The 65,855-nt window shown below is 65.1% G+C and overlaps 4 long non-coding RNA genes across 4 annotated transcripts; all 4 read left to right on the top strand.

The window, feature by feature from the left end:
* The first annotated feature begins 9,316 nt into the window (after nt 1–9,316).
* LOC136304540 (uncharacterized) lies at nt 9,317–10,942 on the top strand. The gene is made up of 3 exons (XR_010724644.1): nt 9,317–9,541; nt 9,754–9,929; nt 10,767–10,942. It is a non-coding gene; the product is annotated as an uncharacterized lncRNA (long non-coding RNA).
* Nucleotides 10,943–13,531: 2,589 nt separating this feature from the next.
* Nucleotides 13,532–14,387, top strand: LOC136304542 (uncharacterized). The gene is made up of 3 exons (XR_010724646.1): nt 13,532–13,696; nt 13,775–13,853; nt 13,931–14,387. It is a non-coding gene; the product is annotated as an uncharacterized lncRNA (long non-coding RNA).
* Nucleotides 14,388–14,639: 252 nt separating this feature from the next.
* On the top strand, nt 14,640–17,017 carry LOC136304541 (uncharacterized). Its single transcript, XR_010724645.1, has 3 exons — nt 14,640–15,014; nt 16,178–16,400; nt 16,562–17,017. It is a non-coding gene; the product is annotated as an uncharacterized lncRNA (long non-coding RNA).
* A 3,595-nt stretch (nt 17,018–20,612) lies between these two features.
* On the top strand, nt 20,613–23,072 carry LOC136304538 (uncharacterized). Its single transcript, XR_010724642.1, has 5 exons — nt 20,613–20,734; nt 20,869–21,020; nt 21,135–21,727; nt 22,542–22,609; nt 22,886–23,072. It is a non-coding gene; the product is annotated as an uncharacterized lncRNA (long non-coding RNA).
* Nucleotides 23,073–65,855: the final 42,783 nt, after the last annotated feature.

The raw sequence follows: 65,855 nt of genomic DNA, 5'->3' as shown, positions 1-65,855 counted from the left end.
GTTCCCTGGCTATCTGTGGGGTGCCGTGGCTGCCTCTGGGGTGCCCTTGATGTCCCCTAGGTGTCCCTGGGGTGCCCTGAGTGTCCCTGTGGGTGCCCTGGCTGTCCCCTAGGTGTCCCTGGGGTGCCCTGGCTGTCCTTTAGGTGTCCCTGGGGGTGCCCTGGCTGTCCCCTAGGTGTCCCTGCCTCGCTCGTATCCTCGACTCCGCCTCCGGCGTCATGGTGACACCCCTCCCAGTCTGGACCGGTGTGGCCACACCCCCTCCCCTGGGGCCATTAGACCCATCCCAGTACAGACCAGTAAGGCACCGTGTGCCCACCATCCACCCCCACACGCCTGCCAGTTCGTCCCAGTCCACTCCCCGTCCATCCCAGTTCTCTCTGATCACCCTCCCAGTGCTCCCAGTCCATCCCAGTCCCGCAGGTGCTGGTGCTTGTGGCTTGATCAGCTGGTGCCTGTCCGCAACGTGGAGCGGGTCAAATGAGGCCTCAGGGGGAGGGGGGCGCGGATTTTGGGGGGTCCTGGGGGTCCCGAGTTGTCCTGGAGGGGTTTGGGGGGTCTGCGGGGAGTCTCAAGGGGCTGCTGTGGGTGTTTTTCGGGGATCTTCGGGAGGTTTGGGCGGCCCATTTGAGGCATCAAAGGAACCTGAGGAGGGTTTTGCGGGCTCCTGGAGGTCGGGGGGGCCCTGGGGGTGGTTTGGGGGGCACTGGGGGGTTTCAGCCCGTGACCCCCCCCCGTTTTTGACCCCCCCCCCCCCCCCCGAGCTGTTTCGGTCTCATCGACGCCCTCCTGAAGCCCAAGGGGGGGTGGGCGCTGGGCCCCCCCCGCTGCCCCCCTCCCCCTGCCACCCCCGCGACGCCCTGCAGGTGAGGGACCCCCAAAAACCCCTCCCCAGACCCCAAATTCAGCCCTGGGACCCCAAAAAACCCCCAAAACCTCTCCCCGGACCCCAAATTCACCCCTGAGGCCCCAAAAAACCCCCAAACCCCTCCCCATGAACCCCAAATCCACCCCTGGGACCCCCCAAAACCTCCCCAGGACCCCAGATCCACCCCGGGACCCCCAAATCCATCCCTTGGACCCCCAAAAACCCCCAAATCCATCCCTGGGACCCCCCAAAACCTCCCTTCAAACCCCAAATTCACCCCTCGGACCTCCAGAATCCTTCCACAGGACCCCTCAGGGGTCGTTCCCCACGAAAAAGTGCGGGAAACGTGAGGGGAGAAAAAGGGCGGGAAACGTGAGGGGAGAAAAAGGGCGGGATCAAGTGGAGGGGATCAATGGAATTTTGGGGGGGGGTCAGCGACGCTGAGGAAGGATCAATGGAATATTGGGGGGGCATCAATGACATTGGGGGGGTCAGTGACACTCGGGTGGGGATCAATGATGCTGTGGGGGGGTCGATATCAGCTCGAGGGGCGGCCATGGGTTTTTGGGGGGCCGCAACGCAGGCATCCGTGCTGGGTTTGGAGCGGGGGGGCCCCTTCAACCTCTGGGGGGGCCCTGGCTGTCCCCTGGCTGTACCTGGGGGTGCCCTGGCTGTCCCCTAGGTGTCCCTGGGGATGCCCTGGAGTCCCTGGGGGTGCCCTGGCTGTCCCTGGGGGTCCCTGGCTGTCCCCTAGGTGTCCCTGGGGTGCCCTGGCTTTCCCTGGGGTGCCCTGGCTGTCCCCTAGGTGTCCCTGGGGGTGCCCTGGCTGTCCCTGGGGGTCCCTGGCTGTCCCATAGGTGTCCCTAGGGGTGCCTTGTCTGTCCCTGGGGGGGCCCTGGGTGTACCCTGGTGTCCCTGGGAGGGCCCTGGCTGTCCCCTAAGTGTCCCTGGGGGTGCTCTGGTGTCCCTGGGGATGCCCTGGCTGTCCCCTAGCTGTCCCTGGGGGTGCCCTGGGTGTCCCTGGGGTGCCCTGGCTGTTCCCTAGGTGTCCCTGGGGGTGCCCTGGCTGTCCCTGGTGTGCCCTAGCTGTCCCCTACGTGTCACTGGGGGTGCCCTGGGTGTCCCTGAGGTGCTCTAGGGGTGCCCCGGCTGTCCCTGGGGTGCCCTGCCTGTCCCCTAGGGGTCCCTGGGGTGCCGTGGCTGTCCCCTTGGTGTCCCTGGGGGTGACCTGCCTGTCCCCTAGGTGTCCCTGGAGGTGCCCTGGCTTTCCCCTAGGTGTCCCTAGGGTGCCCAGGCTGTCCCCTAGCTGTCCCTGGGGGTTCCCTGGGTGTCCCTTGGGTGCCCTGGCCGTTCCCTAGGTGTCCCTGGGGGTGCCCTGGCTGTCCCTGGTGTGCCCTGGCTGTCCCCTACGTGTCCCTGGGGGTGCCCTGGGTTTCCCGGGGTGCCCTGGCTGTCCCCTAGGTGTCCCTGGGGTGCCCTGGCTGTCCCCTATGTGTCCCTGGATGTGCCCTAGCTATCCGCTTGGTGTCCCTGGGGGTGCCCTGGCTTTCCCCTAGGTGTCTCTAGGGTGCCCAGGCTGTCCCCTAGCTGTCCCTGGGGGTGCCCTGGGTGTCCCTGGGGTGCCCTGGCTGTCCCCTAGGTGTCCCTGGGGGTGCCCTGGCTGTCCCTGGTGTGCCCTGGCTGTCCCCTAGGTGTCCCTGGGGGTGCCCTGGGTGTCCCTGGGGTGCCCTAGGGGTGCCCCGGCTGTCCCTGGGGGTGCCCAGGCTGTCCCCTAGGTGCCCCTGGGGGTACCCTGGCTGTCCCCTATGTGTCCCTGGGGTGCACTGGCTGTCCCTGGGGTGCCCTGGCTGTCCCCTAGGTGTCCCTGGGGTGCCGTGGCTGTCCCCTAGGTGTCCCTGGGGGTACCCTGGCTGTCCCCTATGTGTTCCTGGGGTGCCCTGGCTGTCCCCTATGTGTCCCTGGTGGTGCCCTGGCTGTCCCCTAGGTGTCCCTGGAGGTGCCCTGGGTGTCCCCTTGGTGTCCCTGGGGGTGCCCTGGCATTCCCTGGGGTGCCCTGGCTGTCCTTGGGGTGCTCTGGCTGTCCCCTAGGTGTCCCTGGAGTGCCCTGACTGTCCCCTAGGTGTCCCTGGGGGTTCCCTGGCTGTCCACTAGTTGTCCCTGGGGGAGCCCTGGCTGACCCTAGGGTGCCCTGCCTGTCCCCTAGGTGTCCCTGGTAGTGCCCTGGCTGTCCCCTAGGTGTCCCTGGGGGTGCCCTGGGTGTCCCTCTGGGTGCCCTGGCTGTCCCCTAAGTGTCCCTGGGGGTGCTCTGGTGTCCCTGGGGATGCCCTGGCTGTCCCCTAGCTGTCCCTGGGGGTGCCCTGGGTGTCCCTGGGGTGCCCTGGCTGTTCCCTAGGTGTCCCTGGGGGTGCCCTGGCTGTCCCTGGTGTGCCCTAGCTGTCCCCTACGTGTCACTGGGGGTGCCCTGGGTGTCCCTGAGGTGCTCTAGGGGTGCCCCGGCTGTCCCTGGGGTGCCCTGCCTGTCCCCTAGGGGTCCCTGGGGGTACCCTGGCTGTCCCTGGGGTGCCCTGGCTGTCCCCTAGGTGTCCCTGGGGTGCCGTGGCTGTCCCCTTGGTGTCCCTGGGGGTGACCTGCCTGTCCCCTAGGTGTCCCTGGAGGTGCCCTGGCTGTCCCCTTGGTGTCCCTGGGGGTGCCCTGGCTGTCCCATAGGTGTCCCTGGATGTCCCCTGGCTATCCCCTTGGTGTCCCTGGGGGTGCCCTGGCTTTCCCCTAGGTGTCCCTAGGGTGCCCAGGCTGTCCCCTAGCTGTCCCTGGGGGTGCCCTGGGTGTCCCTTGGGTGCCCTGGCCGTTCCCTAGGTGTCCCTGGGGGTGCCCTGGCTGTCCCCTACGTGTCCCTGGGGGTGCCCTGGGTTTCCCAGGGTGCCCTGGCTGTCCCCTAGGTGTCCCTGGGGTGCCCTGGCTGTCCCCTATGTGTCCCTGGATGTGCCCTAGCTATCCGCTTGGTGTCCCTGGGGGTGCCCTGGCTTTCCCCTAGGTGTCTCTAGGGTGCCCAGGCTGTCCCCTAGCTGTCCCTGGGGGTGCCCTGGGTGTCCCTGGGGTGCCCTGGCTGTCCCCTAGGTGTCCCTGGGGGTGCCCTGGCTGTCCCTGGTGTGCCCTGGCTGTCCCCTACGTGTCCCTGGGGGTGCCCTGGGTGTCCCTGGGGTGCCCTAGGGGTGCCCCGGCTGTCCCTTGGAGGGCCCTGGCTGTCCCCTAAGTGTCCCTGGGGGTGCCCTGGCTGTCCCTGGTGTGCCCTAGCTGTCCCCTACGTGTCCCTGGGGGTGCCCTGGGTGTCCCTGAGGTGCTCTAGGGGTGCCCCGGCTGTCCCTGGGGGGTACCCTGGCTGTCCCCTAGGGGTCCCTGGGGGTACCCTGGCTGTCCCTGGGGTGCCCTGGCTGTCCCCTAGGTGTCCCTGGGGGTGACCTGCCTGTCCCCTAGGTGTCCCTGGAGGTGCCCTGGCTGTCCCCTTGGTGTCCCTGGGGGTGCCCTGGCTGTCCCATAGGTGTCCCTGGAGGTGCCCTGGCTGTCCCCTTGGTGTCCCTGGGGGTGCCCTGGGTGTCCCTGGGGTGCCCTAGGTGTCCCCGGGGATGCCCTATCTGTCCCTGGGGGGGCCCTGGCTGTCCCTGGGGTGCCCTGCCTGTCCCCTAGGTGTCCCTGGGGGTGCCCTGGCTGTCCCCTTGGTGTCCCTGGGGTACCCTGGCTGTCCCTTATGTGTCCCTGGGGGTGCCCAGGGTGTCCCTGGGGTGCCTTGCTGTCCCCTAGGTGTCCCTGGGGGTGCCCTGCCTTTCCCCGAGGTGTCCCTGGGGGTGCCCTGGCTGTCCTTGGGGTGCTCTGGCTGTCTTCTAGGTGTCCCTGGAGTGCCCTGCCTGTCCCCTAGGTGTCCCTGGGAGTGCCCTGGCTGTCACCTAGGTGACCCTGGCTGTCCCCTAGTTGTCCCTGGGGGAGCCCTGGCTGTCCCAAGGGCGCCCTGCCTGTCCCCTAGGTGTCCCTGGGAGTGGCCTGGCTGTCCCCTAGGTGTCCCTGGGGGTGCCCTGGGTGTCCCTCTGGGTGCCCTGGCTGTCCCCTAGGTGTCCCTGGAGTCCCCTGGGTGTCCCCGGGGGTGCCCTGGCTCTTCCTGTGGTGCCCTGGCTATCTTCTAGGTGTCCCTGGGGGGCCCTGGCTGTCCCCTAGGTGTCCCTGGGGTGCCCTGGCTGTCCCTGGGGTGCCCAGGCTTTCCTATAGGTGTCCCTGGGTTGTGCCCTGGCTGTCCCATAGGTGTCCCTGGGGGTGCCCTGGCTGTTCCTTAGGTGTCCCTGGGGGTGCCCTGGCTGTTCCTTAGGTGTCCCTGGGGGTGCCCTGGCTGGCCCTTAGGTGTCCTTGGGGGTTCCCTGGCTATCTGTGGGGTGCCGTGGCTGCCTCTGGGGTGCCCTTGATGTCCCCTAGGTGTCCCTGGGGTGCCCTGAGTGTCCCTGGGGTGCCCTGGCTGTCCCCTAGGTGTCCTTGGGGTGCCTTGCTGTCCCCAAGGCGTCCCTGGGGTGCCCTGGCTGTCCCCTAGGTGTCCCTGGGGGTGCCCTGGCTGTCCCTGGGGGTCCCTGGCTGTCCCATAGGTGTCCCTAGGGGTGCCTTGTCTGTCCCTGGGGGGGCCCTGGGTGTACCCTGGTGTCCCTGGGAGGGCCCTGGCTGTCCCCTAAGTGTCCCTGGGGGTGCTCTGGTGTCCCTGGGGATGCCCTGGCTGTCCCCTAGCTGTCCCTGGGGGTGCCCTGGGTGTCCCTGGGGTGCCCTGGCTGTTCCCTAGGTGTCCCTGGGGGTGCCCTGGCTGTCCCTGGTGTGCCCTAGCTGTCCCCTACGTGTCACTGGGGGTGCCCTGGGTGTCCCTGAGGTGCTCTAGGGGTGCCCCGGCTGTCCCTGGGGTGCCCTGGCTGTCCCCTAGGTGTCCCTGGGGTGCCGTGGCTGTCCCCTTGGTGTCCCTGGGGGTGACCTGCCTGTCCCCTAGGTGTCCCTGGAGGTGCCCTGGCTGTCCCCTTGGTGTCCCTGGGGGTGCCCTGGCTGTCCCATAGGTGTCCCTGGATATCCCCTGGCTATCCCCTTGGTGTCCCTGGGGGTGCCCTGGCTTTCCCCTAGGTGTCCCCAGGGTGCCCAGGCTGTCCCCTAGCTGTCCCTGGGGGTGCCCTGGGTGTCCCTTGGGTGCCCTGGCCGTTCCCTAGGTGTCCCTGGGGGTGCCCTGGCTGTCCCTGGTGTGCCCTGGCTGTCCCCTACGTGTCCCTGGGGGTGCCCTGGGTTTCCCGGGGTGCCCTGGCTGTCCCCTAGGTGTCCCTGGGGTGCCCAGGCTGTCCCCTATGTGTCCCTGGATGTGCCCTAGCTATCCGCTTGGTGTCCCTGGGGGTGCCCTGGCTTTCCCCTAGGTGTCTCTAGGGTGCCCAGGCTGTCCCCTAGCTGTCCCTGGGGGTGCCCTGGGTGTCCCTGGGGTGCCCTGGCTGTCCCCTAGGTGTCCCTGGGGGTGCCCTGGCTGTCCCTGGTGTGCCCTGGCTGTCCCCTACGTGTCCCTGGGGGTGCCCTGGGTGTCCCTGGGGTGCCCTAGGGGTGCCCCGGCTGTCCCTGGGGGTGCCCAGGCTGTCCCCTAGGTGCCCCTGGGGGTACCCTGGCTGTCCCCTATGTGTCCCTGGGGTGCACTGGCTGTGCCTGGGGTGCCCTGGCTGTCCCCTAGGTGTCCCTGGGGTGCCGTGGCTGTCCCCTAGGTGTCCCTGGGGGTACCCTGGCTGTCCCCTAGGTGTCCCTGGAGGTGCCCTGGGTGTCCCCTTGGTGTCCCTGGGGGTGCCCTGGCATTCCCTGGGGTGCCCTGGCTGTCCCCTAGGTGTCCCTGGGGGTGCCCTGGCTGTCCCTGGGGTGCCCTGGCTGTCCCCTAGGTGTCCCTGGGGGTGCCCTGGCTGTGCCCTAGGTGTCCCTGGATGTGCCCTGGCTATCCCCTTGGTGTCCCTGGGGGTGCCCTGGCTTTCCCCTAGGTGTCCCTAGGGTGCCCAGGCTGTCCCCTAGCTGTCCCTGGGGGTGCCCTGGGTGTCCCTGGGGTGCCCTGGCTGTCCCCTAGGTGTCCCTGGGGGTGCCCTGGCTGTCCTTGGGGTGCTCTGGCTGTCCCCTTGGTGTTTCTGGGGGGTGCCATGGCTGTCCCCTAGGTGTCCCTGGGGGTGCCCTGGAGGTCCCCTAGGTGTCCCTGGGGGTGCCCTGGCTGTCTCTGGGGGTGCCCTGGCTGTCCCCTAGGTGTCCCTGTCTCGCTCGTATCCTCGACTCCGCGTCCGTCGCCATGGTGACACCCCTCCCAGTCTGGACCAGTGTGGCCACACCCCCTCCCCTGGGGCCATTGGACCCATCCCAGTATAGACCAGTAAGGCACCGTGTGCCCACCATCGACCCCCACACGCCTGCCAGTTCATCCCAGTCCACTCCCCGTCCATCCCAGTTCTCTCTGATCACCCTCCCAGTGCTCCCAGTCCATCCCAGTCCCGCAGGTGCTGGTGCTTGTGGCTTGATCAGCTGGTGCCTGTCCGCAACGTGGAGCGGGTCAAACGAGGCCTCAGGGGGAGGGGGGGCGCGGATTTTGGGGGGTCCTGGGGGTCCCGAGTTGTCCTGGAGGGGTTTGGGGGGTTTTGGGGGGTCTGGGGGGAGTCCTGGGGGCTGCTTTGGGTGTTTTTGGGGGATCTTCGGGAGGTTTGGGCAGCCCAATTTAGGCATCAAAGGAACCTGAGGAGGGTTTTGCGGGCTCCTGGAGGTCGGGGGGGCCCTGGGGGTGGTTTGGGGGGCACTGGGGGGTTCCAGCCCGTGACCCCCCCCCGTTTTTGACCACCCCCCCCCCCGAGCTGTTTCGGTCTCATCGACGCCCTCCTGAAGCCCAAGGGGGGGTGGGCGCTGGGCCCCCCCTGCTGCCCCCTCCCCTGCCACCCCCGCGACGCCCTGCAGGTGAGGGACCCCCAAAAACCCCTCCCCAGACCCCAAATTCACCCCTGGGACCCCGAAAAACCCCCCAAACCTCTCCCCGGACCCCAAATTCACCCCTGAGGCCCCAAAAAACCCCCGAACCCCTCCCCATGAACCCCAAATCCACCCCTGGGACCCCCCAAAACCTCCCCAGGACCCCAGATCCACACCGGGACCCCCAAATCCATCCCTTGGACCCCCAAAAACCCCCAAATCCATCCCTGGGACCCCCCAAAACCTCCCTCCAAACCCCAAATTCACCCCTCGGACCTCCAGAATCCTTCCACAGGACCCCTCAGGGGTCGTTCCCCACGAAAAAGTGCGGCAAACGTGAGGGGAGAAAAAGGGCGGGAAACGTGAGGGGAGAAAAAGGGCGGGAAACGTGAGGGGAGAAAAAGGGCGGGATCAAGTGGGGAGATCAGTGGAATATTGGGGGGGGTCAGTGACGGTGAGGGAAGATCAATGGAATATTGGGGGGGCATCAATGACATTGGGGGGGTCAGTGACACTCGGGTGGGGATCAATGATGCTGTGGGGGGGTCGATATCAGAGGTTATCAGAGGAAATCGCCGCCGCCGTCCTCCCGTGCCCAGAGCCCCGGCAGGACCCCAGCGCAGCTCCGGCTGCAGGCGGAGCAGGAGCGGCTCCTGCCGCCCGCAGCGATCCCGGTCCCGATCCCGACCGCAACGCCAGCTTGGGCCTCAGGCCCCGAGACCCACAACCCGCCCGCCGGGGGGGGCCGCACCTCTCGGGAGCCGCAGCCGACACTGACAGGACCCGAACCAGAACGCCCGCTCCCATTCCCGGCCCCGCCTGGCTCCGCGCAGGGCCGCGAGCAACCTCGGCTCGGCTCGGCTCGGCTCAGCTGCGAGGGGCGGGGCGGGGTCGCGGGCGATGGTCCCGCCCCCAAGCCGGGGCGTGCTCGGGGCGGAGCCGGGGCGGGCTCGGAGCGGAGCCGGGGCGGGCTCGGGGCGGATCCGGGGCGGGCTCGGGGCGGATCCGGGGCGGATCCGGGGCGGGCTCGAGGCGGAGCCGAGGCGGGCTCGGGGCGGAGCCGGGGCGGGCTCTGGGCGGAGCCGGGGCGGGCTCGGGGCGGAGCCGGGGCGGGCTCGGGGTGGGCTCGGGGCGGAGCAGGGGCAGAGCCGGGGCGGGCTCGGGGCGGGGCCGGGGCGGAGCCGGGGCTCTGTGAGGCGGGGCCGGAGGCAGCCGGGGCCGGGCAGTACCGGGGGCGGGGCTTCAGGGGCGCGGGGCGGGTCCCAAGTGCACGGCGCCGGGACCCCACCGGGGCGTTCCTCACCGAGCCCATAGAGCAGCAGCTACTTCCGCCACCCTTTTGAATCCCCGCGATTGGCGGGCTCGCTGAGGCATCGGCAGTGCTGATTGGACAGCGGGCCCCGGGAACCGCCCCCGCCCCCCGGCCCGCGCTGAGGGCCCGGGGCCTCCGCCCTCAGACCGGCTCCGGCTCCAACCCGGCCCGGGCTCTGCTCCGATCCCCCCGGCCCGCCCTGAGGGCCCGGGGGCTCTGCCCCGAGACCGGCCTTGCCCCTCCCCGCCTCGCCCTGTAGTAGATTTCTGTTTGGTTTGTGGGAAGAAACAGGTGTGAGAAGTGAGATTTGTGCTGGAGAGGTGCTGCTGGGAAGAAAGGATGGAGTAAATCTGCTCCGAGGATGTGCGATGAAGAATTCAGGGTCAGAGGTGGGCAGTATTTATAAACTGTCTCCATATTTCCCTGTATCTCTGGGTGTTTGGATTGAGCCTGGGATTGTCAGCTATGTTATAAACAAGCCAACCCGGCTACTGAACTCTCAATGAACGTTTGGAAACCCTTGCACAGAAAGACAAGGTAGTAATGATTCCAAAGGAGAAAATGTAAATGAAGGCTAACGATTGCTGGGAAATTTCCTTAGGAATTGTGAACCTCACACAAACGGAATTTAGGAGGTGGAATCCCAGTTTCAGCCTTGGGCACGTGCAGGAGAAGAGGGATCCTTATTCACAGCGAGGAAAGCCCGGTGCCCCAGCGTGTCAGTGCACACAGTGCAATGTCCAGGAAATGAGCGGCAGGGACTGGCAGCAGCTGCAGGTGAGAGCTGTCACAGGCTGATTGAGGGGACAGAGCAGCCCCAGGTGAGAGCTGTCACACTGATGAGGGGACAGAGCAGCCCCAGGTGAGAGCTGTCACACTGATGAGGGGACAGGTGGAAGCTGTAAAGGATAACGAGGGGGCGGGTCCTGCCAGCACTGCTTTAAGAGGGGAGCCCGAGCTCAGTTTGGCACGGAGCTGCGGGAGGAGAGGGGTTTATGCTGGGCTCCCAGGTGAGGCTCATGGAAGGATGGTGAGTTCATCTCACAGGGGCTGGGGGAGGCCTTGGGCGTGGAACATTACTTCAGGAGGTGCTGAGGGACAAACCTTTGTGCCGAGCAGCAGCAGCACAAAAGGTTGAAATAAGTTTTGGTTTGGCATGTAGTGATGGGATTGGCGTCTATGGTGTGCTAGTGTTATCTAAAGGTTTAAACTTTAATGTTTATTTTTAAAGCTTTAAGTTAATGAATTAATATAGGTTGCAAGACATGGGCTTTTTCCTTTTTATTTGGCTAGCGGGAGGTCTTTAACTTTGGGGGCGCTCTGGGTATATGTTCTGGAGTATTATTGAGGGGATTGGACGTGGGGTTGTTTTTATTATATTCAGTAGTTTGACTGGGGGTGATAAGAGTTGGCTTTTTTTGCTGGAATTTTTTTGGGGTTGTCTGTTTGAAAATTTATGTATTTATGCAGTTAAGTGTAGTGGTGTTTCCGGTGTAACTCTTCAGCTTATGTTATTGTTTGTGTGTTTGAGGTGGTCCACTTGTCTTACGCCCTGACCGATTGGCCAACAGATCTGCTGAGATCATACATCGATGTTTGTTTTATTTCTTGTAGCCGAATAAGAGACAGCAGCCCGGTGACAGCAGGAAATTCCCAGAGGGCGAGGCGGCCTTCTGTGGCACCCGACATGGATTCTCATCCCCAGACGTCCAAGAGATAAGTGGAGGGTTCAGAGCCACAGAGGGGATGAAAGTGGAGTGCTGGGTCAGGACTTGTCAGGAGGGGTTTTTGAGTCAGGTTTGGAGATAGGGATGTCCAAGATGTGCCAATTGAGAGTACAGGTGTACCAGCCCGACCCAAACCCGAAGGAGTAGCCCTAAAGACATGCCCGTTTCCCTGAGTGCGGGTACAGGCAGGAGCCCTTATGCAGGACAATGCCAGAAGGCCTGGCTGCGAGGTGTAGGGCTCTAAAGAAGTTGGGTTTAGAAGGGGGGAGGTGTAGCCACACACACAGAGGCTGAGGTAAAGGACTCAAGGACTAGAGGACACACGGTGAAAACCAGGGGAACAGGCTAGGATACAAGTCAGAGTACAGGTGTAGCGGCCCTCACAGCACTGCTACCAGCACACTTCCCCTGAGAGCAGGTGCAGGCAGCAGCCCTAGTGCAGGAACACACCAGAAGCTCTGACCTGTGCAGACACTGTCAGGCTAGGGCCAGGCAGGAAGCGATAGTGGGGAGCAGGATCCAGCAGGGCTGGGGATAACGGGGGTTTCCCGCCCCACCCACCCTGGGATTCCCTGTCTCTCCGCAGCCGGTGGAAGTGCTCCTGATTCCCTCTCGAGGCGGCGGTTGGTAAGGCTTCGTGCCTTTTGCCACCGCAAAGAGTTCGGCTCTGTCAGCCTCTGCCCTGTCTCAGGGCCACGTTTCTTAGGGTAGGCAGGGAACAACTGTGGATGTACCTGTCCTGCGTGCGGGACAGCTCTTGGGACCCTAACGGTGCAGAGCGTCCCCGGCTGCAAGGTCTAGGGCTCTGAAGAAGCAGGGTTCAGAAGGGGGGAGGTTACAGTGATGCACACAGAGGCTGAGGTAAAGGACTGAAGGACTAGAGAACACACAGTGAAAATCAGGGGTACAGGCTAGGATACAAGTCAGAGTACAGGTATCCTGGTCCTCACAGTGCTGCTTCCAACACTGTTTCCCTGAGAGCAGGTGCAGGCAGCAATCCTAATGGCAAGGCAATGCCAGAAGTCCTGAGAGGTGCAGGCAGTAACCCTAAGCTAGGGCCAGGCAGGAAGTGACAGTGGTGGGGCCGAGTCCACAGGGTTGAGGTTCACCGGGGATGTCCACCCTGCGTTCCTGTCCTGCTCTGACCGGGGATGCTCACAGCCCTAATGGAGGCCACGGTGGGTGGGCTCAGTGCCAGTAATGCCTCTAAGGCTTTGGCGCTGCGAGCGTCAGCCTCCGAGCTCAGCTGAAGCACACACGGGGCCCGAGGACCCGGTCCTGCTTAAGAGACGGTGAGTAGCAGAGCTGCTGGTTTTTGGCTGATGTGCAGCTAAGATTATGCTTTGATGTTTGGTTTTCTTTATTGTAGCTGACTAGGAGACAGCAGGCAAGTGACAGGAGGAATTTCCCAGAGGCATAGGCGGCCTTCTTTGGGACCCAGCGTGGATTCACCTCCCCAGACATCTGAGAGATAAGTGGAGGGCTCGGAACTAGGGAGAGGATGAAAGCGGGGTGCCAGGGCAGGGGTCAGCGGGAGGGATTTTTTGAGTCGGGTTTGGAGATGGGGATGTCCCAGATGTGACCCCTTAGGCTACAATAAGGGAAAGTCTCATTCTGGATCACAGTGCTGAGGTGTGCAGGGCAGAGCAGTCCCAGGGTGTGTTGTGTCTGTTGTGCACTTTGTGTCTTTTGGGTGTCTTGTCTTTTCCTTTAGTCTTTTCAGGCGCCTGTCAAAACCTCTGGCATCAGTCTTAGCATTTCTGATCTCTGTGCTCCTCAGCCAGGTGCCTTTGTCTCAGCTGCTCGGACACTCATCAGAATCCATCTCTCTTCACAAGCATCCAGTCCGATGCCTTTTCAGGTCTTGTTCTGAGCTGTACTGACAGCCGTGCACCGCCCTGATCCATTCCGGCGGGTTAGGTCTTGTGAGAATGCAAAGACAGGTCGAGGATTCTGACCGTAGGGTTCTCGGGCATCCATCTCTGCATTTCTTGGGATAAGTCATCCCGATGGCATCTTGTTCCTGCAGGGTTCTCTGAGCCTGGCCAGCTCACCTTCCTTCTCACCTCGGTCATCTCATTCCGAGTTCTCTGGACCCTCAGGGTCATTCTTCTTGCCCAGAGTTTTCTGTCCCTGTTGCGTCCCCTCGTTTGTCCTGTGCTGTGTCACGGGTGTTGGTGTGTGTTTGGCCGGGAGCTGCTCTGCCTTGCTGCTCAGTCTGGGTGTAGGGGTACGAGGGTAATAGTGCCGGGGGCTTGAAATTTGTGATGTGGGGTGTAGTTAGACTGTAGAGGGTATTCCTAGATTGCCACAAGATGTGTGGAGCTGTCAAGGTATCCTGCCGCACTCTGACTTTTGTCCGAACTTTCTTTCAGATGCAGAGGGATGAAATCTGTGGCAGAGCCCCCCAGTCTGGGTGAGGGGCTCCCCTGAGAAGGTCAGTCACTGTTTTGATTTGCAGGGGAGGTGTAAATGATGGCTGTGTTACATCTCTGTTCTTTGTCTTTATTTTTAGGTGGTAAAGCCGGATCTCAGCAGTCAAGCTGACGTGGGCGAGGTGAGCAGCGATGGGTGGACAGAAGCAGTTGCTATTGTTCAAGCCTCACTCGCTGGTGCAACTCTAAGCCTCCGTTATCGTGTGTTTTAGGGAGTCCACTCGCAGGAGGCCGAGCTCCCCTCTCACCAACCGGACGACAGACCCGGGTCACCTCACCCGTGAGCCCTCCGGGAGCATTCCAGGAGTCTGTGATGGAGCCTTGATCTTCTCCTTGTGAAGGCCCCATCCAGGTAGTCTTGGATAACGGCCGAGGAGTTGAGGTGAGTCAGGGAGGAGAAGGAGGGATGGTCCCCTCAAGTTCCAGCGCTGCCACGTCACCTTGTCTGCTCTTTACCCAGGCAGACCCTGCGACGCCGGCGTTGGCCTCTGAGCGCAGCTGAAGCACGGGGCCGAGGACACGGGCAAGCTTAGGAGACAGTGAGTAGCAGAATTGTCGGGTTTTGGGTGATGGGCTGCCAAGATTATGCTTTGATGTTTGGTTTTCTTTATTGTAGCTGTGTAGGAGACAACAGCCCAGCAACAGCAGGAATTTCCCTGAGGGAGAGGCGGCCTTCTTTGCCACCCAGCGTGGATTCACCTCCCTAGACGTCCAAGAGATAAGTGGAGTTCTCGGAGCCAGGGAGGGCTTGAAAGCGGGGTGTGGGATCAGGGGCCACCGGGAGGGATTTTTTGAGTCATTTTTGGTGACAGGGATGTCCAAGAAGTGACCGCTTAGGCTACAGAAAGTCTCATTCTGGATCAGAGTTTCGAGGTGTGCCGGGCAGAGCAGTCCTGGTGTGTGTTGTGTCTGTTGTGCACTCTGTGTCTTGGGTGTCTTGTGTGTGCTGTCTTTTCCCTTAGCCCTTCAGGGGCCTGTCAAAACCTCTGGCATCAGTCTTAGCATTTCTGATCTCTGTGCTCCTCAGCCAGGTGCCTTTGTCTCAGCTGCTCGGACACTCATCAGAATCCATCTCTCTTCACAAGCATCCGGTCCGATGCCTTTTCAGGTCTTGTTCTGAGCTGTATTGACAGCCGTGCACCGCCCTGATCCATTCTGGCGGGTTAGGTCTTGTGAGAATGCAAAGACAGGTCGAGGATTCTGACCGTAGGGTTCTCGGGCATCCATCTCTGCATTTCTTGGGATAAGTCATCCCGATGGCATCTTGTTCCTGCAGGGTTCTCTGAGCCTGGCCAGCTCACCTTCCTTCTCACCTCGGTCATCTCATTCCGAGTTCTCTGGACCCTCAGGGTCATTCTTCTTGCCAGAGTTTTCTATCCCTGTTGTGTCCCCTCGTTTGTCCTGTGCTGTGTCACGGGTGTTGGTGTGTGTTTGGCCTGGAGCTGCTCTGCCTTGATGCTCAGTCTGGGTGTGGGGGTAATAGGATAATAGTGCTGGGGGCTTGAAATTTGTGATGTGGGGTGTAGTTAGACTGTAGAGGGTATTCCTAGATTGCCACAAGATGTGTGGAGCTGTCAAGGTATCCTGCCGCACTCTGACTTTTGTCCCAACTTTCTTTCAGATGCAGAGGGATGAAATCCGTGGCAGAGCCCCCCATCCTGGGTGAGGGGCTCCCCTGAGAAGATCGATTGCTATTCAAGGTGAGAGTCACATATTTCACATTTTTTGGCACTCCAGTGCAGGCCACCTGCATTTACAGCTTGAAACAGGTGAGTCCCTTGGTAACCCCTGGGCAGCAGCTGGAGCCTGCTCCGGGCTGGGCTGAGGGAGCAAACACTTGTGGCTGACACAGCTCCACACTGGGGGTACTTGGGAAAACACCTGCCTTGTCCTGGATTGTTTTTTTTTTTGAGCTTTTGACAAGGTTTTAGTCATCACCTTGGTAAAAATAAATGGTAAGGACTGAAAACATGAGAGGCTGGCAGGTTATATGCACGAAAGACAACTTTTTTTTTCTTAAATATTTGTGCAACCTATATCTTAATTTTGAGACTCTTTTTTGGTCAACTTTATTGTAAAACCCCCTTATTTTCAAGTTAGCTGCTTCAATAATGAATTTGTTTTACAAATACCCGCTAATGTCCGAAGGTTAAAGCACTAACACCAACATCCCACCTCTTTTATTTTTGCAGCAAAATTTTATCTTTACTAAACTTGAAACTTGATGTTTTTGCAGGTAGTAAGTTAAAGAAGGTGTTTATCTGCCCATCACTGATAGTCAGGGTCATGAAGAAATTGCTCTAGTGTTCTAAAATAAATGCAGATTTTTAGGCCTCTCCCATTCTCTCTGACTAGCAGCATGTGAATTGATTTTTGATCTCCTTTCTGTTGGTGTCTGTGGGTTTTAAGCGGCATGGAGAAGGTGTCTGTGGACATGGCACCCAGGGAATGGTGCTGGGAAGGGCAGGATGGAAAGGAGCTGCTCAGGAATCCAGAGCAGCAGTGGAGTGGGAGCTGGTGCTGCTGCCTCAGTCACACCCTCCTGGACAGTCTGTGCAGTGATAATATTCCTACTTTCCTTCCTGAACCTGGGGTTGGAGGAGAACATGAGTCTTGGCATTGTTGGAAAGGGGAACTCCAGGGAAAAACTGCTGTTTGTGTCCTCAGAGAGCAGTGGGAAGAGCCTGGGAGAAATCCTGGCTGGCTGAGGGATCCTTGTGTCCCCTCAGGAATAAATCCCTGCGTCTCCTCAGACCTGCTGGTTTGCAGTAGAGTTTGGGCACCTTTCGCTGCAGCTGTGGTTCTTAATAACTGGAAGTCCATGGATTGCTGGGCGATTCCCATAAGTTCTCCTATTTTGTAGGAGCTGCACGGTGAGGTCAGCATTCTGATGGAGGCCCTGGCACAGCTGCCAAGGGCAAGGAACGTGGAGCATCCCGGGGCTTCTCCCACCCGAGTTTCTCCCGGAGCGTGCTGCGTGTCGTGCCGGATGTTTAACCCGGGTTTGGGGTGTTCTCCTGCAGTCCCAGCTCTGACTGCTGCCCCCGAGCCCCGGCCTTGCTCTGTCCCAGCACTGAACCTGGCAGGTGGGTGTGCTTTTCCAGCCCTTTAATCCCACGGGCAATCCCAGATTCCCGGAGCTCCCCGAGGCACAGCCTGGCCTCCCTCCCTGGGAGCTGCATTTCAGTCTGCCTGGACCAAGGCCATCCTGTTTGAGACTTTATTCCTGTTGCTTTTCCTCTTCCAGGTTGTGGGCAAAAAGGAGAGAGCCAGTAGGAAGTGAAGCCACTGGAAGGCCTTATCCCAGTCCAAGGTTGGATAGGAGTAACTGGACCTGTTGAATTCCCACTTCCCTTTAAATTAGAGCAGAGGAAGCAGATTTTAAATCATCATTCCATGAACTTTCACCAACTTCATGACTCTTGCAAAAGTTTTCAATGTTAGAAATTCCTGAGCTTGTTTTCCAGGCAAGCTTGGATTTAGATGTTATTCCTTCCTTTTATTTGAAGGAATAACTCTGATTTCCTCTCTGATTTTAGTAAGGGAATATTTATTTATTCCAATTTTCCATCCTAATTGGAATTTTTGCACCTTGTAGAGCACATTTCCAAGGAAATTTACCCAATTAATGTTGGTAAATCAGGAATTGTCCAGCACCATCTCCACAAAATTCTGTGAATTCCCAAGAAAACGTTGAAGTATTTATTTGCCATGATTCATCTCTTTGTAAAGTTCAATTTACTGCATTTTTAATTACATAAATGCCATTAAAACCTGAATCCAGGCCTAGCTGCTGTTCCTTGGACACAGGGGGCTGGTTCTTTCCTACCTTGGCACATTTGGGTGTTTGTCCAAAATGAGCTTCCCACTAAAATAGAATTTGTTTCCAAGCAAAAGTGGGAATTGTCTAGAAAACCTTCTGTTCTGGGGGGCACTGGGTTTGTTTCCCTTATTGCTGCATAATTGAGGAAAGCCATGGTGCTTTTTTAGGCAGTGGCAGGAGGTGAAAGCTGCATTTATTTAATTTTGTATTTTATTTCTTGTTATTTTTGTATTTTTATGCTCTTTTGTTGTGGTTTCTCATGTTGCGTTTTGTGGTTTTTCAAAGACTTTTTCTTCCGTTTTTTAATTTTTATATTTTTTTCTTTAGCTATTTATTTACTTGTTAAAACTACTTTTAGTTTTTTATTTTAATTTTTTGTTTAAATTTTTTTTCCACTTTTTTGTTACTTTGAAATTTTTTTCTTTTGGTATTTTAATTTTATTTATTATTTTCTATAGTTTTGGTTTATTTTTTCATGTTTTCTTTGTTCCTTTTTTTTTTTCCCCATACTCTTTCTTCCCCCGGGCGCCTGGGGGTTTGGCTGTTGGCAAGAAAGATGAGAAATGACCTCGGTGCCCGCTGGACGTCCGGATGTCATAGAGAGCGCAGTTGGCAAAAGCTCTGTATTTTCTGCTCCATAAAACTCCTGAAGGGAGAAAGCTGTGACCACCGTGGTGCCGTTTTTTCCTTCCCAGCCCCGACCAGGTCTCCTCCTACCCGTGCACAGTGTTACCAGCAGCAGCCTGCTGTCCAGGCTGTCGAGGCGTATTTCAGAGGGGGCAATAAAAACAAAGTAGACGTTTTATTTTGAACTCTCCGACCCTGCTTGTTTATTAGCAAAGAACTCCAAAACAAAGCGAACAAAAAAAGAAAACCCACAAACTAAACTCCCCCGCAACCCACCAAAAAAAAACCATAGAGAAAGAGAAAACATGCCCATATTATTTGAATAAAGATTAAAACTTTACCCCTTAGAAAACCAGGCTCATTTAATTCAAATTAATTGTGTTTCTGATGTGTTAGGTTAATGAATTCATCTAGTGTAAAATATCGTTTAAAATATAAACAAACGAATTAAAAAATAATGAAAAAGAAAAATAACAAAAAGTATAGGATATGAAAAATAATATAAATAATAAATACACAATATATTATTACATACTACACGTTTTATAAATATATATAATATACATAATATAAACATCTATAATGTACATAATCATGATATTTCAATGAAATGTATTATTATTTATAACATTACATAATAAATAATAAATTATTTTATATATAACTTTCTATACTTAATATATATAATAAATATAATAGTATAATAAACATAATACATGATGTATAATGTACATAATATAAAAGCTGAATTGTAATGATTAATGTAAATATCAGAATCACAAAGATAAAAAATATTGAAATAGAGCCTGAACGAAAGGCTTTTTTGGTTCGGTCTGGTTGCTGGCAGGGCTCTCGCAGGTGTGCTCGGGGGTCTTTTGGGCCATTTATTCCGGAGGCTGTTCGGAAGGGCATTTCTGGGCACGTTCGTTTATGGCTCCGCTCCGCGCCGCCGCGCGGCAGTGCTGCCACCCTGTGGGCAGAGAGCGGTAGTGCAGCTTCCCCCCCGCCCGGCCCGCCCGATCTGTGCGGCAATGCTGCCACCGTGTGGGCAAACAGCGGTAGTGCAGCTGTCCCTCCCGCCCGGCCCGCCCGATCTGTGCGGCAATGCTGCCATCGTGTGGGCAAAGAGCGGTAGTGCAGCTGTCCCTCCCGCCCGTCCCGCCTGATCTGTGCGGCAATGCTGCCACCCTGTGGGCAAAGAGCGGTAGTGCAGCTGTCCCCCATGACCGTCCCGCCTGATCTGTGCGGCAATGCTGCCACCCTGTGGGCAAAGAGCGGTAGTGCAGCTGTCCCCCATGACCGTCCCGCCGGAGCCGTGCGGCAGTGCTGCCACCCTGTGGGCAAAGAGCGGTAGTGCAGCTGTCCCCCCCCGCCCGTCCCCGACGCGCGTGGCAGCCCCGCATTGTGAGCTCGGGGGCGGCGCTGCCGCCCGCCCGCCCGCAGCTCGGGGCCGAAAGGGAGGGAAAAAGGCAAGGAGCCCGGGCGCGTGGCAGCCGGCTGCCTGCGCGCGCCACCCGGACCCCGGAGCCGTCCGGGCGCGCTTTTCCGCGGCGTCTGCGGGTGTGCGGACACGGGATGGGGGCGCAGCGGCGCCGCGGGCGGCAGTCCATTGAGTCAGGCGCTTGTGTGAGCGGCCGAGGGGGCATTTTAGTGGGTTCCACTACCAAGATGGCGGCGAGACGCGAGGCGCCTGACCTTCTAAAAAGGGCGGCCAAAAGGGCGGGAAAAATAAGGACCCTATAGGTGTTTATGCAGCTGCCTGCACAAAACCCCGACTACGGCGCTGCCCGGGCGCAATTTTCCGCGGCGTTTCCAGGTGTGGGGACACGGGCCGTGTGCTCAGTCGCGCCGCGTCCGCGTTCAGATTCGTTGATTTAGTCAGGCGTCTGCGTAAACACCTGGCGGAGGCCTATGCCGAGCCGCAAAGAACATGGCGGCCGGGACGGAAGTGGCCTCAGGAGCAACCAAGATGGCGGCAAGGGAAAGCGGAAGTCACACGTCGCCCCTCACAAAATGGCGCCGAGGCGCGAGGCGCCCGACCTTCCAAAAAGGGCGGCCAAAAGGGCGGGAAAAAATAAGGACCCTGTAGGCGTTTACGCAGATGCCTGCACAAAAACCCCGACTACAGCGCCGCCCGGGCGCAATTTTCCGCGGCGTTTCCAGGTGTGCCGACACGGGCCGTGTGCTCAGTCGCGACGCGCTTGCGTTCGGATTCGTGGATTTAGTCAGGCGTCTGTGTAAACACCTGGCGGAGGCCTATGCCGAGCCACAAAGAACATGGCGGCCGGGACGGAAGTGGCCTCAGCCGCAACCAAGATGGCGGCAAGGAAAAGCGGAAGTCACGCGTCGCCCCTCACAAAATGGCGCCGAGGCGCGAGGCGCCCGACCTTCCAAAAAGGGCGGCCAAAAGGGCGGGAAAAAATAAGGACCCTGTAGGCGTTTACGCAGATGCCTGCACAAAAACCCCGACTACAGCGCCGCCCGGGCGCAATTTTCCGCGGCGTTTCCAGGTGTGCAGACACCGGCCATGTGCTCATCCGCGCCGCCTCCGGGTTCGGATTCGTGGATTTAGTCAGGCGTCTGTGTAAACACCTGCCGGGGGCCTTAGCGGTGCCGCAAAAAAGATGCCGGCGGGACCGGAAGTGGCCTCAGACGCAACCAAGATGGCGGCAAGGAAGGGCGGAATGCTCGTGGGGCTCATCGCGGCCGAAAATCACCGAGTGCAGCTCACACCCTGCAATGGCAAAAGCTGTTTTATTAAAACTCAGCCGAGAATTTTCCTCTTATTTCCAGGTCACAGGATATACTGAGCCTGAGAGGGATCCTAAAATCTGGCTCTCAAGCAGACGGACCGTTTGAGAATCGAACTCAGCACCTTGGCATTACCCGGACTCTGCTCCAAGCAGCTGAACCAATCTCTGCATTATGGGGATGGACCTCCATAGGATGGCAACGCTTGGCCCCACTAAGGTAAGTGCAGTGCCGCCTTCTCTGCCAAAGCTGCTTCACACAGCAGCCCCTGGAATGGCTCGAGGGCAGAACTGGCTGGCAGCTCACGACAGCACAAAGCTCTTCCAGTGACGCTGATTTCCTGTCCTTTCCAGGATTTACTCAACAGCTGCCGTAAAAGTACTTACACAAAGTCTCTTTCTGGGCGGAAAGGAGCAGGACAAGTCCTGAGGCTTCCCTTCTTCCACGGCCAAAGTTCTGGAGAGAGGCAGGGCCGGTCCCACCCGCACAGGGGCGTTTCCTGCAGGTGAGTGTTGCCGGGCCAAACTGATGGCAGCTGCTGAGGCCGGGGCTGCTTTTCTGGCCGGAGGCCTCGGTGGCCCCCCGTGCCGCCTGCAGTGTCCCTCGGTGTTTCCTGCAGGTGTCCCGGGTGCCCGGAGGCGCAGGGAGGAAGGAGGCCGGCAGCCCCAGCGGGGCCAGCAGCCCTGGGATGATGTGCAGGGGAGGAGCTGTGCCTGCGGGGCCCCGCCCGTGGCAGCGGCGGCCAAACGCAGGGCCCGGGGCCGGGCTCGGGGCTGGCACGGACACGGCCCCGGGGCTGCCGCGGCTCCTCGGCCAGGGGCTGCTCCCGCCGGGCACGGGGAGATGCTGCAGCCCGGACAGAGGCACCCACAGCCCAAGAGCTCCCCAGGGAACAGCTGGCATTGCCCGGGAACGGCGGCTCGGGCTGTCTGCAGAGGGGCTCAGACAGCAATTCCCACCTCCCGGAGCTCCCACACAGTTGCCAGGGATGTCCTGGCCACCCCAAATCCCCTCCCTTTCAGCCTGAGGACATCACCCATCGGCAGCATTAAAGCCAAGGTGCTCCTCCCTCACAGAAATTAAATCCGGAGCAACGGCCCTCGGAGATGCCTCAAAATCAAAGGTTTGAGTGGGATGGAGTTTCGTTTGGATGAAGTCTGGACTTTTCCAGGGAGCCAGCCGGAGTGCAGAAGTGATGGAAAGCTTTTGCAGGTGGGTCCCACTGGAGGTGTGCTGAAGGCAGGGATGGGCATCCCTTGCCTGAGGGAAAGGCACTTGCAGAGGCCACTGCTGGGGCTCGGAAAGGAGCTGAGCTCCTGCAGGGAGCTGTGTCCTCCCGAGGGCACAGGGGCTGCCTCAGCACAGGCCGGCCAGTGCCTTCTCCTGCTCTGAAACATCACCTGGAGCCCGAGCTCAGGGGGTGGCTGAATTCCAGGGAAATCTGACAGGTGACCCCCAGGGGATGAGGGTTAGAATTAACCAAATCTATGGAATAGAAACCTATCCTGTCCCCATCCTGCTGAGCTTCCTTGGAAGCTCTGCTAGTTCCTGACACATCTGGCATTCAAGCAGCAGCTCTGCGTGGGAATATCCATGCTCTGTGAGGCACTGTGAGGTTATTGCAGCAGGAACTGAGCAGGGAATTCGGGGCCGTGGGTATAATTCATCTAAACTAGCAAAGGTGACAGTGAACCCCAAATCTGGGCACCACACAGAGAACAATCTTTGTGCTGCCCTGTCAGCTCAAGCCCCTGGGCTGGGAAGTTTTGGGAGTCAAACATATGGAATGATAAAAGTCACAGCAACTGGTGTCACCCCGAGGGACAGTCCAAGTCCCAGACAATTCCTCTGCAGTCCCCTGGGGGGGAAAACACCGTCTGTCTGCCAGGAGCCCTGACTCTGTTTCTCCTATCAGCTGTGTTGGGCTTTAAGAACTTGAAATAACTTTGAAGCCAAAGAAATCACCTTTTCCTTCTGGTTTGATTGTGTTTTTTTGTTGTTTTTTTTTTTTTTTTTTTTCTTTCAGGTGCTGGACTTGCTTCTGTGGATGTGTGCTGAGCTCTGGCTGCAGGGGACTGTCAGGCCTGAATGGCTGTGAGTTTGTGTTCTTCTCGCTGGGGAAGCAGAAATAATTATTAATTAGACTGCAGAAATGTTTTCAGAAACCTTTCCCCTTTCCTGCCCTTTGCTGGTGGATCTTCTCTTTCTGCCTTTGACTTTACAAAGCTGTTCCCTGATGTCAATTCCCCTGCCTGAATTCCTTGCAGCTCCTAGCTGGGAAAAACTGGGATGATGTCCTAGGGATGTTCTTAGGGGAGGACAGAGGTGAGATTTTTGCCTGTATTTTTCTAATATTTTCTAAAATTTCAGGGAGCTGCTCCTGCTCCTGCCCCTAATCCTGCTGCTGCTGCACAAGTGGAGCCTTGTCAGCGAAGACCTGCATCTGCAGGAGGCCCCGCAGGCCCTGGCTGGGAAGTGCCAAAACAAAGAAGTGATCAGTAAGTGCTGAACTGCTTCCAGGAGGGCATATTTTGTTGCAGCCGTTACAGACCAACCGTGTGGTGCTGGTGACTTTGTGTGAGTTGCTTTATTAAAGCCAATCGTTGGTAAGGGTTTTGAGCCTGCCTTGGAGAGCACTTGGAGCTCTGGGTGCCCTGGCTTTCCCCTAGGTGGCCCTGGGGGCGCCCTGGCTGTCCCCTAGGTGTCCCTGGGGTGCTCTGGCTGTCCCTGGGGTTGCCCTGGCTGTCCCCTAGGTGTCCCTGGGGGTGCCCTGGCTGTCCCCTAGGTGCCCCAGGGCTGCCCTGGCTGTAGTTTAGGTGTCCCTGGGGGTGCCCTGACTGTCCCCTAGGGGTACCTTGTCTGTCCCTGGGGGGGCCCTGGCTGTCCCCTAGGTGTCCCTGGGGGTGCCCTGGCTGTCCCTGGGGGTCCCTGGCTGTCCCATAGGTGTCCCTGGGGATGCCCTGGCTGTCCCCTAGCTGTCCCTGGGGGTGCCCTGGGTATCCCTGGGGTGCCCTGGCTGTCCCCTAGGTGTCCCTGGGGGTGCCCTGGCTGTCCCTGGTGTGCCCTAGCTGTCCCCTACGTGTCCCTGGGGGTGCCCTGGGGTGCTCTAGGGGTGCCCCGGCTGTCCCTGGGGGTGCCCTGGGTGTCCCTGGGGTGCCCTGGCTGTCCCCTATGTGTCCCTGGGGGTGCCCTTGCTTTCCCTGGGGTGCCCTGGCTGTCCCCTAGGTGTCCTTGGGGTGCCTTGCTGTCCCCAAGGCGTCCCTGGGGTGCCCTGGCTGTCCCCTAGGTGTCCCTGGGGGTGCCCTGGCTGTCCCTGGGGGTCCCTGGCTGTCCCATAGGTGTCCCTAGGGGTGCCTTGTCTGTCCCTGGGGGGGCCCTGGGTGTACCCTGGTGTCCCTGGGAGGGCCCTGGCTGTCCCCTACGTGTCCCTGGGGGTGCCCTGGGTGTCCCTGGGGTGCCCTGGCTGTCCCCTAGGTGTCCCTGGGGGTGCCCTGGCTGTCCCTGGTGTGCCCTAGCTGTCCCCTACGTGTCCCTGGAGGTGCCCTGGGTGTCCCTGGGGTGCCCTGGCTGTCCCCTAGGTGTCCCTGGGGGTGCCCTGGCTGTCCCTGGTGTGCCCTAGCTGTCCCCTACGTGTCCCTGGGGGTACCCTGGCTGTCCCGTACGTGTCCCTGGGGGTGCCCTGGCTGTCCCTGGGGTGCCCTGGCTGTCCCCTAGGTGTCCCTGGGGGTGACCTGCCTGTCCCCTAGGTGTCCCTGGGGGTGCCCTGGCTGTCCCTGGTGTGCTCTAGCTGTCCCCTACGTGTCCCTGGGGGTACCCTGGCTGTCCCCTAGTTGTCCCTGGGGGAGCCCTGGCTGTCCCAAGGGTGCCCTGCCTGTCCCCTAGGTGTCCCTGGGAGTGCCCTGGCTGTCCCCTAGGTGTCCCTGGGGGTGCCCTGGGTGTCCCTCTGGGTGCCCTGCCTGTCCCCTAGGTGTCCCTGGGAGTGCCCTGGCTGTCCCCTAGGTGTCCCTGGGGTGCCCTGGCTGTCCCTGGGGTGCCCAGGCTTTCCTATAGGTGTCCCTGGGGGTGCCCTGGCTGTCCCGTAGGTGTCCCAGGGCTGCCCTGGCTGTCCCATAGGTGTCCCTGGGGGTGCCCTGGCTGTTCCTTAGGTGTCCCTGGGGGTTCCCTGGCTATCTGTGGGGTGCCGTGGCTGCCTCTGGGGTGCCCTTGATGTCCCCTAGGTGTCCCTGGGGTGCCCTGAGTGTCCCTGGGGTGCCCTGGCTGTCCCCTAGGTGTCCCTGGGGGTGCCCTGGCTGTCCCTGGGGGTCCCTGGCTGTCCCATAGGTGTCCCTAGGGGTGCCTTGTCTGTCCCTGGGGGGGCCCTGGGTGTACCCTGGTGTCCCTGGGAGGGCCCTGGCTGTCCCCTAAGTGTCCCTGGGGGTGCTCTGGTGTCCCTGGGGATGTCCTGGCTGTCCCCTAGCTGTCCCTGGGGGTGCCCTGGGTGTCCCTGGGGTGCCCTGGCTGTCCCCTAGCTGTCCCTGGGGGTACCCTGGCTGTCCCTGGGGTGCCCTGGCTGTCCCCTAGGTGTCCCTGGGGTGCCGTGGCTGTCCCCTTGGTGTCCCTGGGGGTGACCTCCCTGTCCCCTAGGTGTCCCTGGAAGTGCCCTGGCTGTCCCCTTGGTGTCCCTGGGGGTGCCCTGGCTGTCCCATAGGTGTCCCTGGAGGTGCCCTGGCTGTCCCCTTGGTGTCCCTGGGGGTGCCCTGGGTGTCCCCGGGGTGCGCTGGCTGTCCCCTAGGTGTCCCCGGGGATGCCCTGGCTATCCCTGGGGGTACCCTGGCTGTCCCTGGGGTGCCCTGGCTGTCCCCTAGGTGTCCCTGGGGGTGACCTGCCTGTCCCCTAGGTGTCCCTGGGGGTGCCCTGGCTGTCCCTGGTGTGCTCTAGCTGTCCCCTACGTGTCCCTGGGGGTACCCTGGCTGTCCCCTAGTTGTCCCTGGGGGAGCCCTGGCTGACCCTAGGGTGCCCTGCCTGTCCCCTAGGTGTCCCTGGGAGTGCCCTGGCTGTCACGTAGGTGTCCCTGGGTTCCCTGGCTGTCCCCTAGTTGTCCCTGGGGGAGCCCTGGCTGTCCCAAGGGTGCCCTGCCTGTCCCCTAGGTGTCCCTGGGGGTGCCCTGGGTGTCCCTCTGGGTGCCCTGCCTGTCCCCTAGGTGTCCCTGGGAGTGCCCTGGCTGTCCCCTAGGTGTCCCTGGGGGTGCCCTGGCTGTCCCGTAGGTGTCCCAGGGCTGCCCTGGCTGTCCCATAGGTGTCCCTGGGGGTGCCCTGGCTGTTCCTTAGGTGTCCCTGGGGGTGCCCTGGCTGTCCCTTAGGTGCCTCTGGGGGTTCCCTGGCTATCTGTGGGGTGCCGTGGCTGCCTCTGGGGTGCCCTTGATGTCCCCTAGGTGTCCCTGGGGTGCCCTGAGTGTCCCTGGGGTGCCCTGGCTGTCCCCTAGGTGTCCTTGGGGTGCCTTGCTGTCCCCAAGGCGTCCCTGGGGTGCCCTAGCTGTCCCCTAGGTGTCCCTGGGGGTGCCCTGGCTGTCCCTGGGGGTCCCTGGCTGTCCCATAGGTGTCCCTAGGGGTGCCTTGTCTGTCCCTGGGGGGGCCCTGGGTGTACCCTGGTGTCCCTGGGAGGGCCCTGGCTGTCCCCTAAGTGTCCCTGGGGGTGCTCTGGTGTCCCTGGGGATGCCCTGGCTGTCCCCTAGCTGTCCCTGGGGGTGCCCTGGGTGTCCCTGGGGTGCCCTGGCTGTCCCCTAGGTGTCCCTGGGGGTGCCCTGGCTGTCCCTGGTGTGCCCTAGCTGTCCCCTACGTGTCCCTGGGGGTGCCCTGGGTGTCCCTGGTGTGCCCTAGCTGTCCCCTACGTGTCCCTGGGGGTGCCCTGGGTGTCCCTGGGGTGCCCTGGCTGTCCCCTAGGTGTCCCTGGGGGTGCCCTGGCTGTCCCTGGTGTGCCCTAGCTGTCCCCTACGTGTCCCTGGGGGTACCCTGGCTGTCCCCTAGGGGTCCCTGGGGGTACCCTGGCTGTCCCTGGGGTGCCCTGGCTGTCCCCTAGGTGTCCCTGGGGGTGACCTGCCTGTCCCAAGGGTGCCCTGCCTGTCCCCTAGGTGTCCCTGGGAGTGCCCTGGCTGTCCCCTAGGTGTCCCTGGGGGTGCCCTGGGTGTCCCTCTGGGTGCCCTGGCTGTCGCCTAGGTGTCCCTGGGGTCCCCTGGGTGTCCCCGGGGGTGCCCTGGCTGTTCCTGTGGTGCCCTGGCTGTCTTCTAGGTGTCCCTGGGGCTGCCCTGGCTGTCCCTGGGGTGCCCCGGCTTTCCTATAGGTGTCCCTGGGGGTGCCCTGGCTGTCCCGTAGGTGTCCCAGGGCTGCCCTGGCTGTCCCATAGGTGTCCCTGGGGGTGCCCTGGCTGTTCCTTAGGTGTCCCTGAAGGTGCCCTGGCTATCTGTGGGGTGCCGTGGCTGCCTCTGGGGTGCCCTTGATGTCCCCTAGGTGTCCCTGGGGTGCCCTGAGTGTCCCTGGGGTGCCCTGGCTGTCCCCAAGGCGTCCCTGGGGTGCCCTGGCTGTCCCCTAGGTGTCCCTGGGGGTGCCCTTCCTGTCCCTGGGGGTCCCTGGCTGTCCCATAGGTGTCCCTAGGGGTGCCTTGTCTGTCCCTGGGGGGGCCCTGGGTGTACCCTGGTGTCCCTGGGAGGGCCCTGGCTGTCCCCTAAGTGTCCCTGGGGGTGCTCTGGTGTCCCTGGGGATGCCCTGGCTGTCCCCTAGCTGTCCCTGGGGGTGCCCTGGGTGTCCCTGGGGTGCCCTGGCTGTCCCCTAGGTGTCCCTGGGGGTGCCCTGGCTGTCCCTGGTGTGCCCTAGCTGTCCCCTACGTGTCCCTGGGGGTGCCCTGGGTGTCCCTGAGGTGCTCTAGGGGTGCCCCGGCTGTCCCTGGGGGTGCCCAGGCTGTCCCCTAGGGGTCCCTGGGGGTACCCTGGCTGTCCCTGGGGTGCCCTGGCTGTCCCCTAGGTGTCCCTGGGGTGCCGTGGCTGTCCCCTTGGTGTCCCTGGGGGTGACCTCCCTGTCCCCTAGGTGTCCCTGGAAGTGCCCTGGCTGTCCCCTTGGTGTCCCTGGGGGTGCCCTGGCTGTCCCATAGGTGTCCCTGGAGGTGCCCTGGCTGTCCCCTTGGTGTCCCTGGGGGGTGCCCTGGGTGTCCCTGGGGTGCCCTGGCTGTCCCTAGGTGTCCCCGGGGATACCCTGGCTATCCCTGGGGGGGCCCTGGCTGTCCCTGGGGTGCCCTAGCTGTCCCCCTAGGTGTCCCTGGGGGTGCCCTGGCTGTCCCCTTGGTGTCCCTGGGGTACCCTGGCTGTCCCTTATGTGTCCCTGGGGGTGCCCAGGGTGTCCCTGGGGTGCCTTGCTGTCCCCTAGATGTCCCTGGGGGTGCCCTGCCTGTCCCCGAGGTGTCCCTGGGGGTGCCCTGGCTGTCCTTGGGGTGCTCTGGCTGTCCCCTAGGTGTCCCTGGAGTGCCCTGACTGTCCCCTAGGTGTCCCTGGGGGTTCCCTGGCTGTCCACTAGTTGTCCCTGGGGGAGCCCTGGCTGACCCTAGGGTGCCCTGCCTGTCCCCTAGGTGTCCCTGGTAGTGCCCTGGCTGTCCCATAGGTGTCCCTGGAGGTGCCTGGCTGTCCCCTTGGTTTTCCCTGGGGGTGCCCTGGGTGTCCCTGGGGTGCCCTAGCTGTCCCCTAGGTGTCCCCTGGGGGTGCCCTGGCTGTCCCCTTGGTGTCCCTGGGGTACCCTGGCTGTCCTTGGGGTGCTCTGGCTGTCCCCTAGGTGTCCCTGGAGTGCCCTGACTGTCCCCTAGGTGTCCCTGGGGGTTCCCTGGCTGTCCACTAGTTGTCCCTGGGGGAGCCCTGGCTGACCCTAGGGTGCCCTGCCTGTCCCCTAGGTGTCCCTGGTAGTGCTCTGGCTGTCCCCTAGGTGTCCCTGGGGGTGCCCTGGGTGTCCCTCTGGGTGCCCTGGCTGTCCCCTAGGTGTCCCTGGGGTCCCCTGGGTGTCCCCGGGGGTGCCCTGGCTGTTCCTGTGGTGCCCTGGCTGTCTTCTAGGTGTCCCTGGGGGGCCCTGGCTGTCTCCTCGGTGTCCCTGGGGGTGCCCTGGGTGTCCCTGGGGGTGCCCTGGGTGTCCCTGGGGTGCCCTGGGGGTGCCCTGGCTGTCCCGTAGGTGTCCCAGGGCTGCCCTGGCTGTCCCATAGGTGTCCCTGGGGGTGCCCTGGCTGTTCCTTAGGTGTCCCTGGGGGTGCCCTGGCTGTCCCTTAGGTGTCCCTGGGGGTTCCCTGGCTATCTGTGGGGTGCCGTGGCTGCCTCTGGGGTGCCCTTGATGTCCCCTAGGTGTCCCTGGGGTGCCCTGGCTGTCCCCTAGGTGTCCCTGGGGTGCCCTGGCTGTCCTTTAGGTGTCCCTGGGGGTGCCCTGGCTGTCCCCTAGGTGTCCCTGCCTCGCTCGTATCCTCGACTCCGCCTCCGGCGCCATGGTGACACCCCTCCCAGTCTGGACCGGTGTGGCCACACCCCCTCCCCTGGGGCCATTAGACCCATCCCAGTACAGACCAGTAAGGCACCGTGTGCCCACCATGGACCCCCACACGCCTGCCAGTTCGTCCCAGTCCACTCCCCGTCCATCCCAGTTCTCTCTGATCACCCTCCCAGTGCTCCCAGTCCATCCCAGTCCCGCAGGTGCTGGTGCTTGTGGCTTGATCAGCTGGTGCCTGTCCGCAACGTGGAGCGGGTCAAATGAGGCCTCAGGGGGAGGGGGGGGCGGATTTTGGGGGTCCTGGGGGTCCCGAGTTGTCCTGGAGGGGTTTGGGGGGTCTGCGGGGAGTCTCAAGGGGCTGCTGTGGGTGTTTTTCGGGGATCTTCGGGAGGTTTGGGCGGCCCATTTGAGGCATCAAAGGAACCTGAGGAGGGTTTTGCGGGCTCCTGGAGGTCGGGGGGGCCCTGGGGGTGGTTTGGGGGGCACTGGGGGGTTTCAGCCCGTGACCCCCCCCCCGTTTTTGACCCCCCCCCCCCCGAGCTGTTTCGGTCTCATCGACGCCCTCCTGAAGCCCAAGGGGGGGTGGGCGCTGGGCCCCCCCCGCTGCCCCCTCCCCCTGCCACCCCCGCGACGCCCTGCAGGTGAGGGACCCCCAAAAACCCCTCCCCAGACCCCAAATTCACCCCTGGGACCCCAAAAAACCCCCAAAACCTCTCCCCGGACCCCAAATTCACCCCTGAGGCCCCAAAAAACCCCCAAACCCCTCCCCATGAACCCCAAATCCACCCCTGGGACCCCCCAAAACCTCCCCAGGACCCCAGATCCACCCCGGGACCCCCAAATCCATCCCTTGGACCCCCAAAAACCCCCAAATCCATCCCTGGGACCCCCCAAAACCTCCCTTCAAACCCCAAATTCACCCCTCGGACCTCCAGAATCCTTCCACAGGACCCCTCAGGGGTCGTTCCCCACGAAAAAGTGCGGCAAACGTGAGGGGAGAAAAAGGGCGGGAAACGTGAGGGGAGAAAAAGGGCGGGATCAAGTGGAGGGGATCAATGGAATTTTGGGGGGGGTCAGCGACGCTGAGGAAGGATCAATGGAATATTGGGGGGGCATCAATGACATTGGGGGGGTCAGTGACACTCGGGTGGGGATCAATGATGCTGTGGGGGGTCGATATCAGCTCGAGGGGCGGCCATGGGTTTTTGGGGGGCCGCAACGCAGGCATCCGTGCTGGGTTTGGAGCGGGGGGGGCCCCTTCAACCTCTGGGGGGGCCCTGGCTGTCCCCTGGCTGTACCTGGGGGTGCCCTGGCTGTCCCCTAGGTGTCCCTGGGGATGCCCTGGAGTCCCTGGGGTGCCCTGGGCTGTCCCTGGGGGTCCCTGGCTGTCCCCTAGGTGTCCCTGGGGTGCCCTGGCTTTCCCTGGGGTGCCCTGGCTGTCCCCTAGGTGTCCCTGGGGGTGCCCTGGCTGTCCCTGGGGGTCCCTGGCTGTCCCATAGGTGTCCCTAGGGGTGCCTTGTCTGTCCCTGGGGGGGCCCTGGGGGTACCCTGGTGTCCCTGAGAGGGCCCTGGATGTCCCCTAAGTGTCCCTGGGGGTGCTCTGGTGTCCCTGGGGTGCCCTGGCTGTCCCCTAGCTGTCCCTGGGGGTGCCCTGGGTGTCCCTGGTGTGCCCTAGCTGTCCCCTAGCTGTCCCTGGGGGTGCCCTGGGTGTCCATGGGGGTGCCCAGGCTGTCCCTGGGGGTGCCCAGGCTGTCCCCTATGTGTCCCTGGGGGCGCCCTGGCTGTCCCTGGGGTGCCCTGGCTGTCCCCTAGGTGTCCCTGGGGGTGCCCTTCCTGTCCCCTAGGTGTCCCTTGGGGTGTCCTGGCTGTCCCCTAGGTGTCCCTGGGGGTGCCCTGGGTGTCCCTGTGGGTGCCCTGGCTGTCCCCTAGCTGTCCCTGGCGGTTCCCTGGGTGTCCCTGGGGTGCCCTGGCTGTCCCTGGGGTACCCAGGCTTTCCTTTAGGTGTCCGTAGGGGTGCCCTGGCTGTCCCCTAGGTGTCCCTGGGGATGCCCTGGAGTCCCTGGGGGTGCCCTGGCTGTCCCTGGGGGTCCCTGGCTGTCCCCTAGGTGTCCTTGGGGTGCCTTGCTGTCCCTGGGGGGTCCCTGGGTGTACCCTGGTGTCCCTGGGAGGGCCCTGGCTGTCCCCTAAGTGTCCCTGGGGGTGCCCGGGCTGTCCCTGGTGTGCCCTAGCTGTCCCCTACGTGTCCCTGGGGGTGCCTGGGTGTCCCTGAGGTGCTCTAGGGGTGCCCCGGCTGTCCCTGGGGGGTACCCTGGCTGTCCCCTAGGGGTCCCTGGGGGTACCCTGGCTGTCCCTGGAGGTGCCCTGGCTGTCCCCTTGGTGTCCCTGGGGGGTGCCCTGGCTGTCCCATAGGTGTCCCTGGAGGTGCCCTGGCTGTCCCCTAGGTGTCCCCGGGGATGCCCTGGCTATCCCTGGGGGGGCCCTGGCTGTCCCTGGGGTGCCCTACCTGTCCCCTAGGTGTCCCTGGGGGTGCCCTGGCTGTCCCCTTGGTGTCCCTGGGGTACCCTGGCTGTCCCTTATGTGTCCCTGGGGGTGCCCAGGGTGTCCCTGGGGTGCCTTGCTGTCCCCTAGGTGTCCCTGGGGGTGACCTCCCTGTCCCCTAGGTGTCCCTGGAAGTGCCCTGGCTGTCCCCTTGGTGTCCCTGGGGCTGTCCCATAGGTGTCCCTGGAGGTGCCCTGGCTGTCCCCTTGGTGTCCCTGGGGGTGCCCTGGGTGTCCCCGGGGTGCGCTGGCTGTCCCCTAGGTGTCCCCGGGGATGCCCTGGCTATCCCTGGGGGTACCCTGGCTGTCCCTGGGGTGCCCTGGCTGTCCCCTAGGTGTCCCTGGGGGTGACCTGCCTGTCCCCTAGGTGTCCCTGGGGGTGCCCTGGCTGTCCCTGGTGTGCTCTAGCTGTCCCCTACGTGTCCCTGGGGGTACCCTGGCTGTCCCCTAGTTGTCCCTGGGGGAGCCCTGGCTGACCTAGGGTGCCCTGCCTGTCCCCTAGGTGTCCCTGGGAGTGCCCTGGCTGTCACGTAGGTGTCCCTGGGTTCCCTGGCTGTCCCCTAGTTGTCCCTGGGGGAGCCCTGGCTGTCCCAAGGGTGCCCTGCCTGTCCCCTAGGTGTCCCTGGGGGTGCCCTGGGTGTCCCTCTGGGTGCCCTGCCTGTCCCCTAGGTGTCCCTGGGAGTGCCCTGGCTGTCCCTAGGTGTCCCTGGGGGTGCCCTGGCTGTCCCGTAGGTGTCCCAGGGCTGCCCTGGCTGTCCCATAGGTGTCCCTGGGGGTGCCCTGGCTGTTCCTTAGGTGTCCCTGGGGGTGCCCTGGCTGTCCCTTAGGTGCCTCTGGGGGTTCCCTGGCTATCTGTGGGGTGCCGTGGCTGCCTCTGGGGTGCCCTTGATGTCCCCTAGGTGTCCCTGGGGTGCCCTGAGTGTCCCTGGGGTGCCCTGGCTGTCCCCTAGGTGTCCTTGGGGTGCCTTGCTGTCCCCAAGGCGTCCCTGGGGTGCCCTGGCTGTCCCCTAGGTGTCCCTGGGGGTGCCCTGGCTGTCCCTGGGGGTCCCTGGCTGTCCCATAGGTGTCCCTAGGGGTGCCTTGTCTGTCCCTGGGGGGGCCCTGGGTGTACCCTGGTGTCCCTGGGAGGGCCCTGGCTGTCCCCTAAGTGTCCCTGGGGGTGCTCTGGTGTCCCTGGGGATGCCCTGGCTGTCCCCTAGCTGTCCCTGGGGGTGCCCTGGGTGTCCCTGGGGTGCCCTGGCTGTCCCCTAGGTGTCCCTGGGGGTGCCCTGGCTGTCCCTGGTGTGCCCTAGCTGTCCCCTACGTGTCCCTGGGGGTGCCCTGGGTGTCCCTGGTGTGCCCTAGCTGTCCCCTACGTGTCCCTGGGGGTGCCCTGGGTGTCCCTGGGGTGCCCTGGCTGTCCCCTAGGTGTCCCTGGGGGTGCCCTGGCTGTCCCTGGTGTGCCCTAGCTGTCCCCTACGTGTCCCTGGGGGTACCCTGGCTGTCCCCTAGGGGTCCCTGGGGGTACCCTGGCTGTCCCTGGGGTGCCCTGGCTGTCCCCTAGGTGTCCCTGGGGGTGACCTGCCTGTCCCAAGGGTGCCCTGCCTGTCCCCTAGGTGTCCCTGGGAGTGCCCTGGCTGTCCCCTAGGTGTCCCTGGGGGTGCCCTGGGTGTCCCTCTGGGTGCCCTGGCTGTCGCCTAGGTGTCCCTGGGGTCCCCTGGGTGTCCCCGGGGGTGCCCTGGCTGTTCCTGTGGTGCCCTGGCTGTCTTCTAGGTGTCCCTGGGGCTGCCCTGGCTGTCCCTGGGGTGCCCCGGCTTTCCTATAGGTGTCCCTGGGGGTGCCCTGGCTGTCCCGTAGGTGTCCCAGGGCTGCCCTGGCTGTCCCATAGGTGTCCCTGGGGGTGCCCTGGCTGTTCCTTAGGTGTCCCTGAAGGTGCCCTGGCTATCTGTGGGGTGCCGTGGCTGCCTCTGGGGTGCCCTTGATGTCCCCTAGGTGTCCCTGGGGTGCCCTGAGTGTCCCTGGGGTGCCCTGGCTGTCCCCAAGGCGTCCCTGGGGTGCCCTGGCTGTCCCCTAGGTGTCCCTGGGGGTGCCCTTCCTGTCCCTGGGGGTCCCTGGCTGTCCCATAGGTGTCCCTAGGGGTGCCTTGTCTGTCCCTGGGGGGGCCCTGGGTGTACCCTGGTGTCCCTGGGAGGGCCCTGGCTGTCCCCTAAGTGTCCCTGGGGGTGCTCTGGTGTCCCTGGGGATGCCCTGGCTGTCCCCTAGCTGTCCCTGGGGGTGCCCTGGGTGTCCCTGGGGTGCCCTGGCTGTCCCCTAGGTGTCCCTGGGGGTGCCCTGGCTGTCCCTGGTGTGCCCTAGCTGTCCCCTACGTGTCCCTGGGGGTGCCCTGGGTGTCCCTGAGGTGCTCTAGGGGTGCCCCGGCTGTCCCTGGGGGTGCCCAGGCTGTCCCCTAGGGGTCCCTGGGGGTACCCTGGCTGTCCCTGGGGTGCCCTGGCTGTCCCCTAGGTGTCCCTGGGGTGCCGTGGCTGTCCCCTTGGTGTCCCTGGGGGTGACCTCCCTGTCCCCTAGGTGTCCCTGGAAGTGCCCTGGCTGTCCCCTTGGTGTCCCTGGGGGTGCCCTGGCTGTCCCATAGGTGTCCCTGGAGGTGCCCTGGCTGTCCCCTTGGTGTCCCTGGGGGTGCCCTGGGTGTCCCTGGGGTGCCCTGGCTGTCCCCTAGGTGTCCCCGGGGATACCCTGGCTATCCCTGGGGGGGCCCTGGCTGTCCCTGGGGTGCCCTAGCTGTCCCCTAGGTGTCCCTGGGGGTGCCCTGGCTGTCCCCTTGGTGTCCCTGGGGTACCCTGGCTGTCCCTTATGTGTCCCTGGGGGTGCCCAGGGTGTCCCTGGGGTGCCTTGCTGTCCCCTAGATGTCCCTGGGGGTGCCCTGCCTGTCCCCGAGGTGTCCCTGGGGGTGCCCTGGCTGTCCTTGGGGTGCTCTGGCTGTCCCCTAGGTGTCCCTGGAGTGCCCTGACTGTCCCCTAGGTGTCCCTGGGGGTTCCCTGGCTGTCCACTAGTTGTCCCTGGGGGAGCCCTGGCTGACCCTAGGGTGCCCTGCCTGTCCCCTAGGTGTCCCTGGTAGTGCCCTGGCTGTCCCATAGGTGTCCCTGGAGGTGCCCTGGCTGTCCCCTTGGTTTCCCTGGGGGTGCCCTGGGTGTCCCTGGGGTGCCCTAGCTGTCCCCTAGGTGTCCCTGGGGGTGCCCTGGCTGTCCCCTTGGTGTCCCTGGGGTACCCTGGCTGTCCTTGGGGTGCTCTGGCTGTCCCCTAGGTGTCCCTGGAGTGCCCTGACTGTCCCCTAGGTGTCCCTGGGGGTTCCCTGGCTGTCCACTAGTTGTCCCTGGGGGAGCCCTGGCTGACCCTAGGGTGCCCTGCCTGTCCCCTAGGTGTCCCTGGTAGTGCTCTGGCTGTCCCCTAGGTGTCCCTGGGGGTGCCCTGGGTGTCCCTCTGGGTGCCCTGGCTGTCCCCTAGGTGTCCCTGGGGTCCCCTGGGTGTCCCCGGGGGTGCCCTGGCTGTTCCTGTGGTGCCCTGGCTGTCTTCTAGGTGTCCCTGGGGGGCCCTGGCTGTCTCCTCGGTGTCCCTGGGGGTGCCCTGGGTGTCCCTGGGGGTGCCCTGGGTGTCCCTGGGGTGCCCTGGGGGTGCCCTGGCTGTCCCGTAGGTGTCCCAGGGCTGCCCTGGCTGTCCCATAGGTGTCCCTGGGGGTGCCCTGGCTGTTCCTTAGGTGTCCCTGGGGGTGCCCTGGCTGTCCCTTAGGTGTCCCTGGGGGTTCCCTGGCTATCTGTGGGGTGCCGTGGCTGCCTCTGGGGTGCCCTTGATGTCCCCTAGGTGTCCCTGGGGTGCCCTGGCTGTCCCCTAGGTGTCCCTGGGGTGCCCTGGCTGTCCTTTAGGTGTCCCTGGGGGTGCCCTGGCTGTCCCCTAGGTGTCCCTGCCTCGCTCGTATCCTCGACTCCGCCTCCGGCGCCATGGTGACACCCCTCCCAGTCTGGACCGGTGTGGCCACACCCCCTCCCCTGGGGCCATTAGACCCATCCCAGTACAGACCAGTAAGGCACCGTGTGCCCACCATGGACCCCCACACGCCTGCCAGTTCGTCCCAGTCCACTCCCCGTCCATCCCAGTTCTCTCTGATCACCCTCCCAGTGCTCCCAGTCCATCCCAGTCCCGCAGGTGCTGGTGCTTGTGGCTTGATCAGCTGGTGCCTGTCCGCAACGTGGAGCGGGTCAAATGAGGCCTCAGGGGGAGGGGGGGGCGGATTTTGGGGGGTCCTGGGGGTCCCGAGTTGTCCTGGAGGGGTTTGGGGGGTCTGCGGGGAGTCTCAAGGGGCTGCTGTGGGTGTTTTTCGGGGATCTTCGGGAGGTTTGGGCGGCCCATTTGAGGCATCAAAGGAACCTGAGGAGGGTTTTGCGGGCTCCTGGAGGTCGGGGGGGCCCTGGGGGTGGTTTGGGGGGCACTGGGGGGGTTTCAGCCCGTGACCCCCCCCCGTTTTTGACCCCCCCCCCCCCCGAGCTGTTTCGGTCTCATCGACGCCCTCCTGAAGCCCAAGGGGGGGTGGGCGCTGGGCCCCCCCCGCTGCCCCCTCCCCCTGCCACCCCCGCGACGCCCTGCAGGTGAGGGACCCCCAAAAACCCCTCCCCAGACCCCAAATTCACCCCTGGGACCCCAAAAAACCCCCAAAACCTCTCCCCGGACCCCAAATTCACCCCTGAGGCCCCAAAAAACCCCCAAACCCCTCCCCATGAACCCCAAATCCACCCCTGGGACCCCCCAAAACCTCCCCAGGACCCCAGATCCACCCCGGGACCCCCAAATCCATCCCTTGGACCCCCAAAAACCCCCAAATCCATCCCTGGGACCCCCCAAAACCTCCCTTCAAACCCCAAATTCACCCCTCGGACCTCCAGAATCCTTCCACAGGACCCCTCAGGGGTCGTTCCCCACGAAAAAGTGCGGCAAACGTGAGGGGAGAAAAAGGGCGGGAAACGTGAGGGGAGAAAAAGGGCGGGATCAAGTGGAGGGGATCAATGGAATTTTGGGGGGGGTCAGCGACGCTGAGGAAGGATCAATGGAATATTGGGGGGGCATCAATGACATTGGGGGGGTCAGTGACACTCGGGTGGGGATCAATGATGCTGTGGGGGGGTCGATATCAGCTCGAGGGGCGGCCATGGGTTTTTGGGGGGCCGCAACGCAGGCATCCGTGCTGGGTTTGGAGCGGGGGGGCCCCTTCAACCTCTGGGGGGGCCCTGGCTGTCCCCTGGCTGTACCTGGGGGTGCCCTGGCTGTCCCCTAGGTGTCCCTGGGGATGCCCTGGAGTCCCTGGGGTGCCCTGGCTGTCCCTGGGGGTCCCTGGCTGTCCCCTAGGTGTCCCTGGGGTGCCCTGGCTTTCCCTGGGGTGCCCTGGCTGTCCCCTAGGTGTCCCTGGGGGTGCCCTGGCTGTCCCTGGGGGTCCCTGGCTGTCCCATAGGTGTCCCTAGGGGTGCCTTGTCTGTCCCTGGGGGGGCCCTGGGGGTACCCTGGTGTCCCTGAGAGGGCCCTGGATGTCCCCTAAGTGTCCCTGGGGGTGCTCTGGTGTCCCTGGGGTGCCCTGGCTGTCCCCTAGCTGTCCCTGGGGGTGCCCTGGGTGTCCCTGGTGTGCCCTAGCTGTCCCCTAGCTGTCCCTGGGGGTGCCCTGGGTGTCCATGGGGGTGCCCAGGCTGTCCCTGGGGGTGCCCAGGCTGTCCCCTATGTGTCCCTGGGGGCGCCCTGGCTGTCCCTGGGGTGCCCTGGCTGTCCCCTAGGTGTCCCTGGGGGTGCCCTTCCTGTCCCCTAGGTGTCCCTTGGGGTGTCCTGGCTGTCCCCTAGGTGTCCCTGGGGGTGCCCTGGGTGTCCCTGTGGGTGCCCTGGCTGTCCCCTAGCTGTCCCTGGCGGTTCCCTGGGTGTCCCTGGGGTGCCCTGGCTGTCCCTGGGGTACCCAGGCTTTCCTTTAGGTGTCCGTAGGGGTGCCCTGGCTGTCCCCTAGGTGTCCCTGGGGATGCCCTGGAGTCCCTGGGGGTGCCCTGGCTGTCCCTGGGGGTCCCTGGCTGTCCCCTAGGTGTCCTTGGGGTGCCTTGCTGTCCCTGGGGGGTCCCTGGGTGTACCCTGGTGTCCCTGGGAGGGCCCTGGCTGTCCCCTAAGTGTCCCTGGGGGTGCCCGGGCTGTCCCTGGTGTGCCCTAGCTGTCCCCTACGTGTCCCTGGGGGTGCCCTGGGTGTCCCTGAGGTGCTCTAGGGGTGCCCCGGCTGTCCCTGGGGGGTACCCTGGCTGTCCCCTAGGGGTCCCTGGGGGTACCCTGGCTGTCCCTGGAGGTGCCCTGGCTGTCCCCTTGGTGTCCCTGGGGGTGCCCTGGCTGTCCCATAGGTGTCCCTGGAGGTGCCCTGGCTGTCCCCTAGGTGTCCCCGGGGATGCCCTGGCTATCCCTGGGGGGGCCCTGGCTGTCCCTGGGGTGCCCTACCTGTCCCCTAGGTGTCCCTGGGGGTGCCCTGGCTGTCCCCTTGGTGTCCCTGGGGTACCCTGGCTGTCCCTTATGTGTCCCTGGGGGTGCCCAGGGTGTCCCTGGGGTGCCTTGCTGTCCCCTAGGTGTCCCTGGGGGTGCCCTGCCTTTCCCCGAGGTGTCCCTGGGGGTGCCCTGGATGTCACCTAGGTGTCCCTGGGGGTCCCTGGCTGTCCCCTAGTTGTCCCTGGGGGAGCCCTGGCTGACCCTAGGGTGCCCTGCCTGTCCCCTAGGTGTCCCTGGGAGTGCCCTGGATGTCACCTAGGTGTCCCTGGGGGTCCCTGGCTGTCCCCTAGTTGTCCCTGGGGGAGCCCTGGCTGTCCCAAGGGTGCCCTGGCTGTCCCCTAGGTGTCCCTGGGACTGCCCTGGCTGTCCCCTAGGTGTCCCTGGGGGTGCCCTGGGTGTCCCTCTGGGTGCCCTGGCTGTCCCCTAGGTGTCCCTGGGGTCCCCTGGGTGTCCCCGGGGGTGCCCTGGCTGTTCCTGTGGTGCCCTGGCTGTCTTCTAGGTGTCCCTGGGGGGCCCTGGCTGTCCCCTAGGTGTCCCTGGGGGTGCCCTGGCTGTCCCTTAGGTGTCCCAGGGCTGCCCTGGCTGTCCCATAGGTGTCCCTGGGGGTGCCCTGGCTGTTCCTTAGGTGTCCCTGGGGGCTCCCTGGCTATCTGTGGGGTGCCGTGGCTTCCTCTGGGGTGCCCTTGATGTCCCCTAGGTGTCCCTGGGGTGCCCTGAGTGTCCCTGGGGTGCCCTGGCTGTCCCCTAGGTGTCCTTGGGGTGCCTTGCTGTCCCCAAGGCGTCCCTGGGGTGCCCTGGCTGTCCCCTAGGTGTCCCTGGGGGTGCCCTGGCTGTCCCTGGGGGTCCCTGGCTGTCCCATAGGTGTCCCTAGGGGTGCCTTGTCTGTCCCTGGGGGGGCCCTGGGTGTACCCTGGTGTCCCTGGGAGGGCCCTGGCTGTCCCCTAAGTGTCCCTGGGGGTGACCTGGTGTCCCTGGGGATGCCCTGGCTGTCCCCTAGCTGTCCCTGGGGGTGCCCTGGGTGTCCCTGGGGTGCCCTGGCTGTCCCCTAGGTGTCCCTGGGGGTGCCCTGGCTGTCCCTGGTGTGCCCTAGCTGTCCCCTACGTGTCCCTGGGGGTGCCCTGGGTGTCCCTGAGGTGCTCTAGGGGTGCCCCGGCTGGCCCTGGGGTGCCCTGGCTGTCCCCTAGGTGTCCCTGGGGCGCCCTGGCTGTCCCCGGGGTGCCCTGGCTGTCCCCTAGGTGTCCCCGGGGATGCCCTGGCTATCCCTGGGGGGGCCCTGGCTGTCCCTGGGGTGCCCTACCTGTCCCCTAGGTGTCCCTGGGGGTGCCCTGGCTGTCCCCTTGGTGTCCCTGGGGTACCCTGGCTGTCCCTTATGTGTCCCTGGGGGTGCCCAGGGTGTCCCTGGGGTGCCTTGCTGTCCCCTAGATGTCCCTGGGGGTGCCCTGCCTGTCCCCGAGGTGTCCCTGGGGGTGCCCTGGCTGTCCTTGGGGTGCTCTGGCTGTCCCCTAGGTGTCCCTGGAGTGCCCTGACTGTCCCCTAGGTGTCCCTGGGGGTTCCCTGGCTGTCCCCTAGTTGTCCCTGGGGGAGCCCTGGCTGACCCTAGGGTGCCCTGCCTGTCCCCTAGGTGTCCCTGGGAGTGCCCTGGATGTCACCTAGGTGTCCCTGGGGGTCCCTGGCTGTCCCCTAGTTGTCCCTGGGGGAGCCCTGGCTGTCCCAAGGGTGCCCTGGCTGTCCCCTAGGTGTCCCTGGGACTGCCCTGGCTGTCCCCTAGGTGTCCCTGGGGGTGCCCTGGGTGTCCCTCTGGGTGCCCTGGCTGTCCCCTAGGTGTCCCTGGGGTCCCCTGGGTGTCCCCGGGGGTGCCCTGGCTGTTCCTGTGGTGCCCTGGCTGTCTTCTAGGTGTCCCTGGGGGGCCCTGGCTGTCCCCTAGGTGTCCCTGGGGGTGCCCTGGCTGTCCCTTAGGTGTCCCAGGGCTGCCCTGGCTGTCCCATAGGTGTCCCTGGGGGTGCCCTGGCTGTTCCTTAGGTGTCCCTGGGGGCTCCCTGGCTATCTGTGGGGTGCCGTGGCTTCCTCTGGGGTGCCCTTGATGTCCCCTAGGTGTCCCTGGGGTGCCCTGAGTGTCCCTGGGGTGCCCTGGCTGTCCCCTAGGTGTCCTTGGGGTGCCTTGCTGTCCCCAAGGCGTCCCTGGGGTGCCCTGGCTGTCCCCTAGGTGTCCCTGGGGGTGCCCTGGCTGTCCCTGGGGGTCCCTGGCTGTCCCATAGGTGTCCCTAGGGGTGCCTTGTCTGTCCCTGGGGGGGCCCTGGGTGTACCCTGGTGTCCCTGGGAGGGCCCTGGCTGTCCCCTAAGTGTCCCTGGGGGTGACCTGGTGTCCCTGGGGATGCCCTGGCTGTCCCCTAGCTGTCCCTGGGGGTGCCCTGGGTGTCCCTGGGGTGCCCTGGCTGTCCCCTAGGTGTCCCTGGGGGTGCCCTGGCTGTCCCTGGTGTGCCCTAGCTGTCCCCTACGTGTCCCTGGGGGTGCCCTGGGTGTCCCTGAGGTGCTCTAGGGGTGCCCCGGCTGGCCCTGGGGTGCCCTGGCTGTCCCCTAGGTGTCCCTGGGGCGCCCTGGCTGTCCCCGGGGTGCCCTGGCTGTCCCCTAGGTGTCCCCGGGGATGCCCTGGCTATCCCTGGGGGGGCCCTGGCTGTCCCTGGGGTGCCCTACCTGTCCCCTAGGTGTCCCTGGGGGTGCCCTGGCTGTCCCCTTGGTGTCCCTGGGGTACCCTGGCTGTCCCTTATGTGTCCCTGGGGGTGCCCAGGGTGTCCCTGGGGTGCCTTGCTGTCCCCTAGGTGTCCCTGGGGGTGCCCTGCCTTTCCCCGAGGTGTCCCTGGGGGTGCCCTGGCTGTCCTTGGGGTGCTCTGGCTGTCCCCTAGGTGTCCCTGGAGTGCCCTGACTGTCCCCTAGGTGTCCCTGGGGGTTCCCTGGCTGTCCCCTAGTTGTCCCTGGGGGAGCCCTGGCTGACCCTAGGGTGCCCTGCCTGTCCCCTAGGTGTCCCTGGGAGTGCCCTGGATGTCACCTAGGTGTCCCTGGGGGTCCCTGGCTGTCCCCTAGTTGTCCCTGGGGGAGCCCTGGCTGTCCCAAGGGTGCCCTGGCTGTCCCCTAGGTGTCCCTGGGAGTGCCCTGGCTGTCCCCTAGGTGTCCCTGGGGGTGCCCTGGGTGTCCCTCTGGGTGCCCTGGCTGTCCCCTAGGTGTCCCTGGGAGTGCCCTGGCTGTCCCCTAGGTGTCCCTGGGGGTGCCCTGGGTGTCCCTCTGGGTGCCCTGGCTGTCCCCTAGGTGTCCCTGGGGTCCCCTGGGTGTCCCCGGGGGTGCCCTGGCTGTTCCTGTGGTGCCCTGGCTGTCTTCTAGGTGTCCCTGGGGGTGCCCTGGCTGTCCCTTAGGTGTCCCAGGGCTGCCCTGGCTGTCCCATAGGTGTCCCTGGGGGTGCCCTGGCTGTTCCTTAGGTGTCCCTGGGGGTTCCCTGGCTATCTGTGGGGTGCCGTGGCTGCCTCTGGGGTGCCCTTGATGTCCCCTAGGTGTCCCTGGGGTGCCCTGAGGTGCCCTGGCTGTCCCCTAGGTGTCCTTGGGGTGCCTTGCTGTCCCCAAGGCGTCCCTGGGGTGCCCTGGCTGTCCCCTAGGTGTCCCTGGGGGTGCCCTGGCTGTCCCTGGGGGTCCCTGGCTGTCCCATAGGTGTCCCTAGGGGTGCCTTGTCTGTCCCTGGGGGGGCCCTGGGTGTACCCTGGTGTCCCTGGGAGGGCCCTGGCTGTCCCCTAAGTGTCCCTGGGGGTGCTCTGGTGTCCCTGGGGATGCCCTGGCTGTCCCCTAGCTGTCCCTGGGGGTGCCCTGGGTGTCCCTGGGGTGCCCTGGCTGTCCCCTAGGTGTCCCTGGGGGTGCCCTGGCTGTCCCTGGTGTGCCCTAGCTGTCCCCTACGTGTCCCTGGGGGTGCCCTGGGTGTCCCTGAGGTGCTCTAGGGGTGCCCCGGCTGGCCCTGGGGTGCCCTGGCTGTCCCCTAGGTGTCCCTGGGGTGCCGTGGCTGTCCCCTTGGTGTCCCTGTGGGTGCCCTGGCTGTCCTTTAGGTGTCCCTGGGGGTTCCCTGGCTATCTGTGGGGTGCCGTGGCTGCCTCTGGGGTGCCCTTGATGTCCCCTAGGTGTCCCTGGGGTGCCCTGAGTGTCCCTGTGGGTGCCCTGGCTGTCCCCTAGGTGTCCCTGGGGTGCCCTGGCTGTCCTTTAGGTGTCCCTGGGTGTGCCCTGGCTGTCCCCTAGGTGTCCCTGCCTCGCTCGTATCCTCGACTCCGCCTCCGGCGCCATGGTGACACCCCTCCCAGTCTGGACCGGTGTGGCCACACCCCCTCCCCTGGGGCCATTACACCCATCCCAGTACAGACCAGTAAGGCACCGTGTGCCCACCATCCACCCCCGCACGCCTGCCAGTTCGTCCCAGTCCACTCCCCGTCCATCCCAGTTCTCTCTGATCACCCTCCCAGTGCTCCCAGTCCATCCCAGTCCCGCAGGTGCTGGTGCTTGTGGCTTGATCAGCTGGTGCCTGTCCGCAACGTGGAGCGGGTCAAATGAGGCCTCAGGGGGAGGGGGGGGCGGATTTTGGGGGGTCCTGGGGGTCCCGAGTTGTCCTGGAGGGGTTTGGGGGGTCTGCGGGGAGTCTCAAGGGGCTGCTGTGGGTGTTTTTCGGGGATCTTCGGGAGGTTTGGGCGGCCCATTTGAGGCATCAAAGGAACCTGAGGAGGGTTTTGCGGGCTCCTGGAGGTCGGGGGGGCCCTGGGGGTGGTTTGGGGGGCACTGGGGGGTTCCAGCCCGTGACCCCCCCCCGTTTTTGACCCCCCCCCCCCCCGAGCTGTTTCGGTCTCATCGACGCCCTCCTGAAGCCCAAGGGGGGGTGGGCGCTGGGCCCCCCCCGCTGCCCCCTCCCCCTGCCACCCCCGCGACGCCCTGCAGGTGGGGGACCCCCAAAAACCCCTCCCCAGACCCCAAATTCACCCCTGGGACCCCAAAAAAACCCCCAAAACCTCTCCCCGGACCCCAAATTCACCCCTGAGGCCCCAAAAAACCCCCAAACCCCTCCCCATGAACCCCAAATCCACCCCTGGGACCCCTTAAAACCTCCCCAGGACCCCAGATCCACCCCGGGACCCCCAAATCCATCCCTTGGACCCCCAAAAACCCCCAAATCCATCCCTGGGACCCCCCAAAACCTCCCTTCAAACCCCAAATTCACCCCTCGGACCTCCAGAATCCTTCCACAGGACCCCTCAGGGGTCGTTCCCCACGAAAAAGTGCGGGAAACGTGAGGGGAGAAAAAGGGCGGGAAACGTGAGGGGAGAAAAAGGGCGGGATCAAGTGGAGGGGATCAATGGAATTTTGGGGGGGGTCAGCGACGCTGAGGAAGGATCAATGGAATATTGGGGGGGCATCAATGATATTGGGGGGGTCAGTGACACTCGGGTGGGGATCAATGATGCTGTGGGGGGGTCGATATCAGCTCGAGGGGCGGCCATGGGTTTTTGGGGGGCCGCAACGCAGGCATCCGTGCTGGGTTTGGAGCGGGGGGGCCCCTTCAACCTCTGGGGGGGCCCTGGCTGTCCCCTGGCTGTACCTGGGGGTGCCCTGGCTGTCCCCTAGGTGTCCCTGGGGATGCCCTGGAGTCCCTGGGGGTGCCCTGGCTGTCCCTGGGGGTCCCTGGCTGTCCCCTAGGTGTCCTTGGGGTGCCCTGGCTTTCCCTGGGGTGCCCTGGCTGTCCCCTAGGTGTCCCTGGGGTGCCCTGGCTGTCCCCTAGGTGTCCCTGGGGGTGCCCTGGCTGTCCCTGGGGGTCCCTGGCTGTCCCATAGGTGTCCCTAGGGGTGCCTTGTCTGTCCCTGGGGGGGCCCTGGGTGTACCCTGGTGTCCCTGGGAGGGCCCTGGCTGTCCCCTAAGTGTCCCTGGGGGTGCCCGGGCTGTCCCTGGTGTGCCCTAGCTGTCCCCTACGTGTCCCTGGGGGTGCCCTGGGTGTCCCTGAGGTGCTCTAGGGGTGCCCCGGCTGTCCCTGGGGGTACCCTGGCTGTCCCCTAGGGGTCCCTGGGGGTACCCTGGCTGTCCCTGGGGTGCCCTGGCTGTCCCCTAGGTGTCCCTGGGGGTGACCTGCCTGTCCCCTAGGTGTCCCTGGAGGTGCCCTGGCTGTCCCCTTGGTGTCCCTGGGGGTGCCCTGGCTGTCCCATAGGTGTCCCTGGAGGTGCCCTGGCTGTCCCCTTGGTGTCCCTGGGGGTGCCCTGGGTGACCCTGGGGTGCCCTGGCTGTCCTCGGGGTGCCCTGGCTGTCCCCTAGGTGTCCCCGGGGATGCCCTGGCTATCCCTGGGGGGGCCCTGGCTGTCCCTGGGGTGCCCTACCTGTCCCCTAGGTGTCCCTGGGGGTGCCCTGGCTGTCCCCTTGGTGTCCCTGGGGTACCCTGGCTGTCCCTTATGTGTCCCTGGGGGTGCCCAGGGTGTCCCTGGGGTGCCTTGCTGTCCCCTAGGTGTCCCTGGGGGTGCCCTGCCTTTCCCCGAGGTGTCCCTGGGGGTGCCCTGGCTGTCCTTGGGGTGCTCTGGCTGTCCCCTAGGTGTCCCTGGAGTGCCCTGACTGTCCCCTAGGTGTCCCTGGGGGTTCCCTGGCTGTCCCCTAGTTGTCCCTGGGGGAGCCCTGGCTGACCCTAGGGTGCCCTGCCTGTCCCCTAGGTGTCCCTGGGAGTGCCCTGGATGTCACCTAGGTGTCCCTGGGGGTCCCTGGCTGTCCCCTAGTTGTCCCTGGGGGAGCCCTGGCTGTCCCAAGGGTGCCCTGGCTGTCCCCTAGGTGTCCCTGGGAGTGCCCTGGCTGTCCCCTAGGTGTCCCTGGGGGTGCCCTGGGTGTCCCTCTGGGTGCCCTGGCTGTCCCCTAGGTGTCTCTGGGAGTGCCCTGGCTGTCCCCTAGGTGTCCCTGGGGGTGCCCTGGGTGTCCCTCTGGGTGCCCTGGCTGTCCCCTAGGTGTCCCTGGGGTCCCCTGGGTGTCCCCGGGGGTGCCCTGGCTGTTCCTGTGGTGCCCTGGCTGTCTTCTAGGTGTCCCTGGGGGGCCCTGGCTGTCTCCTAGGTGTCCCTGGGGGTGCCCTGGCTGTCCCTTAGGTGTCCCAGGGCTGCCCTGGCTGTCCCATAGGTGTCCCTGGGGGTGCCCTGGCTGTTCCTTAGGTGTCCCTGGGGGTTCCCTGGCTATCTGTGGGGTGCCGTGGCTGCCTCTGGGGTGCCCTTGATGTCCCCTAGGTGTCCCTGGGGTGCCCTGAGTGTCCCTGGGGTGCCCTGGCTGTCCCCTAGGTGTCCTTGGGGTGCCTTGCTGTCCCCAAGGCGTCCCTGGGGTGCCCTGGCTGTCCCCGGGGTGCCCTGGCTGTCCCCTAGGTGTCCCTGGGGGTGCCCTGGCTGTCCCTGGGGGTCCCTGGCTATCCCATAGGTGTCCCTAGGGGTGCCTTGTCTGTCCCTGGGGGGGCCCTGGGTGTACCCTGGTGTCCCTGGGAGGGCCCTGGCTGTCCCCTAAGTGTCCCTGGGGGTGACCTGGTGTCCCTGGGGATGCCCTGGCTGTCCCCTAGCTGTCCCTGGGGGTGCCCTGGGTGTCCCTGGGGTGCCCTGGCTGTCCCCTAGGTGTCCCTGGGGGTGCCCTGGCTGTCCCTGGTGTGCCCTAGCTGTCCCCTACGTGTCCCTGGGGGTGCCCTGGGTGTCCCTGAGGTGCTCTAGGGGTGCCCCGGCTGGCCCTGGGGTACCCTGGCTGTCCCCTAGGTGTCCCTGGGGTGCCCTGTCTGTCCCCGGGGTGCCCTGGCTGTCCCCTAGGTGTCCCCGGGGATGCCCTGGCTATCCCTGGGGGGGCCCTGGCTGTCCCTGGGGTGCCCTACCTGTCCCCTAGGTGTCCCTGGGGGTGCCCTGGCTGTCCCCTTGGTGTCCCTGGGGTACCCTGGCTGTCCCTTATGTGTCCCTGGGGGTGCCCAGGGTGTCCCTGGGGTGCCTTGCTGTCCCCTAGGTGTCCCTGGGGGTGCCCTGGCTGTCCTTGGGGTGCTCTGGCTGTCCCCTAGGTGTCCCTGGAGTGCCCTGACTGTCCCCTAGGTGTCCCTGGGGGTTCCCTGGCTGTCCCCTAGTTGTCCCTGGGGGAGCCCTGGCTGACCCTAGGGTGCCCTGCCTGTCCCCTAGGTGTCCCTGGGAGTGCCCTGGATGTCACCTAGGTGTCCCTGGGGGTCCCTGGCTGTCCCCTAGTTGTCCCTGGGGGAGCCCTGGCTGTCCCAAGGGTGCCCTGGCTGTCCCCTAGGTGTCCCTGGGAGTGCCCTGGCTGTCCCCTAGGTGTCCCTGGGGGTGCCCTGGGTGTCCCTCTGGGTGCCCTGGCTGTCCCCTAGGTGTCCCTGGGAGTGCCCTGGCTGTCCCCTAGGTGTCCCTGGGGGTGCCCTGGGTGTCCCTCTGGGTGCCCTGGCTGTCCCCTAGGTGTCCCTGGGAGTGCCCTGGCTGTCCCCTAGGTGTCCCTGGGGTCCCCTGGGTGTCCCCGGGGGTGCCCTGGCTGTTCCTGTGGTGCCCTGGCTGTCTTCTAGGTGTCCCTGGGGTGCCCTGGCTGTCCCCTAGGTGTCCCTGGGGGTGCCCTGGCTGTCCCGTAGGTGTCCCAGGGCTGCCCTGGCTGTCCCATAGGTGTCCCTGGGGGTGCCCTGGCTGTTCCTTAGGTGTCCCTGGGGGTTCCCTGGCTATCTGTGGGGTGCCGTGGCTGCCTCTGGGGTGCCCTTGATGTCCCCTAGGTGTCCCTGGGGTGCCCTGAGTGTCCCTGTGGGTGCCCTGGCTGTCCCCTAGGTGTCCCTGGGGTGCCCTGGCTGTCCTTTAGGTGTCCCTGGGGGTGCCCTGGCTGTCCCCTAGGTGTCCCTGCCTCGCTCGTATCCTCGACTCCGCCTCCGGCGCCATGGTGACACCCCTCCCAGTCTGGACCGGTGTGGCCACACCCCCTCCCCTGGGGCCATTAGACCCATCCCAGTACAGACCAGTAAGGCACCGTGTGCCCACCATGGACCCCCACACGCCTGCCAGTTCGTCCCAGTCCACTCCCCGTCCATCCCAGTTCTCTCTGATCACCCTCCCAGTGCTCCCAGTCCATCCCAGTCCCGCAGGTGCTGGTGCTTGTGGCTTGATCAGCTGGTGCCTGTCCGCAACGTGGAGCGGGTCAAATGAGGCCTCAGGGGGAGGGGGGGGGCGGATTTTGGGGGGTCCTGGGGGTCCCGAGTTGTCCTGGAGGGGTTTGGGGGGTCTGCGGGGAGTCTCAAGGGGCTGCTGTGGGTGTTTTTCGGGGATCTTCGGGAGGTTTGGGCGGCCCATTTGAGGCATCAAAGGAACCTGAGGAGGGTTTTGCGGGCTCCTGGAGGTCGGGGGGGCCCTGGGGGTGGTTTGGGGGGCACTGGGGGGTTTCAGCCCGTGACCCCCCCCCCGTTTTTGACCCCCCCCCCCCCCGAGCTGTTTCGGTCTCATCGACGCCCTCCTGAAGCCCAAGGGGGGGTGGGCGCTGGGCCCCCCCCGCTGCCCCCTCCCCCTGCCACCCCCCGCGACGCCCTGCAGGTGAGGGACCCCCAAAAACCCCTCCCCAGACCCCAAATTCACCCCTGGGACCCCAAAAAAACCCCCAAAACCTCTCCCCGGACCCCAAATTCACCCCTGAGGCCCCAAAAAAACCCCCAAACCCCTCCCCATGAACCCCAAATCCACCCCTGGGACCCCCCAAAACCTCCCCAGGACCCCAGATCCACCCCGGGACCCCCCAAATCCATCCCTTGGACCCCCAAAAACCCCCAAATCCATCCCTGGGACCCCCCAAAACCTCCCTTCAAACCCCAAATTCACCCCTCGGACCTCCAGAATCCTTCCACAGGACCCCTCAGGGGTCGTTCCCCACGAAAAAGTGCGGGAAACGTGAGGGGAGAAAAAGGGCGGGAAACGTGAGGGGAGAAAAAGGGCGGGATCAAGTGGAGGGGATCAATGGAATTTTGGGGGGGGTCAGCGACGCTGAGGAAGGATCAATGGAATATTGGGGGGGCATCAATGACATTGGGGGGGGTCAGTGACACTCGGGTGGGGATCAATGATGCTGTGGGGGGGGTCGATATCAGCTCGAGGGGCGGCCATGGGTTTTTGGGGGGCCGCAACGCAGGCATCCGTGCTGGGTTTGGAGCGGGGGGGGCCCCTTCAACCTCTGGGGGGGCCCTGGCTGTCCCCTGGCTGTACCTGGGGGTGCCCTGGCTGTCCCCTAGATGTCCCTGGGGATGCCCTGGAGTCCCTGGGGGTGCCCTGGCTGTCCCTGGGGGTCCCTGGCTGTCCCCTAGGTGTCCCTGGGGGTCCCTGGCTGTCCCATAGGTGTCCCTAGGGGTGCCTTGTCTGTCCCTGGGGGGGCCCTGGGTGTACCCTGGTGTCCCTGAGAGGGCCCTGGCCTGTCCCCTAAGTGTCCCTGGGGGTGCCCTGGCTGTCCCTGGTGTGCCCTAGCTGTCCCCTACGTGTCCCTGGGGGTGCCCTGGGTGTCCCTGAGGTGCTCTAGGGGTGCCCCGGCTGTCCCTGGGGGGTACCCTGGCTGTCCCCTAGGGGTCCCTGGGGGTACCCTGGCTGTCCCTGGGGTGCCCTGGCTGTCCCCTAGGTGTCCCTGGGGGTGACCTGCCTGTCCCCTAGGTGTCCCTGGAGGTGCCCTGGCTGTCCCCTTGGTGTCCCTGGGGGTGCCCTGGCTGTCCCATAGGTGTTTCTGGAGGTGCCCTGGCTGTCCCCTTGGTGTCCCTGGGGGTGCCCTGGGTGTCCCCGGGGATGCCCTGGCTATCCCTGGGGGGGCCCTGGCTGTCCCTGGGGTGCCCTGCCTGTCCCCTAGGTGTCCCTGGGGGTGCCCCTGGCTGTCCCCTTGGTGTCCCTGGGGTACCCTGGCTGTCCCTTATGTGTCCCTGGGGGGTGCCCAGGGTGTCCCTGGGGTGCCTTGCTGTCCCCTAGGTGTCCCTGGGGGTGCCCTGCCTTTCCCCGAGGTGTCCCTGGGGATGCCCTGGAGTCCCTGGGGGTGCCCTGGCTGTCCCTGGGGGTCCCTGGCTGTCCCCTAGGTGTCCCTGGGGTGCCCTGGCTTTCCCTGGGGTGCCCTGGCTGTCCCCTAGGTGTCCTTGGGGTGCCTTGCTGTCCCCAAGGCGTCCCTGGGGTGCCCTGGCTGTCCCCTAGGTGTCCCCTGGGGGTGCCCTGGCTGTCCCCTGGGGGTCCCTGGCTGTCCCATAGGTGTCCCTAGGGGTGCCTTGTCTGTCCCTGGGGGGGCCCTGGGTGTACCCTGGTGTCCCTGGGAGGGCCCTGGCTGTCCCCTAAGTGTCCCTGGGGGTGCTCTGGTGTCCCTGGGGATGCCCTAGCTGTCCCCTACGTGTCCCTGGGGGTGCCCTGGGTGTCCCTGGGGTGCCCTGGCTGTCCCCTAGGTGTCCCTGGGGGTGCCCTGGCTGTCCCTGGTGTGCCCTAGCTGTCCCCTACGTGTCCCTGGGGGTGCCCTGGGTGTCCCTGGTGTGCCCTAGCTGTCCCCTACGTGTCCCTGGGGGTGCCCTGGGTGTCCCTGGGGTGCCCTGGCTGTCCCCTAGGTGTCCCTGGGGGTGCCCTGGCTGTCCCTGGTGTGCCCTAGCTGTCCCCCTACGTGTCCCTGGGGGTACCCTGGCTGTCCCCTAGGGGTCCCTGGGGGTACCCTGGCTGTCCCTGGGGTGCCCTGGCTGTCCCCTAGGTGTCCCTGGGGGTGACCTGCCTGTCCCAAGGGTGCCCTGCCTGTCCCCTAGGTGTCCCTGGGAGTGCCCTGGCTGTCCCCTAGGTGTCCCTGGGGGTGCCCTGGGTGTCCCTCTGGGTGCCCTGGCTGTCGCCTAGGTGTCCCTGGGGTCCCCTGGGTGTCCCCGGGGGTGCCCTGGCTGTTCCTGTGGTGCCCTGGCTGTCTTCTAGGTGTCCCTGGGGCTGCCCTGGCTGTCCCTGGGGTGCCCAGGCTTTCCTATAGGTGTCCCTAGGGGTGCCCTGGCTGTCCCGTAGGTGTCCCAGGGCTGCCCTGGCTGTCCCATAGGTGTCCCTGGGGGTGCCCTGGCTGTCCCTTAGGTGTCCCTGGGGGTGCCCTGGCTATCTGTGGGGTGCCGTGGCTGCCTCTGGGGTGCCCTTGATGTCCCCTAGGTGTCCCTGGGGTGCCCTGAGTGTCCCTGGGGTGCCCTGGCTGTCCCCAAGGCGTCCCTGGGGTGCCCTGGCTGTCCCCTAGGTGTCCCTAGGGGTGCCTTGTCTGTCCCTGGGGGGGCCCTGGGTGTACCCTGGTGTCCCTGGGAGGGCCCTGGCTGTCCCCTAAGTGTCCCTGGGGGTGCTCTGGTGTCCCTGGGGATGCCCTGGCTGTCCCCTAGCTGTCCCTGGGGGTGCCCTGGGTGTCCCTGGGGTGCCCTGGCTGTCCCCTAGGTGTCCCTGGGGGTGCCCTGGCTGTCCCTGGTGTGCCCTAGCTGTCCCCTACGTGTCCCTGGGGGTGCCCTGGGTGTCCCTGAGGTGCTCTAGGGGTGCCCCGGCTGTCCCTGGGGGTGCCCAGGCTGTCCCCTAGGGGTCCCTGGGGGTACCCTGGCTGTCCCTGGGGTGCCCTGGCTGTCCCCTAGGTGTCCCTGGGGTGCCGTGGCTGTCCCCTTGGTGTCCCTGGGGGTGACCTCCCTGTCCCCTAGGTGTCCCTGGAAGTGCCCTGGCTGTCCCCTTGGTGTCCCTGGGGGTGCCCTGGCTGTCCCATAGGTGTCCCTGGAGGTGCCCTGGCTGTCCCCTTGGTGTCCCTGGGGGTGCCCTGGGTGTCCCTGGGGTGCCCTGGCTGTCCCCTAGGTGTCCCCGGGGATACCCTGGCTATCCCTGGGGGGGCCCTGGCTGTCCCTGGGGTGCCCTAGCTGTCCCCTAGGTGTCCCTGGGGGTGCCCTGGCTGTCCCCTTGGTGTCCCTGGGGTACCCTGGCTGTCCCTTATGTGTCCCTGGGGGTGCCCAGGGTGTCCCTGGGGTGCCTTGCTGTCCCCTAGATGTCCCTGGGGGTGCCCTGCCTGTCCCCGAGGTGTCCCTGGGGGTGCCCTGGCTGTCCTTGGGGTGCTCTGGCTGTCCCCTAGGTGTCCCTGGAGTGCCCTGACTGTCCCCTAGGTGTCCCTGGGGGTTCCCTGGCTGTCCACTAGTTGTCCCTGGGGGAGCCCTGGCTGACCCTAGGGTGCCCTGCCTGTCCCCTAGGTGTCCCTGGTAGTGCCCTGGCTGTCCCCTAGGTGTCCCTGGGGGTGCCCTGGGTGTCCCTCTGGGTGCCCTGGCTGTCCCCTAGGTGTCCCTGGGGTCCCCTGGGTGTCCCCGGGGGTGCCCTGGCTGTTCCTGTGGTGCCCTGGCTGTCTTCTAGGTGTCCCTGGGGGGCCCTGGCTGTCTCCTCGGTGTCCCTGGGGGTGCCCTGGGTGTCCCTGGGGGTGCCCTGGGTGTCCCTGGGGTGCCCTGGGGGTGCCCTGGCTGTCCCGTAGGTGTCCCAGGGCTGCCCTGGCTGTCCCATAGGTGTCCCTGGGGGTGCCCTGGCTGTTCCTTAGGTGTCCCTGGGGGTGCCCTGGCTGTCCCTTAGGTGTCCCTGGGGGTTCCCTGGCTATCTGTGGGGTGCCGTGGCTGCCTCTGGGGTGCCCTTGATGTCCCCTAGGTGTCCCTGGGGTGCCCTGAGTGTCCCTGTGGGTGCCCTGGCTGTCCCCTAGGTGTCCCTGGGGTGCCCTGGCTGTCCTTTAGGTGTCCCTGTCCCTGGGGGTGCCCTGGCTGTCCCCTAGGTGTCCCTGCCCTCGCTCGTATCCTCGACTCCGCCTCCGGCGCCATGGTGACACCCCTCCCAGTCTGGACCGGTGTGGCCACACCCCCTCCCCTGGGGCCATTAGACCCATCCCAGTACAGACCAGTAAGGCACCGTGTGCCCACCATGGACCCCCACACGCCTGCCAGTTCGTCCCAGTCCACTCCCCGTCCATCCCAGTTCTCTCTGATCACCCTCCCAGTGCTCCCAGTCCATCCCAGTCCCGCAGGTGCTGGTGCTTGTGGCTTGATCAGCTGGTGCCTGTCCGCAACGTGGAGCGGGTCAAATGAGGCCTCAGGGGGAGGGGGGGGCGGATTTTGGGGGGTCCTGGGGGTCCCGAGTTGTCCTGGAGGGGTTTGGGGGGTCTGCGGGGAGTCTCAAGGGGCTGCTGTGGGTGTTTTTCGGGGATCTTCGGGAGGTTTGGGGCGGCCCATTTGAGGCATCAAAGGAACCTGAGGAGGGTTTTGCGGGCTCCTGGAGGTCGGGGGGGCCCTGGGGGTGGTTTGGGGGGCACTGGGGGGTTCCAGCCCGTGACCCCCCCCCGTTTTTGACCCCCCCCCCCCCCCCCCGAGCTGTTTCGGTCTCATCGACGCCCTCCTGAAGCCCAAGGGGGGGTGGGCGCTGGGCCCCCCCCGCTGCCCCCTCCCCCTGCCACCCCCCCGCGACGCCCTGCAGGTGAGGGACCCCCAAAAACCCCTCCCCAGACCCCAAATTCACCCCTGGGACCCCAAAAAAACCCCCCAAACCTCTCCCCGGACCCCAAATTCACCCCTGAGGCCCCAAAAAAACCCCCAAACCCCTCCCCATGAACCCCAAATCCACCCCTGGGACCCCCCAAAACCTCCCCAGGACCCCAGATCCACCCCGGGACCCCCAAATCCATCCCTTGGACCCCCAAAAACCCCCAAATCCATCCCTGGGACCCCCCAAAACCTCCCTTCAAACCCCAAATTCACCCCTCGGACCTCCAGAATCCTTCCACAGGACCCCTCAGGGGTCGTTCCCCACGAAAAAGTGCGGGAAACGTGAGGGGAGAAAAAGGGCGGGAAACGTGAGGGGAGAAAAAGGGCGGGATCAAGTGGAGGGGATCAATGGAATTTTGGGGGGGGTCAGCGACGCTGAGGAAGGATCAATGGAATATTGGGGGGGCATCAATGACATTGGGGGGGTCAGTGACACTCGGGTGGGGATCAATGATGCTGTGGGAGGGTCGATATCAGCTCGAGGGGCGGCCATGGGTTTTTGGGGGGCCGCAACGCAGGCATCCGTGCTGGGTCTGGAGCGGGGGGGGCCCCTTCAACCTCTGGGGGGGCCCTGGCTGTCCCCTGGCTGTACCTGGGGGTGCCCTGGCTGTCCCCTAGGTGTCCCTGGGGATGCCCTGGAGTCCCTGGGGGTGCCCTGGCTGTCCCTGGGGGTCCCTGGCTGTCCCCTAGGTGTCCCTGGGGTGCCCTGGCTTTCCCTGGGGTGCCCTGGCTGTCCCCTAGGTGTCCCTGGGGGTGCCCTGGCTGTCCCTGGGGGTCCCTGGCTGTCCCATAGGTGTCCCTAGGGGTGCCTTGTCTGTCCCTGGGGGGGCCCTGGGTGTACCCTGGTGTCCCTGGGAGGGCCCTGGCTGTCCCCTACGTGTCCCTGGGGGTGCCCTGGGTGTCCCTGGGGTGCCCTGGCTGTCCCCTAGGTGTCCCTGGGGGTGCCCTGGCTGTCCCTGGTGTGCCCTAGCTGTCCCCTACGTGTCCCTGGGGGTGCCCTGGGTGTCCCTGGTGTACTCTAGCTGTCCCCGACGTGTCCCTGGGGGTGCCCTGCCTGTCCCCTAGGTGTCCCTGGGAGTGCCCTGGCTGTCACCTAGGTGTCCCTGGGGGTCCCTGGCTGTCCCCTAGTTGTCCCTGGGGGAGCCCTGGCTGTCCCAAGGGTGCCCTGCCTGTCCCCTAGGTGTCCCTGGGAGTGCCCTGGCTGTCCCCTAGGTGTCCCTGGGGGTGCCCTGGGTGTCCCTCTGGGTGCCCTGGCTGTCGCCTAGGTGTCCCTGGGGTCCCCTTGGTGTCCCCGGGGGTGCCCTGGCTGTTCCTGTGGTGCCCTGGCTGTCTTCTAGGTGTTCCTGGGGGGCCCTGGCTGTCCCCTAGGTGTCCCTGGGGTGCCCTGGCTGTCCCCGGGGTGCCCAGGCTTTCCTATAGGTGTCCCTGGGGGTGCCCTGGCTGTCCCCTAGGTGTCCCAGGGCTGCCCTGGCTGTCCCATAGGTGTCCCTGGGGGTGCCCTGGCTGTCCCCTAGGTGTCCCAGGGCTGCCCTGGCTGTCCCATAGGTGTCCCTGGGGGTGCCCTGGCTGTCCCTTAGGTGTCCCTGGGGGTTCCCTGGCTATCTGTGGGGTGCCGTGGCTGCCTCTGGGGTGCCCTTGATGTCCCCTAGGTGTCCCTGGGGTGCCCTGAGTGTCCCTGGGGTGCCCTGGCTGTCCCCTAGGTGTCCTTGGGGTGCCTTGCTGTCCCCAAGGCGTCCCTGGGGTGCCCTGGCTGTCCCCTAGGTGTCCCTGGGGGTGCCCTGGCTGTCCCTGGGGGTCCCTGGCTGTCCCATAGGTGTCCCTAGGGGTGCCCAGGGTGTCCCTGGGGTGCCTTGCTGTCCCCTAGGTGTCCCTGGGGGTGCCCTGCCTTTCCCCGAGGTGTCCCCTGGGGATGCCCTGGAGTCCCTGGGGGTGCCCTGGCTGTCCCTGGGGGTCCCTGGCTGTCCCCTAGGTGTCCCTGGGGTGCCCTGGCTTTCCCTGGGGTGCCCTGGCTGTCCCCTAGGTGTCCCTGGGGGTGCCTTGTCTGTCCCTGGGGGGGCCCTGGGTGTACCCTGGTGTCCCTGGGAGGGCCCTGGCTGTCCCCTAAGTGTCCCTGGGGGTGCTCTGGTGTCCCTAGGGATGCCCTAGCTGTCCCCTACGTGTCCCTGGGGGTGCCCTGGGTGTCCCTGGGGTGCCCTGGCTGTCCCCTAGGTGTCCCTGGGGGTGCCCTGGCTGTCCCTGGTGTGCCCTAGCTGTCCCCTACGTGTCCCTGGGGGTGCCCTGGGTGTCCCTGGGGTGCCCTGGCTGTCCCCTAGGTGTCCCTGGGGGTGACCTGCCTGTCCCCTAGGTGTCCCTGGGGGTGCCCTGGCTGTCCCTGGTGTGCTCTAGCTGTCCCCTACGTGTCCCTGGGGGTACCCTGGCTGTCCCCTAGTTGTCCCTGGGGGAGCCCTGGCTGACCCTAGGGTGCCCTGCCTGTCCCCTAGGTGTCCCTGGGAGTGCCCTGGCTGTCACCTAGGTGTCCCTGGGGGTCCCTGGCTGTCCCCTAGTTGTCCCTGGGGGAGCCCTGGCTGTCCCAAGGGTGCCCTGCCTGTCCCCTAGGTGTCCCTGGGAGTGCCCTGCCTGTCCCCGAGGTGTCCCTGGGGGTGCCCTGGCTGTCCTTGGGGTGCTCTGGCTGTCCCCTAGGTGTCCCTGGAGTGCCCTGACTGTCCCCTAGGTGTCCCTGGGGGTTCCCTGGCTGTCCACTAGTTGTCCCTGGGGGAGCCCTGGCTGACCCTAGGGTGCCCTGCCTGTCCCCTAGGTGTCCCTGGTAGTGCCCTGGCTGTCCCCTAGGTGTTCCTGGGGTCCCCTGGGTGTCCCCGGGGGTGCCCTGGCTGTTCCTGTGGTGCCCTGGCTGTCTTCTAGGTGTCCCTGGGGGGCCCTGGCTGTCTCCTCGGTGTCCCTGGGGGTGCCCTGGGTGTCCCTGGGGGTGCCCTGGGTGTCCCTGGGGTGCCCTGGGGGTGCCCTGGCTGTCCCGTAGGTGTCCCAGGGCTGCCCTGGCTGTCCCATAGGTGTCCCTGGGGGTGCCCTGGCTGTTCCTTAGGTGTCCCTGGGGGTGCCCTGGCTGTCCCTTAGGTGTCCCTGGGGGTTCCCTGGCTATCTGTGGGGTGCCGTGGCTGCCTCTGGGGTGCCCTTGATGTCCCCTAGGTGTCCCTGGGGTGCCCTGAGTGTCCCTGTGGGTGCCCTGGCTGTCCCCTAGGTGTCCCTGGGGTGCCCTGGCTGTCCTTTAGGTGTCCCTGGGGGTGCCCTGGCTGTCCCCTAGGTGTCCCTGCCTCGCTCGTATCCTCGACTCCGCCTCCGGCGCCATGGTGACACCCCTCCCAGTCTGGACCGGTGTGGCCACACCCCCCTCCCCTGGGGCCATTAGACCCATCCCAGTACAGACCAGTAAGGCACCGTGTGCCCACCATGGACCCCCACACGCCTGCCAGTTCGTCCCAGTCCACTCCCCGTCCATCCCAGTTCTCTCTGATCACCCTCCCAGTGCTCCCAGTCCATCCCAGTCCCGCAGGTGCTGGTGCTTGTGGCTTGATCAGCTGGTGCCTGTCCGCAACGTGGAGCGGGTCAAATGAGGCCTCAGGGGGAGGGGGGGGCGGATTTTGGGGGGTCCTGGGGGTCCCGAGTTGTCCTGGAGGGGTTTGGGGGGTCTGCGGGGAGTCTCAAGGGGCTGCTGTGGGTGTTTTTCGGGGATCTTCGGGAGGTTTGGGCGGCCCATTTGAGGCATCAAAGGAACCTGAGGAGGGTTTTGCGGGCTCCTGGAGGTCGGGGGGGCCCTGGGGGTGGTTTGGGGGGCACTGGGGGGTTTCAGCCCGTGACCCCCCCCCGTTTTTGACCCCCCCCCCCCCCGAGCTGTTTCGGTCTCATCGACGCCCTCCTGAAGCCCAAGGGGGGGTGGGCGCTGGGCCCCCCCCGCTGCCCCCTCCCCCTGCCACCCCCGCGACGCCCTGCAGGTGAGGGACCCCCAAAAACCCCTCCCCAGACCCCAAATTCACCCCTGGGACCCCAAAAAACCCCCAAAACCTCTCCCCGGACCCCAAATTCACCCCTGAGGCCCCAAAAAACCCCCAAACCCCTCCCCATGAACCCCAAATCCACCCCTGGGACCCCCCAAAACCTCCCCAGGACCCCAGATCCACCCCGGGACCCCCAAATCCATCCCTTGGACCCCCAAAAACCCCCAAATCCATCCCTGGGACCCCCCAAAACCTCCCTTCAAACCCCAAATTCACCCCTCGGACCTCCAGAATCCTTCCACAGGACCCCTCAGGGGTCGTTCCCCACGAAAAAGTGCGGGAAACGTGAGGGGAGAAAAAGGGCGGGAAACGTGAGGGGAGAAAAAGGGCGGGAAACGTGAGGGGAGAAAAAGGGCGGGAAACGTGAGGGGGAGAAAAAGGGCGGGATCAAGTGGAGGGGATCAATGGAATTTTGGGGGGGGTCAGCGACGCTGAGGAAGGATCAATGGAATATTGGGGGGGCATCAATGACATTGGGGGGGTCAGTGACACTCGGGTGGGGATCAGTGATGCTGTGGGGGGGTCGATATCAGCTCGAGGGGCGGCCATGGGTTTTTGGGGGGCCGCAACGCAGGCATCCGTGCTGGGTTTGGAGCGGGGGGGCCCCTTCAACCTCTGGGGGGGCCCTGGCTGTCCCCTGGCTGTACCTGGGGGTGCCCTGGCTGTCCCCTAGATGTCCCTGGGGATGCCCTGGAGTCCCTGGGGGTGCCCTGGCTGTCCCTGGGGGTCCCTGGCTGTCCCCTAGGTGTCCCTGGGGGTCCCTGGCTGTCCCATAGGTGTCCCTAGGGGTGCCTTGTCTGTCCCTGGGGGGGCCCTGGGTGTACCCTGGTGTCCCTGAGAGGGCCCTGGCTGTCCCCTAAGTGTCCCTGGGGGTGCCCTGGCTGTCCCTGGTGTGCCCTAGCTGTCCCCTACGTGTCCCTGGGGGTGCCCTGGGTGTCCCTGGTGTGCCCTAGCTGTCCCCTACGTGTCCCTGGGGGTGCCCTGGGTGTCCCTGGGGTGCCCTGGCTGTCCCCTAGGTGTCCCTGGGGGTGCCCTGGCTGTCCCTGGTGTGCCCTAGCTGTCCCCTACGTGTCCCTGGGGGTACCCTGGCTGTCCCCTAGGGGTCCCTGGGGGTACCCTGGCTGTCCCTGGGGTGCCCTGGCTGTCCCCTAGGTGTCCCTGGGGGTGACCTGCCTGTCCCAAGGGTGCCCTGCCTGTCCCCTAGGTGTCCCTGGGAGTGCCCTGGCTGTCCCCTAGGTGTCCCTGGGGGTGCCCTGGGTGTCCCTCTGGGTGCCCTGGCTGTCGCCTAGGTGTCCCTGGGGTCCCCTGGGTGTCCCCGGGGGTGCCCTGGCTGTTCCTGTGGTGCCCTGGCTGTCTTCTAGGTGTCCCTGGGGCTGCCCTGGCTGTCCCTGGGGTGCCCAGGCTTTCCTATAGGTGTCCCTAGGGGTGCCCTGGCTGTCCCGTAGGTGTCCCAGGGCTGCCCTGGCTGTCCCATAGGTGTCCCTGGGGGTGCCCTGGCTGTCCCTTAGGTGTCCCTGGGGGTGCCCTGGCTATCTGTGGGGTGCCGTGGCTGCCTCTGGGGTGCCCTTGATGTCCCCTAGGTGTCCCTGGGGTGCCCTGAGTGTCCCTGGGGTGCCCTGGCTGTCCCCAAGGCGTCCCTGGGGTGCCCTGGCTGTCCCCTAGGTGTCCCTAGGGGTGCCTTGTCTGTCCCTGGGGGGGCCCTGGGTGTACCCTGGTGTCCCTGGGAGGGCCCTGGCTGTCCCCTAAGTGTCCCTGGGGGTGCTCTGGTGTCCCTGGGGATGCCCTGGCTGTCCCCTAGCTGTCCCTGGGGGTGCCCTGGGTGTCCCTGGGGTGCCCTGGCTGTCCCCTAGGTGTCCCTGGGGGTGCCCTGGCTGTCCCTGGTGTGCCCTAGCTGTCCCCTACGTGTCCCTGGGGGTGCCCTGGGTGTCCCTGAGGTGCTCTAGGGGTGCCCCGGCTGTCCCTGGGGGTGCCCAGGCTGTCCCCTAGGGGTCCCTGGGGGTACCCTGGCTGTCCCTGGGGTGCCCTGGCTGTCCCCTAGGTGTCCCTGGGGTGCCGTGGCTGTCCCCTTGGTGTCCCTGGGGGTGACCTCCCTGTCCCCTAGGTGTCCCTGGAAGTGCCCTGGCTGTCCCCTTGGTGTCCCTGGGGGTGCCCTGGCTGTCCCATAGGTGTCCCTGGAGGTGCCCTGGCTGTCCCCTTGGTGTCCCTGGGGGTGCCCTGGGTGTCCCTGGGGTGCCCTGGCTGTCCCCTAGGTGTCCCCGGGGATACCCTGGCTATCCCTGGGGGGGCCCTGGCTGTCCCTGGGGTGCCCTAGCTGTCCCCTAGGTGTCCCTGGGGGTGCCCTGGCTGTCCCCTTGGTGTCCCTGGGGTACCCTGGCTGTCCCTTATGTGTCCCTGGGGGTGCCCAGGGTGTCCCTGGGGTGCCTTGCTGTCCCCTAGATGTCCCTGGGGGTGCCCTGCCTGTCCCCGAGGTGTCCCTGGGGGTGCCCTGGCTGTCCTTGGGGTGCTCTGGCTGTCCCCTAGGTGTCCCTGGAGTGCCCTGACTGTCCCCTAGGTGTCCCTGGGGGTTCCCTGGCTGTCCACTAGTTGTCCCTGGGGGAGCCCTGGCTGACCCTAGGGTGCCCTGCCTGTCCCCTAGGTGTCCCTGGTAGTGCCCTGGCTGTCCCCTAGGTGTCCCTGGGGGTGCCCTGGGTGTCCCTCTGGGTGCCCTGGCTGTCCCCTAGGTGTCCCTGGGGTCCCCTGGGTGTCCCCGGGGGTGCCCTGGCTGTTCCTGTGGTGCCCTGGCTGTCTTCTAGGTGTCCCTGGGGGGCCCTGGCTGTCTCCTCGGTGTCCCTGGGGGTGCCCTGGGTGTCCCTGGGGGTGCCCTGGGTGTCCCTGGGGTGCCCTGGGGGTGCCCTGGCTGTCCCGTAGGTGTCCCAGGGCTGCCCTGGCTGTCCCATAGGTGTCCCTGGGGGTGCCCTGGCTGTTCCTTAGGTGTCCCTGGGGGTGCCCTGGCTGTCCCTTAGGTGTCCCTGGGGGTTCCCTGGCTATCTGTGGGGTGCCGTGGCTGCCTCTGGGGTGCCCTTGATGTCCCCTAGGTGTCCCTGGGGTGCCCTGAGTGTCCCTGTGGGTGCCCTGGCTGTCCCCTAGGTGTCCCTGGGGTGCCCTGGCTGTCCTTTAGGTGTCCCTGGGGGTGCCCTGGCTGTCCCCTAGGTGTCCCTGCCTCGCTCGTATCCTCGACTCCGCCTCCGGCGCCATGGTGACACCCCTCCCAGTCTGGACCGGTGTGGCCACACCCCCTCCCCTGGGGCCATTAGACCCATCCCAGTACAGACCAGTAAGGCACCGTGTGCCCACCATGGACCCCCACACGCCTGCCAGTTCGTCCCAGTCCACTCCCCGTCCATCCCAGTTCTCTCTGATCACCCTCCCAGTGCTCCCAGTCCATCCCAGTCCCGCAGGTGCTGGTGCTTGTGGCTTGATCAGCTGGTGCCTGTCCGCAACGTGGAGCGGGTCAAATGAGGCCTCAGGGGGAGGGGGGGGCGGATTTTGGGGGGTCCTGGGGGTCCCGAGTTGTCCTGGAGGGGTTTGGGGGGTCTGCGGGGAGTCTCAAGGGGCTGCTGTGGGTGTTTTTCGGGGATCTTCGGGAGGTTTGGGCGGCCCATTTGAGGCATCAAAGGAACCTGAGGAGGGTTTTGCGGGCTCCTGGAGGTCGGGGGGGCCCTGGGGGTGGTTTGGGGGGCACTGGGGGGTTCCAGCCCGTGACCCCCCCCCGTTTTTGACCCCCCCCCACCCCCCCCGAGCTGTTTCGGTCTCATCGACGCCCTCCTGAAGCCCAAGGGGGGGTGGGCGCTGGGCCCCCCCCGCTGCCCCCTCCCCCTGCCACCCCCGCGACGCCCTGCAGGTGAGGGACCCCCAAAAACCCCTCCCCAGACCCCAAATTCACCCCTGGGACCCCAAAAAACCCCCCAAACCTCTCCCCGGACCCCAAATTCACCCCTGAGGCCCCAAAAAACCCCCAAACCCCTCCCCATGAACCCCAAATCCACCCCTGGGACCCCCCAAAACCTCCCCAGGACCCCAGATCCACCCCGGGACCCCCAAATCCATCCCTTGGACCCCCAAAAACCCCCAAATCCATCCCTGGGACCCCCCAAAACCTCCCTTCAAACCCCAAATTCACCCCTCGGACCTCCAGAATCCTTCCACAGGACCCCTCAGGGGTCGTTCCCCACGAAAAAGTGCGGGAAACGTGAGGGGAGAAAAAGGGCGGGAAACGTGAGGGGAGAAAAAGGGCGGGATCAAGTGGAGGGGATCAATGGAATTTTGGGGGGGGTCAGCGACGCTGAGGAAGGATCAATGGAATATTGGGGGGGCATCAATGACATTGGGGGGGTCAGTGACACTCGGGTGGGGATCAATGATGCTGTGGGAGGGTCGATATCAGCTCGAGGGGCGGCCATGGGTTTTTGGGGGGCCGCAACGCAGGCATCCGTGCTGGGTCTGGAGCGGGGGGGCCCCTTCAACCTCTGGGGGGGCCCTGGCTGTCCCCTGGCTGTACCTGGGGGTGCCCTGGCTGTCCCCTAGGTGTCCCTGGGGATGCCCTGGAGTCCCTGGGGGTGCCCTGGCTGTCCCTGGGGGTCCCTGGCTGTCCCCTAGGTGTCCCTGGGGTGCCCTGGCTTTCCCTGGGGTGCCCTGGCTGTCCCCTAGGTGTCCCTGGGGGTGCCCTGGCTGTCCCTGGGGGTCCCTGGCTGTCCCATAGGTGTCCCTAGGGGTGCCTTGTCTGTCCCTGGGGGGGCCCTGGGTGTACCCTGGTGTCCCTGGGAGGGCCCTGGCTGTCCCCTACGTGTCCCTGGGGGTGCCCTGGGTGTCCCTGGGGTGCCCTGGCTGTCCCCTAGGTGTCCCTGGGGGTGCCCTGGCTGTCCCTGGTGTGCCCTAGCTGTCCCCTACGTGTCCCTGGGGGTGCCCTGGGTGTCCCTGGTGTACTCTAGCTGTCCCCGACGTGTCCCTGGGGGTGCCCTGCCTGTCCCCTAGGTGTCCCTGGGAGTGCCCTGGCTGTCACCTAGGTGTCCCTGGGGGTCCCTGGCTGTCCCCTAGTTGTCCCTGGGGGAGCCCTGGCTGTCCCAAGGGTGCCCTGCCTGTCCCCTAGGTGTCCCTGGGAGTGCCCTGGCTGTCCCCTAGGTGTCCCTGGGGGTGCCCTGGGTGTCCCTCTGGGTGCCCTGGCTGTCGCCTAGGTGTCCCTGGGGTCCCCTTGGTGTCCCCGGGGGTGCCCTGGCTGTTCCTGTGGTGCCCTGGCTGTCTTCTAGGTGTTCCTGGGGGGCCCTGGCTGTCCCCTAGGTGTCCCTGGGGTGCCCTGGCTGTCCCCGGGGTGCCCAGGCTTTCCTATAGGTGTCCCTGGGGGTGCCCTGGCTGTCCCCTAGGTGTCCCAGGGCTGCCCTGGCTGTCCCATAGGTGTCCCTGGGGGTGCCCTGGCTGTCCCCTAGGTGTCCCAGGGCTGCCCTGGCTGTCCCATAGGTGTCCCTGGGGGTGCCCTGGCTGTCCCTTAGGTGTCCCTGGGGGTTCCCTGGCTATCTGTGGGGTGCCGTGGCTGCCTCTGGGGTGCCCTTGATGTCCCCTAGGTGTCCCTGGGGTGCCCTGAGTGTCCCTGGGGTGCCCTGGCTGTCCCCTAGGTGTCCTTGGGGTGCCTTGCTGTCCCCAAGGCGTCCCTGGGGTGCCCTGGCTGTCCCCTAGGTGTCCCTGGGGGTGCCCTGGCTGTCCCTGGGGGTCCCTGGCTGTCCCATAGGTGTCCCTAGGGGTGCCCAGGGTGTCCCTGGGGTGCCTTGCTGTCCCCTAGGTGTCCCTGGGGGTGCCCTGCCTTTCCCCGAGGTGTCCCTGGGGATGCCCTGGAGTCCCTGGGGGTGCCCTGGCTGTCCCTGGGGGTCCCTGGCTGTCCCCTAGGTGTCCCTGGGGTGCCCTGGCTTTCCCTGGGGTGCCCTGGCTGTCCCCTAGGTGTCCCTGGGGGTGCCCTGGCTGTCCCTGGGGGTCCCTGGCTGTCCCATAGATGTCCCTAGGGGTGCCTTGTCTGTCCCTGGGGGGGCCCTGGGTGTACCCTGGTGTCCCTGGGAGGGCCCTGGCTGTCCCCTAAGTGTCCCTGGGGGTGCTCTGGTGTCCCTAGGGATGCCCTAGCTGTCCCCTACGTGTCCCTGGGGGTGCCCTGGGTGTCCCTGGGGTGCCCTGGCTGTCCCCTAGGTGTCCCTGGGGGTGCCCTGGCTGTCCCTGGTGTGCCCTAGCTGTCCCCTACGTGTCCCTGGGGGTGCCCTGGGTGTCCCTGGGGTGCCCTGGCTGTCCCCTAGGTGTCCCTGGGGGTGACCTGCCTGTCCCCTAGGTGTCCCTGGGGGTGCCCTGGCTGTCCCTGGTGTGCGCTAGCTGTCCCCTACGTGTCCCTGGGGGTACCCTGGCTGTCCCCTAGTTGTCCCTGGGGGAGCCCTGGCTGACCCTAGGGTGCCCTGCCTGTCCCCTAGGTGTCCCTGGGAGTGCCCTGGCTGTCACCTAGGTGTCCCTGGGGGTCCCTGGCTGTCCCCTAGTTGTCCCTGGGGGAGCCCTGGCTGTCCCAAGGGTGCCCTGCCTGTCCCCTAGGTGTCCCTGGGAGTGCCCTGCCTGTCCCCGAGGTGTCCCTGGGGGTGCCCTGGCTGTCCTTGGGGTGCTCTGGCTGTCCCCTAGGTGTCCCTGGAGTGCCCTGACTGTCCCCTAGGTGTCCCTGGGGGTTCCCTGGCTGTCCACTAGTTGTCCCTGGGGGAGCCCTGGCTGACCCTAGGGTGCCCTGCCTGTCCCCTAGGTGTCCCTGGTAGTGCCCTGGCTGTCCCCTAGGTGTTCCTGGGGTCCCCTGGGTGTCCCCGGGGGTGCCCTGGCTGTTCCTGTGGTGCCCTGGCTGTCTTCTAGGTGTCCCTGGGGGGCCCTGGCTGTCTCCTCGGTGTCCCTGGGGGTGCCCTGGGTGTCCCTGGGGGTGCCCTGGGTGTCCCTGGGGTGCCCTGGGGGTGCCCTGGCTGTCCCGTAGGTGTCCCAGGGCTGCCCTGGCTGTCCCATAGGTGTCCCTGGGGGTGCCCTGGCTGTTCCTTAGGTGTCCCTGGGGGTGCCCTGGCTGTCCCTTAGGTGTCCCTGGGGGTTCCCTGGCTATCTGTGGGGTGCCGTGGCTGCCTCTGGGGTGCCCTTGATGTCCCCTAGGTGTCCCTGGGGTGCCCTGAGTGTCCCTGTGGGTGCCCTGGCTGTCCCCTAGGTGTCCCTGGGGTCCCCTGGGTGTCCCCGGGGGTGCCCTGGCTGTTCCTGTGGTGCCCTGGCTGTCTTCTAGGTGTCCCTGGGGGGCCCTGGCTGTCTCCTCGGTGTCCCTGGGGGTGCCCTGGGTGTCCCTGGGGGTGCCCTGGGTGTCCCTGGGGTGCCCTGGGGGTGCCCTGGCTGTCCCGTAGGTGTCCCAGGGCTGCCCTGGCTGTCCTATAGGTGTCCCTGGGGGTGCCCTGGCTGTTCCTTAGGTGTCCCTGGGGGTGCCCTGGCTGTCCCTTAGGTGTCCCTGGGGGTTCCCTGGCTATCTGTGGGGTGCCGTGGCTGCCTCTGGGGTGCCCTTGATGTCCCCTAGGTGTCCCTGGGGTGCCCTGGCTGTCCCCTAGGTGTCCCTGGGGTGCCCTGGCTGTCCTTTAGGTGTCCCTGGGGGTGCCCTGGCTGTCCCCTAGGTGTCCCTGCCTCGCTCGTATCCTCGACTCCGCCTCCGGCGCCATGGTGACACCCCTCCCAGTCTGGACCGGTGTGGCCACACCCCCTCCCCTGGGGCCATTAGACCCATCCCAGTACAGACCAGTAAGGCACCGTGTGCCCACCATGGACCCCCACACGCCTGCCAGTTCGTCCCAGTCCACTCCCCGTCCATCCCAGTTCTCTCTGATCACCCTCCCAGTGCTCCCAGTCCATCCCAGTCCCGCAGGTGCTGGTGCTTGTGGCTTGATCAGCTGGTGCCTGTCCGCAACGTGGAGCGGGTCAAATGAGGCCTCAGGGGGAGGGGGGGGCGGATTTTGGGGGGTCCTGGGGGTCCCGAGTTGTCCTGGAGGGGTTTGGGGGGTCTGCGGGGAGTCTCAAGGGGCTGCTGTGGGTGTTTTTCGGGGATCTTCGGGAGGTTTGGGCGGCCCATTTGAGGCATCAAAGGAACCTGAGGAGGGTTTTGCGGGCTCCTGGAGGTCGGGGGGGCCCTGGGGGTGGTTTGGGGGGCACTGGGGGGTTCCAGCCCGTGACCCCCCCCCGTTTTTGACCCCCCCCCCCCCCCCCGAGCTGTTTCGGTCTCATCGACGCCCTCCTGAAGCCCAAGGGGGGGTGGGCGCTGGGCCCCCCCCGCTGCCCCCTCCCCCTGCCACCCCCGCGACGCCCTGCAGGTGAGGGACCCCCAAAAACCCCTCCCCAGACCCCAAATTCACCCCTGGGACCCCAAAAAACCCCCAAAACCTCTCCCCGGACCCCAAATTCACCCCTGAGGCCCCAAAAAAACCCCCAAACCCCTCCCCATGAACCCCAAATCCACCCCTGGGACCCCCCAAAACCTCCCCAGGACCCCAGATCCACCCCGGGACCCCCAAATCCATCCCTTGGACCCCCAAAAACCCCCAAATCCATCCCTGGGACCCCCCAAAACCTCCCTTCAAACCCCAAATTCACCCCTCGGACCTCCAGAATCCTTCCACAGGACCCCTCAGGGGTCGTTCCCCACGAAAAAGTGCGGGAAACGTGAGGGGAGAAAAAGGGCGGGAAACGTGAGGGGAGAAAAAGGGCGGGATCAAGTGGAGGGGATCAATGGAATTTTGGGGGGGGTCAGCGACGCTGAGGAAGGATCAATGGAATATTGGGGGGGCATCAATGACATTGGGGGGGTCAGTGACACTCGGGTGGGGATCAGTGATGCTGTGGGGGGGTCGATATCAGCTCGAGGGGCGGCCATGGGTTTTTGGGGGGCCGCAACGCAGGCATCCGTGCTGGGTTTGGAGCGGGGGGGCCCCTTCAACCTCTGGGGGGGCCCTGGCTGTCCCCTGGCTGTACCTGGGGGTGCCCTGGCTGTCCCCTAGATGTCCCTGGGGATGCCCTGGAGTCCCTGGGGGTGCCCTGGCTGTCCCTGGGGGTCCCTGGCTGTCCCCTAGGTGTCCCTGGGGGTCCCTGGCTGTCCCATAGGTGTCCCTAGGGGTGCCTTGTCTGTCCCTGGGGGGGCCCTGGGTGTACCCTGGTGTCCCTGAGAGGGCCCTGGCTGTCCCC

Source organism: Chamaea fasciata, unplaced genomic scaffold (assembly GCF_029207755.1).
Source record: "Chamaea fasciata isolate MVZ Bird 193981 ecotype frontalis unplaced genomic scaffold, bChaFas1.0.hap1 SCAF_116, whole genome shotgun sequence".
In the NCBI taxonomy this organism is placed as follows: domain Eukaryota; kingdom Metazoa; phylum Chordata; class Aves; order Passeriformes; family Sylviidae; genus Chamaea; species Chamaea fasciata.
Note: the sequence above shows the minus strand (reverse complement) of the source record. Positions and strands in the feature narration are given on the sequence as shown.